Source organism: Lactuca saligna, chromosome 4, assembly GCF_052625555.1.
Source record: "Lactuca saligna cultivar CGN05327 chromosome 4, ASM5262555v1, whole genome shotgun sequence".
Taxonomy (NCBI): domain Eukaryota; kingdom Viridiplantae; phylum Streptophyta; class Magnoliopsida; order Asterales; family Asteraceae; genus Lactuca; species Lactuca saligna.
The window spans coordinates 60,578,106-60,650,194 of record NC_136420.1 but is presented as its reverse complement, the minus strand read 5'-3'; the positions used below and the strand labels follow the sequence as shown (position 1 = coordinate 60,650,194).

Sequence of the window (72,089 nt, the reverse complement as noted above, 5' to 3'; positions counted from 1 at the left end):
TATAATATGAGCCTTAGTTTTTGTTAAAAAAAAAAAATTAAGAATAAAATATAAGGTAGATCGGTAGAGTTTTTGAATGATTTTTGGTTTTGTTATTTGAAACAAGACTTAAAATCAACGAGGTCCATTTTGATTAACAATACATCGATAAGTTATATTTTTAGAGTGGAAAATTTTGAGTAAATCTTCTTGTGTATATTGTTATGTTTTGAAATTTTGATTCCATCCCCCTGCTTATCTACTTATTGTGTATGTGTTCCCCTTAGTTGACACAAAGAAAAAATTAAAAGAAACACAAAAGTGGATTGTAATGCATATGCAAAGATTAACAAACTTGTGGTAGGGCAAGAAAGATATTGTTAGAATTAGTTGATATTTGATTGACCGCTAAAAAGACAACGTGATTGTTTTAATTTTTTAAAGTTAAGTTCGTAATCATTGTGATGACGGTTTGTACTGCTTCCAATGTTATTATATAATATATTGTTTTGTATCGTTTATTTTGAGTTATGAAAATAAAAATAGTCGGTCATGATTTGTTTTTTAAATTTCTTGTTACGGAAAGTATAGTAAGTTTGAATGAAAATGTATTATACAAAAACGTTACATGTATAAATCGTAATAAAATGGAATTTGTAATATCCTCAATAAACAAAAGCCATCATAAATCTAAATTTGATAGCCTTTATTGTTGTCGTAGTCGATATAAGCAAATGATGGTCATAAACGAACGGTTCTAAAAACATATAAATGGCATTGCAATCTCTTAATGGTTCTTATTGTTGTAGCACCCCATGTACTCAAAGACGAGGGACTCGATGATGCTTTTGCGTCCTTTATGCTATATTTCTTCTGTCATGGAAGACACTAGGGACCGCACTGAAGAAGCATCACCAACCTAAGAAAACATAAATTGAACTTAATATGTTGAATCAAGTTACCGAATCTGTCACACCCCAAAACCAGAACGGCAGAAACGTTCGGGGGTGTAAGACGTCATGTTTAGTATCACAAGACATGCATTATAGTAAGCAAAGTAATGAACAACCATTTCATTATAAAGAAAGTGTTTACAATGTGTGTGTTCACAAAACATAGAGTTCATAAGCAAATAACAAAACAAGACTTGAAGCTATATTGCTCCATCTTCTGAATTCCTAGCGCGAGTACCTGTCTGCTAGTTTCTTGAGAATACAAGTTATTTAAAAGAGTTTGTCAGCAATTAAGCTGGTGAATTCATAAGATTTTAGTGATGTAAGTACGTTGTAGAAAGTTGTAACGCCTGTGTTTCCGGGCTTGCCATTTTTAGCAATGTAATGGTCTAGGTTAACCTTTGTAACCCGTTTTGAAATAATAAGATTGTATTATTTGAGTATTATGTGTTTTGTGTTTAATTGCTTAATTATGTGGTTTGATTAATCAAGAATAAAAATAAGCATCAAAATTTAAGTGTAAAATAAACTTGATATATTTAGATAATGTTGTAGTAGTTGAAACAAGGTTTCCGAAGATATAAAGAATGTCGAAATCCGAGTTATAACGAGGAAGTTATGACCTGTCGAAGTTTCGCGACAGAACCGGCACGACACAGCGCGACGTAAAAAGTGAATTTATGTTAGAGCGATATTTAGCCTTAGCAATCTAAATGAAAGTCGTAGAGTACATCAAACCATGAGCGTGCATAAAAAGAACGCCCAAATCTGATTTCGTATGAGGAAGTTATGATTTTTCGAAGTTTCGACTTAGCAGTATGCAGCCCGAATGCTCGATTTGAGACCGAGCGGTTTTTAGCCGAAACAATATAAATGAGAATTGAAGATCTCATTAATTGTAGTAAAACGATAAAAAGATAGGCGAAAACGGACGTCGGATGAAGAAGTTATGATTTTATAACGGAGTTTTCCTGTCCCGGCCTACTAAAAATAAATAATAAAAAATAAATTCAAAATTAGCCAACGGAGTCTAAACGAAAGTTGTAGATCGTAGTCTCACCTACGCGTGGATATAAAGAGCGTCGAAAACGGAACTCGTATGAGGAAGATATGAATTTTTGAAGTTTATTTAATAAATTCGGTATTTAATTTAAATAAAAATTCGTTGATATTATCCATGGGGAGGGGGGGGGGAGTCACCGGCCTTATCCCCGTTACGCCCCACGTAAATCGCAGATCCAGCCCCTATAAAAGGAAGTTGAGTGCAGCCGATTTAGTTGCTCATTTCTTCCCGTTTTCTCGCGTTTTTGCATCGTTTTTCGTGCAAGAAATATTCCGAAGCCCCGGTATCATTCCTGAGCCCCGAAGCTAGTCCCGAGGCCCCGAAGATCCTGAGAAGTGCGGTTTCCGAGCGGAAGCTCTGCCCGCGAGAAGTTCGATTTTTGTGGAGATCTTCCAGATCTGCTGTGGATTACTACTTCTGCAAGTCGTAGTGTTGTCCGATCATCTTCTGATCAAGTGAGTGTATACTACCTTTCATAAATGCAATAATAATACAAGTATGGTTTGAGTGTATTAAGTTTATTGTCGTTTATACGTGTGAATGCGTTGTTACTTTCTCCTAACGTATAACTATGAAGTATTTTATACGAGATACGTGTTATGTGTATATTTTGTTGTTATGTGTGTGAATGTATATTCACTTTCTTCTATCTTACAGATCTGATTATTTCTATATGAAATACGTGTTAGGTGTGTGTGCCTCATCTGTTATATGGAAAATATATTGATCAAGCATGCTATACAGGTTTTGAAAATATGTATAAAAATGTATGTTTTTATCTACTGATATGTTGGGTAGAACATGGGTAGATAGTTGGTGTGTAATAAACAGATGAGAGGCCTCGTTGTTGTTTTGATTCAGTCATCTAGCGGAATTTAGATGACGACCACGAACTTTTCTAGATAGTCCAGTGGAACGCTAGCAGGCTCATAACCTGTAGGTGTTAATGAACTTGGGTGTTCATTCGTTGTATTCCATCCCCCTCATGGTTGCCTTATTTGACTTATATTGCTGAGGAAACCCCGCAGCATGTGTTGTCACCCCGATGAAAATATTCTTAGATTAGGTCCCTTGTGTTAGTTATTGTAGGGACATAAAGTGAGAATAACGGGAATGGGTAACTGGGGTATTGTTGGTTGATAATAATTAATTTAATTATTTATTGTGGGTTGAAAACCCTATATGCTCACCAGGCTCCCAAGCCTGGCCCACTCAGTTTTATTTGTATTACAGGAAGTGGCGCAAGGGCGTAAGATGGATGAACCATCAAGTTGTTTTGTTTACAAGTCTGTATATGTATATATTTGTTGAATGACTTGTAATATTATCGTTTATGCTTATTGGTCTATATCGGAACATGACACCCTGAGTTTTGATTATATAATGAAAAATATATTTCTTTTATGAAATGCTTCGGTAAACATTGTTTTATCATGTTTTGTTTTTGGGAACAAATTCCGCAACTCTTTCAAATCAAAAGGATTTACTCTGAATTTATTTTAAAAGCATAAATGAAAATCGGTCTTTTCTGGCCGAGATTTTGGGGATGTCACAAAAGTTGTTGTAAAATGTTGTTGAAAAATGTAGTAAGTTACAAGTTATGTAAAGTGTAAGTTATGTTTAGAAAAGTTTGCCTGTTCCTCTAGAAAATCCTATATTTCCTACTTAGATGAAAGATACGTAAAAGTGATTCTACAATCCTTTCTATGAGTACTAAATAGATACAAGTTATATATATATATATATATATATATATATATATATATATATATATATATATATATATATATATATATCTTGGAGTAAACAAACAATCGACTATGTGCATCTGCCCTAAATCCACAACCCAACGAGGAACAGGAAGTAAAGCGTATAACACACATCCCATTGTTTGTTAGGTCCTTGATGCATATAACTCGGGTGTATTCACTTGTTACTCATGGAGTTAATTGTAATAGTTCCTTAATATTTTATGAAAAGATTCTTTAAGAAAACCCTTATTTCTTATAGTAAAATAATGACCATAGTAATTACTTCTATAATCACTTAGTTTATACTTGCTATACATAATTTAATATCGAATAGATAGTTAATTGGGTGTATTTGCCCTAAACCCACAACCCAATGATGAACAGGAAATAAGGTAGAAAGCACACATCCAACGACCTATTGGGCATTGATGATGTATAACCATGACGCATAAACCAAGGTATTATAGAGTCAATCACCTAAAGTCCTTTAAGTCTACACTGGTTTAATAAAATGGATTAAACCCTTTACTGGGAAGTTTCTAGTTTTGTGTACTGAAAGATATGATTTGAAAAGTATGCTTTGTACTAGAAAATAGTGCATTGAATTTGTGTCCTATGACCTGACCCATACCTGGTACCCCTTATGATGACTTAATGTGTACAGAACATATATATTACTAAAATTGAATAGATAATAGGTTGGGTGAATCTGCTCTAAGCCCACAACCCAACGAGGAACAGGAAATAAAGCGGAAGGCACACATCCTATTATCTTTCGGATACCATTTATATATATCCCTTAATGTAAACATTAAGGAATCATAAGGTTAGCATTATGGTCCCTTTCTACTGTATGTACTAGACCCGACTGTTCCGTTTGTTGTTTGTAAAATATAAGTATTGTAGTATTGTAATAAGTGATTACTATTGTACTAATTGCCTTAAATTGAGTATTAATGTATAATGTGATGGCTAGATCCCATACTAAACGCTCTCCTTTTCAAAAGATTATGGGAACCAAACGCGACCCATGAAATGATTTCAAGTCGTGAACATCCACGTTATGATTATATGATCATGTATACCCAATATAACTATCACCTTTTGTTTAAAACAATGCGTTAGTGATTCATTGGTATAGTTAGATCTTGTAATTGTTCCATGCTATAGAACCTTTTTATGTTTGTTCTGTTTATCGTGTATTGTATCTAGTATGAACTGACTCCTTAAACCATACGTATTATAGTTTACTAGTATTCTACTTGAACTGTTACTGAAAAGACTCGTTTTACTAACAAGTTATGTTTATACTTTAAAAACGTAGTTTTGCTAAACTATAAAACAACATATCTGTAAAATAGTTTTGAAATGTTTTGAACACTTATAGAAGACATAAGCAACATTTTGAACAATGTTTATAACAATAATTACACAATTTATCATTGTGGTCAACTTGTATTCCTCCCCTTAAAAGCATTTAAAATAGATAAAAGATTCATTACGGGGTATGAACTCACCTGATGTGGGTGATTCAAATGGGTATGTGTGTAAGGATGAGAAGTTCCACGAATGAAGTCCCGAGACACAACAAGTCCTAATTGATATATAATAACACATATTGGCATGAATATAGTGTTTATAACAACTATATGAAAGGAAACACCTTCCGAGACTAGGAAACACCTTCCGGGACTAGGAAACACCTTGACCAAGTGTTGGAATCACATGTGATTCAACAAGGGATGGTAGAATGGCACTCACATGAGTTTACTACCATGGGTTTATGGCCCAAGGGAGTTTACTATCGTAAACTCATGGTCACTCATGTATAATGGCAAGTTTGAAGGCTATGGAAGTTTTAGGGACTTTAGCTCTACACTAGGATTAGGAAGACCACTTTCTTTGAAGCCTTTGGTGAGTTTACTGCCCTAATGAGTTTATAGCCGTAAACTCATGGCCACTTGTGATTATGAGAGTTGTTTAAGGTCCTAATCTCATCCATGAAGGGTCCTTGTTCACTAGCTTTGCATCTAGGAGGGTTAATGGCCAAAATGGCAACCTTTAAGGGGTTTACGGCCATGGGAGATGGCTTGGCCGTAAACTCCATTTGGTCTTGTGTTCTTGATGTTTGTAAGTGTCTAAACATTAGTCCTAACTAGATATGAAGTATAGGTAAGAGCACTTACGATCTAGAAGCTTGGAATGGTTGCTATTGGCCAAGAACACTAGTGTGTGTTCTTGGTGTAACTTGAAGATCTAAACAAACATGATTTCCACGGATAAAATCAATGTATGTAGCTAGTTAATAAGATGTATCAACTAAACAAGGGATAGAACACTTACTCTTTTGAAGATCTAAGGTGAAAGTCTTGATGATACTTGAGAGGATTTGGAGGAACATCGGCCAAGGAAGGAAGAAATGACTAGAAATTACCCAAAGCCTTACATATGCTCTTGAGTTTATGGCCACATGAGTTTATGGCCGTAAACTCATGGTCTTGTGGCCGTGAACTCATTTAGATGAGGTTTAGGTTCGATTTGTTACACTGTGGGTCTAGCAGGTACTTTCTTACACTTATTCCTTAAGTGTATTAGGCTCAAAACTCCTTAGAATGACCTTTAACCGGGCTAGAACTTAGTACTAATGAGTTTGACACTCAATTGAGTTGATTGACTGGTCTTTAAAAGTAAAAAAAAAAAATCGGGTTGTTACAGAATCCATCATGCTAGGGAAGACACCTTGGTCATGTACTTCTTCTGTCATGTTAGGGAAGGCAACATCGATACCATTTCTTAGCAATTCATTTTAATATGACGCTCGATTTTTTTTTTAATTTTTTATTATCTTTTTAAAATTACAAATGGCATACCATCTGCGAAAATATGATTATTTTTGAGATTTGACAATTTTTTATTATTTCTTGAAAAATGTTTAATGTGATTAATATTTTTTTCTCTTGAAAAGTATTTTAATTTGATTAGTTGTTTCGTTAATACGTTTTGGTAGCAAAGTACTAATTAGAGATGTATTGTTTCTTACTTACCACAAATCTTTTATCTTAAACATTAATCTTACGTTACATACAATTATCTTAAAGGAAAATTGGTTGTGTAAATGTTTTTGTCCCTGATTCTCCATTTTCCATATTTGTTCTTATTGATTTACAAATAGGAAATAGCGTTTGGTACATGATATTAAGACAAAACTGAATTACAATTTTTTTGTAACATTTGGTAAGTCTAGGAAATAACATAGCATTACGCAAACATTACCTAAAATAACAACAGAGAATTTACTTTGAATCACAAAATTGTTTTAAAAACTAGCAATGTAGAAGATTATAAAGACGAAATCTAGAGATTAGGGTTATACAATCACATAATCTAGTTTGTCTTACATTCTTTTTATTCCATTGAAAATCTAAAAATACGGTTATGGGTAAATTTATAAAAAAAAATATCAACCTTCTTGGTCCTAACCACTTCAAAACTTGTGTTGTTCCAGAAAAACCAAATTGGCCATAAAACTACAATGATGACCGGATCAAGACACTTTCTCTTAGCCGGGGCTGTAAACGAACCAAACGAACACGAATGATGCTTGTTCATGTTCGTTTGTTTAAGTTATCCGAACAAATAAACAAACACGAACGGATAAACGAACATGTTTTATTGTTTATGTTCGTTCGTTTAACAAATTACATTATTTGTGTTCGTTCGTTTATGTTCATGAACATGCTAAACGAACATAAATGAACAAAGATTAAAAAAACATAATTGAACATATGATATATTAATATAATCAAACACAATTAATCATATATGAACATAAAAGGAAGTTAAGTGAACGAACGTAAACAAAAAACATAAACGATCGTTCAAAAACATAACTGAACGAACAAGACCATTGTTCATGTTCGCTCGTTTAACTAAATGAGCGAGAATTTGTGTTAATGTTCGTTCATTTATTAAATAAACGAACATAAACGAAGTTTCTGCCGAACGATTCTTGAACAGATCGTTGAACGTTCAGTTTGTTTACAACCCTACTCTTAGCCACATTAAAATTTATAACATCGATCTACATAAACCATTCTTTAATTGAACTAGGAAGAGGAATATTATGATCACTACAAATGGGACAAACACTGAAACCACGTCAACAACCCCTTACCAACTTTAACTCAATCGTGTAGGGGCTGATCTAAATGCATTCTTCAAACCAAAACATTTAATTTAATGGGATAAATACATTTCATCTAGCGGATAAATTAAAGCGACACTTAGGGCGTTTTCGACACGTAGCGTTTAGGAGCGTTTGAGAACTTCTAGCTTCTAGTGTTTGACAAAACGATCCATTTTGAACAAAAAGTCTTATTCGGCACTACAAGTTTGTAGCGTTTAGTTTAAACAAAACACTCCAAATCCAAATGTTACTTCATGTAGCGTTTAACAAAACGCTACAAGCTACAATCTATAAGCTACCCGCTAGCAACTAATTTTGTTGAACACGTCCTTAAAGTGACATTATCCTAGAGAGATCTAGTATAAGTCACTGAGTAAAACATATGATATTGCTGTTGGGAATAACATTCAATGATCAAAAAATAAATTGTATATGAACCTATGAGCCACACAATGAAAATCATAAAATGAATAGATAAACAATAATATGTAGTGTATAAATTTATTATTTATCAACTTAAAATAACTAAATAGATAATAGTTGTTTATTATTTATGGGTAAAAAGAAATAAATAAACAAATAACTTGTTTATAAATTAATAATTGAGTTTGTTTAATTAGAAGTCAAATAACTAAGTACAGAATAAATATGGGTTCGGGATTTTAGTTTGTTGAAAAGAAAAGAGTTCGAATAAGCCAACTAGTTAAGTATTTAAGGTATTCGTTTGTGTAACGTCCAAAAATTTTATAACAAAATTTTAATTTAATTAATAAGTAAAATCATACTAGTTTCGTTCTCAAAGACTAATCAACCAATTGTTTACCTTATAAAAATCAGAGTCATTGTAAAACAAAATGCGAAAATCTCAATAACACAAAAACATATGGCGATGCAATCATGTTGTGTCATTGCCTTTGCTTCAAAAAGTATATGAAACATTTAAATTTAAAACTGTAAGCACATGGATTAGTGAGTTTCCTAAGATACCACATACAATAATAACGACCTTTTTCAACCTATGGGTCTATTTCAACCCTACGATCTATTTTAGCAAACGAGTCTGTTTCAACCCAAGGGATGTGTTTCAACCTAACGACCTATTTAAGCAAACATGTATATTTCGACCCAACATGCATATAACATACAAGAAAGAGTCACAAAGACAACAAGCATACCATGACACCTGGTGTTGTACATAGTATAGTGGAAAAACTCACCTAAATTAGAGTTGAAACCAAACAACTTGAAGTCTTACAGAACTTAATGGATAAAGTGCATGAATTTATCCATTACACCATTAAGCCAAGTCCAAAACCCAAACCCTAAATCTCAAAATGACCCAAAATGACCATTAAGACATGCATGACTTGGAATGATTGCAAACATTCAACTTTATGGGACCAAAATGTCCAGAACTCAAGCAATAGTTCAGGAGTTTCTCAAACTCCAAGAACTCTCCTCAAAAGTCCAACGAGTGACTCCATAACAAACATTAAGCCAAAAAGGTAAAAGCATTATACCCCTTGAAGATCTACGAGAAGCTTGAATGTAGAACCTTAGTTGGAGAAAACTCTACAAACACCAAAACCACCTTCTTCTTTTCCAAATAATGTTTCAAGGCTAATGTCACACCCCTGGCCACCAGCGGAAACGCCGAGGTGAGTGACGTAAATCAGTGATCACCGTTATTGAACATACATTGAGCAGTACAAATATAATATTCTATTATTAACAAAATAGAAAATACATTGAAAATACCTATCGCTAAATCGCGACACACGCCTAACAGCCAACGTTTACAAAGGTGTAATAAAACAATGGAAACTCTTTTATGCTAATCCTTCCAAGTACCTCGCCAAACAATAAGGAACATTGCAAAAAGTATTTTGCATGATTATTATGGACCATAAATAGAACACGTCAAGGCTTGGAACCTTGTCGTTATCTTTCCTCATGTTGATTGTGCTTGTAATAAGACGGTGGATAAAACGATGGATTGGTGACTGGATGCTCCCTTATTGAGCCGCAGAAGGGATATAGACAGTGTTAGCTATTGTGGACCACCAATTTCCAAAGTTCGATCCTTTTGGAAAAGTTATGTAGCAACAATCCACAAACATACCAAACGCCTTAGTCATGACCAAAGATTGGTCATAAAGGCCCATTATCCATCCTAGCTCTACCATGCTACATTGTCGGTACTCCCTACCAAGACAAAATGTCAAGGCGTTGGGGCTATAGTAATCATCCCCTCCTATGAATGAGACAGTGGCAAAGAACTCCAAACATAACTCCCGATACATCGGTTCTTGAATCCAAAATAGCCTCATCCAACCATCGCATGTGACTTAAACCCCATCTTGAATAAAGACCTTTGTTAAGTATGGGTTTAAAGACTCCTCCGTACCTACTTGCCCAATCCATGTCCAATTAAGTTCATTTGGAACACATAACTCCTTCTTCTTGAGTATCTCAAGTTTCTTCTTCCATCTAGTCATGTTAGCTTGGGATCCAATTTCGGGGAAGTTGAACCAAGGGAAATCCCCTTAGTATCTCCTTGAGCTTTGTCCCCTTCTGAACATTTTCTGCAAAATTAAACACAAAGAAAACAACCATAAACCACGAAACTTGTTAAATAAACAAATATGGAACTTGTAACATGAACTCGTCGAGTCCACAAATGGACTTGTTGAGTCCGATTAACTGGTCGTGGAATACACCTTTGATTCGAACAAAATATGCCATGTAAATCCAAAATTTGTTCTAGGGGTTTGTTTAGGATGATAATCCAAGTACTAATTCACAAAAAGTTCCATTCCAAACACTCTCATTTAATGAAAATTAAAACTGTAGAATTTATGTCAAAACCAAAAATCAGGTTTTTACCAAATTACTTATTCTAGACTACTAAAGATCTAAAATTTAATGAGATTATGCATCAAATACATCACCTTTTAGCAAATTGGAAGAAAAATTATTTGTGAAATAGGGAATTGGTTGCTTGAGAGAACTTTTTGGTTGAATGGGGGAGATGGTGACGGCTTGAATGAACTTTTTACTCTTTAGGGTAAAAACCCTAATTTACATAGTGTAGATTTTTTTCCGTTAATAAAGTCTACTTGTCGAGTTGGGAGTCCCCGACTCGTCCAGTAGAAACGTATTTTACGTATTATCGCGGATTTCTAGATGGACTTGTCGAGTAAGGTCGAATGGACTCGACGAGTTGTTCCTTTTGTTCGAAAATATTTGTTCTTCTTAAAAATGAATTTCACCACACCACATACTCAAACCTTGCTTGTCCTCAAGCAATCATTTTAAGCTTAAATAGAGGATAAAAACCAAAAATCCTTTAAAACACACAAAACAAAGAAAACTAAAAATCAAAAGAAAACAAAAAGGGTAAAAAGAAAGCAAACTCAAACTGCGGGTTGCCTCCCGTAAGCGCTTCTTTTTGAGGAGTCTTTAGCTGGACTCCTTCCCGCTTTATGTTGCAGCGGTTTTCTCAAAATCCATCCCTTCATCAAGTAATCTTTCATTAAGTATGCCATCATCATATTTCTTGACTCAATGCCCATTCACCTTAAAGCTTGACCCATCCTTTCTTTACGATTCAAGTACCCCGTACGGATATACATGCTTGATTGTAAAAGGCATGGACCAACGAGTGCGCAATTTTCCCGGAAAAAGCTTTAATATTGAATTGTATAAAAAAAACTTTTTGATTAGCTTCAAATTCCTTATTACCCTTCAACCTTGCATCATGCCATCTTTTTGTCTTGCCTTTGTAGATCAATGAGTTAGTGTACGACTCATTCCTCAGTTCTTCAAAGGCATTTAGTTGCAAAAGTCTATTTGAACGCAACTCATTAGGCTCAAAATTGCATGTTTTTAAAGCCCGATAGGCTTTGTGTTCAAGCTTCATGGGTAAATGACAATTTTTACCATAAACCAATTTATAAGGTGTGGTTCCAATGAGCGTTTTGAATGCGGTCCTAAATGCCCAAAGTACATCATCCAATTTGTCTGTCTAATCTTTTCTATTACTACCCACCGATCTTTCATATATTCTTTTGAGTGCCCTATTTGTGACATCAGTTTGCCCATTTGTTTGTGGATGGTAAGGTGTTGAAAACCTATGGCGTACAACATATTTTTACGACACTTTTGCTAGTTGGTCATTAGCAAAGTGGGTTCCCCTATCACTAATTAATGCCTTGGGTACTCCAAATCTATAAAATGATTTTTTTAAGAATCTTACCACAGCCCTTGCATCATTGGTTGGTAATGCTTGCGCTTCTGCCCATTTTGAGACATAATCCACCGCTATAAGTATGTACTTATTGCCTTTGGATGAAGGAAACGACCCCATGAAATCTACACCCCACACATCAAGATGTCACAAACTTGAATATTCCTTTAAGGCATTTCATTCCTTGCCGAAATATTACCCGTCCTTTGGAAAGTATCACATTCCCTCACATAAGTAGCAACATCTTTGAAGACAATAGGCCAATAGAACCCCACATCAAATATTTTCTTAGCAGTGAATTGTACCCATGATGTCCTCCTGCGATCCATTGTGGTAATGCTCCAATATGTCTTAAATTTCCTTACAAAAAACGCATCTTCTTATAATATCATCCGCACAACTCCTAAAAAGGTATGGCTCATCCCAGAAATAATATTTAATTTCTAAAAAGACCTTCTTTTTCTGCTGGTGAGTGATCCCTTTTGGAAGAAAATCTCCTATCAAGAAGTTTGTAATATCAGCATATCATGGTTCTTCCCTCATTATAACCATCAAATACTCTTCCTGGAAGCTATCTTTAATTCCCTTATCATCCATCTCTTCCATTGATGGATTTTCTAATGTGGAAAGATGGTCAGCAACTACATTTTCCATCCCTTTCTTCTCCTTGATCTCGATGTCAAATTCTTGAAGTAGCAGGACCCATCAGATTAACCTTGGCTTTGCATCCTGCTTGGAAAACGAGTACTTAATAGCAGAATGGTCATTAAACATAGTAGTTCTAGACAAAATCAAATAGGGACGAAATTTGTTAAAGGCATACGCCACGACTAATAACACTTTTTCGGTTGTGGTGTAGTTTTCTTGGGTAGTATTTAGGATCTTTCTGGTATAGTAAAATGGGTTGAAATTGCTTGTCAACTCTTTGGCCAAGTATAGCTCCTAAGGCAAAGTCGTTTGCATCGCACATTATTTCAAACGGTAAGTTCCAATTCGGGGCGATAATGATCGGGGCGTTAGTCAATTTTTCTTTCAAAATTTCAAAAGAGGCTAAACATTCTTTAGAAAAATTAAAAGGTGCATCTTTCAAAAGTAGTTGAGTTAAAGTTCTAGTAATTTTTAAAAAATCTTTAATAAAGCGGCTATAAAAACCCGCGTGATCTAGAAAACTCCTAACGCCCTTCACATTAGTTGGTGGGGGGGGGGGGGGGTAATTTAGCAATAATGTCAATTTTCGCCCGATCCACCTCAATCCCCGCCTTGGAAACTTTCTGGCCTAAGACAATGCCTTCTTTCACTATCAAGTGATATTTCTCCCAGCTCAATACTAGATTGGGTTTTTTCACACCTAGCAAGCATCAAGTTGAGGTTAGCAAGACAATCATGAAAAGAAGAGCCAAAAATAGAAAAATCATCCATGAATACTTCCATGAATTTTTCCACCGTGTCATGGAATATCGCCATCATGCATCTTTGGAAAGTCGTCGGCGCATTGCATAACCTAAAGGGCATGCGTCGATAAGCAAATGTTCCACTTGGACAAGTAAAAGTGGTATTCTCTTGATCAATTGGGTCAATGGGGATTTGGAAATAACATGAAAACCCATCTAAAAACAATAATAGCTATGGCCCGATAAACACTCAAGCATTTGATCAATAAAAGGGAGAGGAAAGTGGTCTTTGCAAGTGACATCATTTAGCCTTCGATAATCGATGCACACTCGCCAACCGGTTACCGTTTGTGTAGGTATAAGCTCGTTCTTCTCGTTGGTCATGACCATCATCCCTCCTTTCTTTGGAACTACTTGAATGAGACTGACCCATGGACTATCGGAAATCAAATATATAATACCCGCATCTAAGGGCTTGACAACTTCTTTTTTGACCACTGCCTGCATGTTTGGGTTTAAACGCCTTTGGTGTTGCACTACCGGCTTTGCACCTTCTTTAAGATTTATCTTATGGGAGAAATATGAAGGACTTATTCCTCTTATGTCGGTAATTTTCCATGCGATAGCATTCTTCCTTTTCTTCAACACTTGAACCAACTCTTCTTTTTCATATTTGGTGAGTTCGGACGCAATGATAACATGCTTTTGTTCACCTTCTTCGAGAAATGCGTATTAAATGTTCAAGCAAAGTTTTCAGCTCTAATTTCGTGTTTTGTACACTGAATACGTCGAGTCTAGAAAGGGGACTCGGTGAGTCTAAACCAAAATTGTCATCTGATTGTGAATCTTCAAACGGACTCGTTGAGTCAGTGCCTTCGACTCGGCAAGTAGACTTTTCTACATTTCTGATTAAATTTTCATATTTAACTTCTTCGAGTAGTTGTTCTATCTCATTTAATTCCTTTTCAACATCAAAATTGTCTTCAAGGGAAATGGTGGGCTCGTTTGAGTTTTCCTCTTTCCATTCTTCCATTAATTCTTCGAAAGTGTCCACCGAAAATGATGTGTCATTACTATACTTGGAATGCTTCATGGCTCGATCAACTCCAAATGTAATTGACTCTTCTCCTACCCGAAAGGGTAAGCTTGGATTCTCTCATGTCTACTATGGCACTTGCGGTGTTTGGGAAAGGTCTTCCAAGAATGATCGACACTTGGTGATCCTCTTCCATGTCTAGCACTATGAAATCCGTGGAGAATACAAATTTATCAAATTTTACCAATAAGTCCTCACATATTCCCCTTGGGAATGTCACCATCTTGTTTGCTAAATTAATTGCCATACGAATCGGTTTCGACTCCGGAAGGTTCAACTTCTTAAAGAAAGAGTATGACATCAGATTAACATTGCGGCTGAACAATTTTTATTAAGCACCTTCTTGGACACCTCTTCCAACTTCTTTCGATTCGTAAGTAGTTCTTTTAAGAATTTTGCATACTTAGGCATTTGTGCAACCGCTTCTATGAAAGGAATGTTGATTTGGAGGGCTTTAATGTGTTCTAGAAACTTTTGATAATCTCCATTATGCTTTTCTTATCTATCTTGGCTTGGAAATGGCAATGGAGGTTGATAAGGTTTTAAAGGGGGATCAATTTTCTGTTTAGGTTGTGGACTCCTCGAGTCCTTTTCCTCGACTCGACGAGTCGAGTCGATTGTTTGAGATTTCAGTCTTCTTTCTGCTTTTCATGCACTTTTTTTTATCATCATTCATTATAGGTGTCATAGGGGTAATTATCTACCCACTTCTAGTCCTCACAATGTTGATTTGAGTGCCTCTAGGATTTTCTCTCGGTATTGCTTCGAAGTTCACCCAGTGCTCTTTTATTGATTATAGTGCAAGTTGGCCTAACTGGTTTTCAATGTTTAGTATATAGGATTGTTGATTTCTCATCAATGCTTGTTTCTCTTTCATCATGGCTTGTTGTTCTCTTATTACATCATCGGTTTCGTTGTGCCTATTTTTTTTGGATGAAACTGCAAATGTTGTGAGCACATCTTCAAAGTCCATTTTCTTCTCTTGCGCCGGTTCCTCTTTTTGATAAAACCCTCTTGTCTTCATCCTATATTTCTCCTCCTTTTCCTTCTTGTACTCATTGTATGGTAGCCACTCTTTTTTTTGGTTTTCGCCGATCTTCATTATATTTATCGCCACTTGAGTAACATACTTGTGCTTTCTGGTTCCCGTTCTCTTCTAGATTAAAATCCTTGGTAAGGCGAGGCCCGCTACAATTTTCACATCCTACCCGGATGACATGGATAGATTGATCCATCTTTATCATTCTTTTGTCCACACTATCCAATTTCGCCATCACCGCTTCCATATTATCGAAAACCGAGTTCACTGTCCCTCTAGTTGAGTCGCCCCTTGGGTTATGGTATTCTTTAGAGTGCTTATAGAATTCTTCAATTAGCTCCTTTATAACACCGATAATTTTCTTCATGAGTGGTCCTTGGGAATCAAGGAGTTGCCTAGTTGTCACGTTCACTCCATCATAGAAAATGGAGACTTCTTGTTAAATGTTAAGATCATTGTGAGGGCAACTCCTCAACAAGCCCTTGCACCTTTCCCACGCCTAATAAAGTGACTCTCCTGTTTTTTGCTCAAAGTTTGCAATTGCTTTCTTCAATTTTGCTATTTTTGAGGGAGGGCAAAATTGGTCAATGAAATCTTCACGAAATTGATCCCATATGGTGATGGATCCTGGAGGGAGTGCTTTTATGTCACACCCCCAAACCAAGGATGGCGGAAACGTCTGAGGGTGGAGGACTTCATGTACAGTATCACAACAACGTGTATAATAGTGCTCAAAGTAAAAACAACCACCATAAATATAATTGCAAAAGTTACACCATAGTATATGTTTACATGTTTCAAAAGCAATTACATTATGATGACAAAATAAATTGTTGACGGTTTAGCGTCCCATCCTCAAAACGATGAAGTTTCCTGTTTCACTGATTTCCTGAGAATACAAGTAGTTTTAAAAGTGTCAACACAAAGGTTGGTGAGTTCATAAGAGTTTTGTTTGAAGTAGAAACCGTTTTTCCTTGTAAAATCGATAGGGTTTAATTTCCAGAAAATCCAATATTTTCTTAGTTAAGTATGAATAGAAATAATCCTACATGATGCATTAATGAACCTTAGAGCAATCCGTAGAGTTCCTCTATAATCGTCCAACATATATAAGTTATATAAGGTTTAACTTAGATAAAGCGTTGAATATAGCGGGTCTGCCCCAGGTCCACAACCCAACGAGGAACAGGAGATGAGGCGGGCACCACCAATTCTAGGCCAATCATGACTAAATTCTTATATGACTCAAACATGTACGCTCAGCGATTATAGTTGAAGTCTAACAGTTCTAGATGCAATATAGTTTTAATAACATAATAACTTTGTATAGAGACCCGGTACTTTGTATTTGTACCCCCCCGGTACTTTGTATTTGTACCCCTTTTTGTATAGAGACCCGGTACTTTGTATTTGTACCCCTTTTTGTATAGAGTGTGTTGAGTGATGTATCATAAACTATACCTATTATAGTTTATCTAAAATGAATGTAGACCTTACTAGCAAGACCAAAGGACCCTTGGGGACCGGTGGTATACAAGCCATTGAAAGTCCATTTACGTTGTGTCGGATCGGTAAAACCCAACACTCCGTAAAAAAAATGTCTTCGGGCCTTAAGATCAGGTCATTGGGCTAGCTAGGCTCAACGAACAAGATTTTACACTTGTGGGGCCCAAAGATGGTGCATAGACGTCTGTGCACACTCGCATGTGTATGTATAACCAAACGTTACTTGTATGAATCGTAGTGTTAGTAGTTGTAGATTTTTATTGGCTCGAGACCGAGCCAATTCGTTTAACAACGACTTTTGGTATTGTAATGTATTGTATTTCGTTGAAATGTGTGCGAATAGAAATCTTTCTTGTATGAATGTACCTTTCTTGTACGAGTGCGTAGAGTGATGTATCATAAACTATACCTATTATAGTTTATCTAAAATGTATGCAATATGTATGAACCCTTTTATGGAAATGTATTAGTGTTATAAATATATTCAAACTATACTTTTTATAGTTAAATAATACGTGTTCCAAAATGAATGGATAATGTCTAATATGAATGTCTTAGTTTCAGTTCATAATGATAAACTAACTAGGAATCACATTCAAACATTAAAGCTTATGATTATACACTTTGCTCAACATAATACAAAGTGTTATGATATTTACATGCTGGTGGCAAAATTTAGCAATTCTGCCCTGTTTTGGAAAAATCATAGAAAAATCATACGAAGTCGAAAACTAGATCCGTAAATTCTGAGAGTTCACAAAATGTGTCTAGTTTGCTCATAATTTTTATCACAATTTATAATGACCTCTAACTTGGTTGAAAAAGTCCATAACCACAGACTGGTCCGGATTGTTGTTTGAAATGATAGGCAGTTTTGTAAAAATCACCATAAATTGTAGAAAAATCGTATGGAGATGTGCAAGTAGCCATTTTAAAGCTAAAAACTTGAACTATTTGCACCTTGTACAGTTTTGAAAACAAAAATGTTTAAGATGCCCAAAACAGTCCGTGGATGGAGTTGAACTTTTCTAATGAAGGCTGTTAGAAAAATTTAGATATGTTCTTAGTGTTTTAACTTGTATTCCCCCCCTGAAAACTTGAGAAAACATAAAAATGTAGGGGTATGAACTCACCTTGAGTGATTTCAGTAGATACGTGTTGAAGAAGGAAAGTGTTCAACCCAAGAACACTTGAAGAATCACTTGAAGATTCGAAGCTCTAACACAAATATGAGAGAGTTTGTCTAAGATATCCATGATTTGAGTGGAAATAAATGAGATAATCATAAAGAGAATGGATTATGCTTACCAAATGTGGAGGAAAAACTCAAGATCAGCCCTTGAATCTCGAATTTCTAGAGAGAGAAAGTGAGAGAGGAAAGAGTTTGATCTTCTTGTGAAATGAGAGCAAAATGAGAGAAATGAGGAGAGAGGATGAATAATCAGTCCTCAAAACTCGGGAAGAGGGTTAATTGAGTGGGAAAAGACGTTAATGTGACCTAGGTAAGGTGGGGAGGCATGGCTGGTCAGAGAGTGGGTGTGGGGCGGTTGCTTGTGACTGCGGATCAATAACACTGCTTGAATGCGAAGTTGGATTTAGCTTTGCTATAAGTTTCAATCGATTTTGAAATTAAGTATTGTTCGCATTTGTATGAGTGTAGTCGATGAATCGATAAAGCAAGAACATATGAGTTTTGATTCGCAATGGGATTGATGATTGAGGGATGATTCGTGAAGAAAAACGCGAAGTCAAGGACTATGAAATTGTTGTTTGTAAGAATTTAAAAACTCGATTGTGGAGTTGTTGATGCTCATTTTTGCGAAAGTAAAACAATCGAGTGTTCGCATCTATGAATCAATTTGAAGTCAATTGGGTTAATATTCGCATATGGGTTCAACGTATGAATTTTTGATTTCGCAAGTTTAGAGTTCAAGAGCTAAACTGTGTTCGCATCTGGAATGAAAATTTTGTGAATCGCATTTGATTGATTAGGTTAAAATGCGAAGGGATGCGAAGGGTGTAAGAATGAAGATGCGAAAGTGATTAATGCGAAGGGATGCGAAGGGTGTAAGAATGAAGATGCGAAAGTGATTAATGCGAAGGGATGCGAAGGGTGTAAGAATGAAGATGCGAAAGTGATTAATGCGAAGGGATGCGAAGGGTGTAAGAATGAAGATGCGAAAGTGATTAATGCGAAGGGATGCGAAGTATTTCACAGTAGAATGCGAATTGGGGAAGAAAACAGAAGATTTCAAATATTGTCCCTGGAGTTTCGCATTTTTGGAAATAAATACTCAACTTCGCAAATGGGGTCATAAAATGATGAAATTGCAGAAGAGTTTCGCATTTTTGGAAATAAATACTCAACTTCGCAAATGGGGTCATAAAATGATGAAATTGCAGAAGAGTTTCGCATTTTTGGAAATAAATACTCAACTTCGCAAATGGGGTCATAAAATGATGAAATTGCAGAAGAGTTTCGCATTTTTGGAAATAAATACTCAACTTCGCAAATGGGGTCATAAAATGATGAAATTGCAGAAGAGTTTCGCATTTTTGGAAATATAAATGAAAATATATCTTTTGTTGTTTTAATTAAGGAAATAAATATTTTATATGAATACTCACCAGGAAAAACGCATATCATACATTCCCGATGAGTATGCATCATTGTTTTATCAGTTTGGCTCGCCACGTACTACAGTTTTTAGGTTAAAGAGATCTAGTTGTACGTACTTTTCGATTCATGTTTTCTTATTAGAGTAGTGGGTTGTTTAGTAAATACTGAACGTAAGTCCAAGTACACAAGGGTTAGTTGAGCTGAGAGGTTTGACTTGTTGACTTTATTTGACTTTGAATTGACCAGAATTTGACGGTTGTCACATTTTAGCCAATCTTTTGTGGCTCCATTAAGTGTAACTGGTAGCATATCTAGAAAAACAGTCTCGCGAGGAACATTAGGGATGTTGAAATAGTCGGCTATGTCGTTGACCTCGTCAATGTGCTTGTATGCGTCTTTGTGATCCTTCCCGTAGAATGGGATGTCCTTGAGTTGGACTAGTATTATGGCCTTTTATCTCAAAAGTAGCAGTTTCTGGAATTGCAAGTTGCACGAGTCCCGACCCGGTATCATCACACATTCTTCTTTTGTATTAGCCCATGGTAATATCCATAATGTCAACCATGATGTTGTCGGGTTCACTTTCTTGCTCGCTTTCTTCTTCGGATTCTGTCTCGTACTCGGTCTCTTTTGGATTGGGATTTTGTTCAAAACTTTCTATATTTCTCCCTTCACTCTTTTGACTACTAGACTCACCCACTTTCTTTCTTTTCTTCTTTCCAAAGACCGATTTAAGGTCCTTGAAAGGTGACTTCTTTGACGGGTTAGTTTCTTAAATGATTTTATCTTTGTTCTTCCTAAGAGCGGATTGCAGGTCTTCGAGTGGTGGGACCAAAGGTGTATTTGATCAACGGGTCATATAATACCTGAAAGAAAACAGAAAACACGCGTAAAAAGAACAAAAAATGAAATAAAAATGAAAATGAAAAATGCGATGGACTCATCGAGTCAGTTTGATTGGACTTGACGAGTTCACGGATAAAACTAAAAAAAAATCTAAGTTTAAAATAGAAAAGCTAGATCTTTAAACTAACTAAATAAATGACAAAAGTAGTAACTTTATGTTAGATAAATGTTACACAAAGGATCGATAACAATAGTAATTAAAATAATTATTAGAGTCGTTCCCCGACAACGGTGCCAAAAACTTGGTGTGTAAAAATGCACTAGTTTTAGTCCCACAATTTTAACATAAATTTAACACGCGAAAGGCAGTGTATCTATCGATTAGTGGTATAGTTTAAGCAAGTAGGGTATCGAACACAAGGAACGGTAAGAGTTAAACTAACTACTAGAATTACCAAACTAAAAACAAATAATAAAAGAAGGGTTTTTCTCTAGTTTTGCAAGACTAGAAACTTAAGCAAATAACAAACACTCAAATGAAAACAATTAACAGCTAAAGGCAATAAAAAGTAACTAGATTCAATAATAGAAGAGACTTCTATTTAGATTCGACTCACTTATTCCTATGGTTTATTTTATGGCAAGTGCAATGGATTAAATTTTCATTGGCTTCCGATTCCTAATGTGATTAGATTCATGTTCACTATTACTAATCCTTAGCAAACGAATTAATTCAAACAATGGCTAATTGGTTAAACTAACAAGTTTACTAGCATTTAGTTCGGGTTAAGTAAGACTTGTAATATTTAGCTAATTAAATTTATCAATTCAATCAACATCTTGTATGGTTGTTCATCACACAAGCTCACACATTAAGTTACCTATTTTCTAGTTAATCATAGGTTCATATTCACTAATACTAGGCATATAATATTGTTTTCACATAAATCATATGAAACAAGCAATTAAGAAGATGTTCATGCAACTTAATAGACTTGATAATTAACAGTAAATAGTTATTGTTAACACATAAGGGTCTTTAACAAGCTTAACAAAACAAATCACCAAATTCAATCAATCCAATACCATAAAATCAAACCATATTAATAAGCTTATATATCCAAACATAAGTAATGAGTTTTTAGCTCATATCTACAGCAAGTAACAACTCAAAAATGAAATCTAATAGCAAAAAGTCATTGTCTCGGGAATTAGTGACCTTTATATAGATTTCTGAAAACATGTGCAACTCGTCGTAATAGCAAAAAGTCATTGTATCGGGAATTAGTGACCTTTATATAGATTTCTGAAAACATGTGCAACTCGTCGAGTCCCTTTGACCGAATCCACGAGTCCATCACTTAAAACCCGTGTACAACAAGTCTTGATTTGTTCGCGATTATTCCTGTCTACTCGACAAGTTGAGGACCAACTCGCCGAGTCCTTCACCTTTTTAGCTCAATTTCTTATTTCTTAAATTCCAGAGCTTCCAATTGCTCATCCCACTTCCTTTTTAACTTGAGCATGTCTTTTAGGCTGAAAATACAACTTAAACATAATTAAATACCTTTTGTTCAATAATCAAGACAAAATAGCCAAAAAGTATTAAGATATTAGACAAAATTTATAACTAAATATGCACATATCACTTTGTAACCCGAGTGACAATAAAGCTAATTAATGGTAGGGGAAATGAAATAAAGGAAGACTTCGAACTTAGTACTTGACTTGCTATTAAACTGTGTTTTGATATTTATAATTATTTGATTGTAGATATCTTTTGAAAAAATGGTGATATTTATAGTTAAATGTTATCAAATTTTAGGGACATTTCCCATAATAACTAAACTTGAATGACTTGTTTTATGGCAACAAAATTTTATAACATGCCATATAATGGATGTTTTAGGTTGTATTATAACATATATTTAATTGAATTGGGTACAAGGTAGAATGTTTAGACTCAAACCATTGATTCTTAAGAAAATTATATTTAAGGAGTATATGTAGTTTATGAAGTGTTGTATGTATTAACCACTCTTATAATCTTGTTCGAATCCATTACTAACTCATGTTGATTATACAGACAAAGGATTTGGTAAACACATACAACAATAAATTACATCGAGATCGGGAATATGCAAGCTGGACCCCCAATGTTGGAAGCAATATGGAAACCAAGGAAAATAAGTGAAATATATATCGAACATACTTACAAGGTTGCAAGATATGATACAAATGATGTTGGACCGAGAAGATGAGAATATGATCCATATGTTTACCCAACAACGTAATGAAATTTATGGGGAACCATAAGGAAGTACATGACCATCTATGCAATAGATTATTCAATGGAGTGATAGGGTGCCTCACCTACCAATTGTAGCCAAAGATCATTATGACACCTATATGCAATACGAGACATGAAGAAGTAGATGTTTATTTAGGGTATTCATGGGATGTTAATCCTACTTATGATGTGAGTCTTGAAACAATGGTGACTAATACTTCAATATTGAAATGGAATTGATTTTCGATGCTTGAAAATTATTAGAAGAATCAAAAATAGTTTTGCAATCAAACGTCTAAGGGTTCATGTATTGTTAGTAAACTTTTATGAGGAATCATTTCTTAAAAGGTAGAAGGAAAATTTACAGACGAATGTTGAATTAAGATAATTGTAAAGTGATTCAGTTTTATTGAAAAATGGAGATATTCTTATAAAGGAATACACTACAACGTTCTTGGGGTGCATATACTTTGTCTGACCTTTGAATTTCCATTTTCTAGTCAAAGTTAATACACCCTTTCATGCAACTACTCATTCGAAAGAAAACGGTTGAAAAGTCAACGGTCAATATAATGAGAAACTCACCTGAATCGAAGACCCAAGCAAACACAACAATACACTCACTCCCTGCAGTAATCTCTCTCTACGAACCGACTAGCACAAAACAAAGGTATAACCTTAATCAATAACCATATTCCTTCAAGTTTGACCAAAAAGTCAAATTGATCAAAAAGTCAACGGTAAATAAAAGACAATGGTCAACCCTCACCATGACATAGGGGACTCTTCGCTACGTCGTGGGAACTTCCAGAAAAAACAACCGCGAGACCCACCTATGCCATGACATGACAGACATATCATCATGTCATGGAAATTGAATTTGGACAACTTGATGGATTAACCCCTCAATCCATTAAGCCACACACTCAACTCCTCCAGAAGGCTTCCTTACACCCAAAGAGTCATGAAAATTGTTGATTTATTGTCATGCATGTCCAATGTATGTATTTACCCAAGCTAATTCATAACAATGGAGGAAATGAGGTCATAAATCTCATGTATGAGCCAAAACTTAACCAAATCTCAGATCTGGAACACTAAACCTCGAAGGGACCTTAAGGATCCATAAAGTTGCCAAATTTATGGAATCCTTCCACTTAACCTTTCTCCAACATGGAGGGAATGCACAGAAATTTTAGATCTATGAGCATAGATCTTCAGCCAAGATGTTTTCTTTTGTTGAGGTTCTGGCACTTCTTCCTCCGGCCCTCTATTTACATAGCGAAGAAAGGCAAAGGCTCTTGCTCGAATGTGTGACTTATGTCACTTTTTCCATTTATAAAAAGTAAGATGAATCTACGCTCCTTAGCCTATAGTAAGTGAATGAGAGGGTATGGGGTTCCGAGTCTTTTTCCAGTCAAAATTGACTAATAGGCAATCCCCTTTTTCTGTGATAATGTGAAAGGACTCAATTCCTTATTTCTTCCCCAGCGAAATGTAGCAGGAACAACCTTCCCGCAGTCGCATTAAGGATATTTTTTCTTGAAACTCTTTACTCCCGTAGCAAGTACTCATTTCTATTTAGTTGTTTTCTTACTCTATCCGGCTATTGAACCTGGTTTCCCTATGCATATGCTAATAGAGAGTTAGACAGTTTAGAGAGCTCCTCAAAGGGCTAGTTCTCACTCTGTTTTGGGGACCCCCAAGACTCTCTTTCCCCTAGTCTATATAGGTCCAATCTCATCTGCTAGCGCTTCTTCGTTGCTTGGTCGGGATACATCCATTGATTTCTTTTCGGGCTTGCAAGTGACTTACTTCTTTTGCCCGTTCTTACTGTCTTAAGTCATCCTCTTTTCTTTAGAAGCTGTTAACTTATTTCCTGCCTGCCCTAAGGCTAAGGGGAGAACTGCATGTACTAATAGTTTATAATCACTTTTATTTCCTAACAATGTTATTTATAATTTATAAGAACCTATAATGCATTCTTTTAAACTTTCAACCTATCTAAACCATAAGGACCATTTATGAAATTTTGTCCGCTCAAATTTTAGAGGTGAAAGGGTAAATACGGCATTCTCAATCTCCATCCTTTATACCACAAACCCTAGCAGATCTGTTGGCAGCCTTACTTTTCTAATAAAACCCTTCTCCCCATCCCCTCTCCCCTGCTTCCTCTGCCTCCAATCTCCACCGCCGTAATCTTTCCCTGCAGCAATGGTACTCTCTTTAACACTCAAATCACACAATGACCGAATAACTTTTATATTAGATATAAACCGTTGATAATATTGTCTGTTTTGGATGATGATCTTGATGAATGAAATAAATTGCAGGCGTCAGAGAGGAAGCTAGCAAACCCAATGAGGGAGATTAAGGTTCAGAAACTCGTCCTCAACATCTCCGTCGGTGAGAGCGGGGATCGTCTCACTCGCGCTGCCAAGGTCTACTCTCTCTCTCTCTCTCTCTCTCTATCCACTTCGATAACTCTTCTAATCTTCATTGTTCTGATTAATGGTAATTAGGTTTTGGAGCAACTAAGTGGCCAATCCCCCGTCTTTTCCAAGGGTAAGTTGCATATCACAATCTACCATTACTCACATTATTCATAACATTAACTTCAATTAGGTATCCATAATTATTGTTGCTAGATTTTGGCTTTGTTTTTAGACTTATATTGTTTAGAATTCATACTCATAGATTAATCAGTGAATCCTTAAGCTAAAATTCGAACAGTGTTATTGACTTTTTCACTCCAAATTTATAAATAAAACTGATTATGTACACTACAGCAAGGTACACTGTGAGGTCATTTGGGATTAGGCGTAATGAGAAGATTGCTTGTTATGTGACTGTTAGAGGAGACAAGGCAATGCAGCTTCTTGAGAGTGGATTGAAAGTGAAGGAGTATGAGCTTCTCAGACGCAACTTTAGTGACACTGGTTGCTTTGGATTTGGTATTCAAGAACATATTGATCTTGGAATCAAGTAAGTCATTTTTAATAAAAATATTTAATAGTTTTCACTAATATTAAGTAGAGTTAGGATGCTATTTGTGGTTATAAAACATATAAAAGTATACTTATAACCCTAATGTTTGATGTAATTGCAGGTATGATCCCTCCACTGGTATTTATGGAATGGACTTCTTTGTGGTTCTAGAGCGGCCGGGTTACCGTGTGGGCCGTAGGCGTAGGTGCAAGGCGCGTGTTGGAATCCAGCATAGAGTTACAAAGGATGATGCAATGAAGTGGTTTCAAGTGAAATATGAGGGAGTTATTCTCAACAAATCTCAACAGATTGGGGCATAATTGTCTTTTTATTTACTAGTCTTTTTTGGTTATATTGTATTGTGCCAGAGATTTAATTATTATTGCTTTTGTGTTTTGTACTTGCTGAATCTTAATAGCAGTGAGAATATGAAACCCACCAAGTTTTGGTTTTGATTGGATTTTTTTTGGGATTAGGGTTTCTGTTGCGTTTTTTTTTTTTTGAAAAAGACAAGTAAAATTGTTACATAAAGACTCTTAAGTTTCCTCATTTTTTGTGTTTAAATCTGAACATCTAAATTCTTTTCAAGAGAACAATAAAAAGTGAGGGTTTGGTAAGTTTAGTGTTATTTTTAGGTTATAACGTTGGGTTTCTTGCTTAGTTAGATTTTTTTTTTTTATTTATTTTTATTTATTTTTATTTCACTAAATATCTAAGAATTATTATTATTATTATTTTCTAAAATCGTAACATTTTGATATAATTTTGTTTAAAACCTAGTTGCTATTCAATGGTAATCGATGGTGATTTTTTTTGGTCTGAACTCTGAACTATTTTAAGTACCAAACCTAAATTGAATTAGAAAATAAAGAAAAATATGTAAATTAAAAGACACTTTCATGGATTGATAGGTGGGAAATTGACCTTTTCTTTTTCGATTTGTCGTTTGGTCCTTCTCACATAACACATCATTAGTATTTAGTAACACTTGATTATCTGTTTTCTTTGTAGAAAATCCAAGACAATATATACTTTATACATATTTGTAAATTTTTATCAACTATCTTAAAACAATTTTAGAATTAAAGTTCGTATCTTACAAACATAACAAGCACAAAACAATTTTACACATTTTTTCATCCACTCAGGTCCGACCCATACGGTGGGCAATCCAGACAGTGGTTCAAGGTCCGTGTTTCTAAAAACCCAAATTTTTTAAAGTATATGGTATATATATATAAAAAAAATGAACTTACCTAGAAATGCTATTAGTTGTTTTTGTAATGCTGTAATCATATTTGTGTTTTTTAATATTATTAGTGAATTTTACGACGGTATGTTTTTTTTCGATTTTTTTTTTTATATTTATGATTTTTAAGGATCTATTTTTTTTATTCATTGCCCACTGTATCTTTGGATCGACTCTCGATCCACCATTATGCTTTAGCCTAAATGATACTATAACGATTAATGAGTACCTAACTCGACAACATAACCATTGTTAAATTAATATTGTCAATAGAGGCGACTGATGTGAAACGCCATTCTCTTATCCATTGTTTGAAAGAAGGTGGGCATGCATGTGGATTAGCCGATGGGGCAGCAATTTCAAAAAAAAAAAAAAAGATTTTTGGAATCGGTCTTATCATTTCCAAACAAACAATAGGAACCTGAAGTGGTCTTAGATAAACAGTTATACTTGTAATTTTCTGATTACATAATTGTATCTTCATAACATATACTAATTATATCGTTTTATTTAGTTCAACTCAATTTAAACCACATAAACTATTCACCTCAAAACATTTGACAAAATAATTATTTGATGAGGAAACGTTAACTATTCAGATTTCACAAGGACGAATATACATTTTTATTGAAACTATAGGGGGAAGAACTGAAAAAGTAAACTTGTTGCTTATTCAGATTTCAGAGCAATAGAATCTCAAGCTTCTTCCTGAATTGGGCGTACAAGAGTAGCGATGCTGTTAATGACCAAAGCCACAACGTTCTCATCATGGGTCTCTCCAGATCTCCATATACGAAATCAAAAACATCTTCTTCACCATAAAAATGTCAAACCAACTTTAAGATCTTTACAATTTCTATCTCAAAGCTTCAACACTTTATACTGTACACGAATTCCCGCTACTTTAACACTGACTACAACCTCTAATCATCAAGTTACAGATTACAATGCTGGAATTTTCAGATTCTGTGAAATGGGTAATCTACAAAAGGCGATGGATTTGGTTTGTAAATCTGAAGAAATTGATTCCAAGACGTACTGTCACATCCTACAGCTTTGCGCGGAGTCAAAGGCTCTGCACCATGGCAAGACAGTTCATAATTTGATATGTTCGAGGGGAATTGAACTTGATTCCGTTCTGGGTTCAAAGCTCGTGTTTATGTATGTGACCTGTGGGGATGTGAGAGAAGGGAGGCGGATTTTCGATAAAATCGAGAAACATCACGTTTTTCTTTGGAACTTTATGATGAACGCGTATGCAAAGATGGGTGATTATGAGGAGACTGTATCTTTGTTCAGAATAATGCAGGAAGTGGGTGTCGAACCTGATTCTTACACATTTTCTTGTTTATTTAAATGCTTTGCAGCTCTTGGGAATGAAAATTTCGGGGAAAGTATCCATGGTTATGTTCTAAAGCTGGGGTTTGGACTTGATTGTACTGTGGTGAACTCCATGATTGCTCTTTACTTCAAGCGTGGAAACATTGATAATGCACGGAAGCTGTTCGATCATTTGCCTGAACGAGATGTGATTACTTGGAATACAATGATAAACGGATATGTAGCCAACAGTCTTCCAGAAACAGCCTTTGAGGTCTTCAAGAACATGCTTTATTCTACAGTTAGCATGGATTCGGCTACAATGGTTAGTGCTGTTGCAGCATGTGCAAGCATGAGTTTCCTTACTTTAGGCCAAACAATTCATGCTTTTGCAGTGAAAAGTGAATTCAACAAGGAAACAAAATTTAACAACACCTTACTTGATATGTATTCAAAATGTGGTGACATGGATGCTGCACTTCAAGTATTCAAAAACATGAATGAAAGTAGTGTTGTTTCATGGACTTCATTAATTGCAGGATATACAAGAAAAGGTGAATCCCATAAAGCAATCGAGTTATTCCTCAACATGAAAAAGAAAGGTGTGAAACCCGATACTTTCACAGTCACAAGCATCCTTCATGCTTGTGCTTCAAATGGTTCACTAGAAAAAGGCAAAGAAGTTCACAATTACATCAAAGAAAACCAAATCCAATCTTTAGCAGTTTCTAATGCTCTTATGGACATGTATGCAAAATGTGGTAGCATGGATGATTCATATCATGTTTTCTCTGAAACCCCTTTTAAAGATATTGTCTCATGGAACACAATGATTGGAGGCTACTCAAAAAATTCTCTTCCAAGTGAAGCACTTACTTTATTTACCAAAATGCAAAGTGAAATCAAACCTGATAACATAACAATGACATGCATCCTTCCCGCATGTGCCAGCCTGGCATCTTTAAACAAAGGCCGAGAAATCCACACACATGTTTTAAAAAAAGGGTTTTCTTCAGATCAATTTGTCATCAATGCACTTATTGACATGTACATGAAATGTGGAGCTTTACTTTTAGCAAAATCACTCTTTGAAATAACCAAAATCAAGAATCTTGTCACATGGACAATCATGATTGCAGGGTATGCCATGCATGGATTTGGACATGAAGCTTTATCAACCTTCAAAAGGATGCGTGAAAATAATGAAAAGGGTAAAAGAGGAATTGAACCTAATGAAGCTTCGTTTACTTCTATACTACACGCGTGTAGCCATTCAGGGTTGCTCAAAGAAGGTCAAGAATTTTACAAAATCATGGTGAATGAGTTCAAGATTGAACCCAAGTTAGAGCATTACGCATCTATGGTGGATCTTCTTTCTAAAACAGGAAAGTTATCAGAAGCATATAAGTTCATCAAAAAGATGCCTGTTAAACCTAACTCCACAATATGGGGAGCATTACTTTGTGGTTGTAGGTTTCACCATGATGTGAAACTAGCCGAAAAAGTTGCAGAAGAAATTTTCGAATTAGAACCAGAAAACACAGGAAACTATCTACTTTTGGCTAATATATATTCAGAGGCTGAGAAATGGGAGGAAGTGAAGGTGTTAAGAGATAGAGTTAGTAAACGGGGTTTGAAAAAGAATGTAGGGTGTAGTTGGATAGAGATTAAGGGTGAAGTTTATATATTTGTTGGAGGAGATAAAGAGAATCCAGAGGCTAAAAAGATTGAATCTTTATTGGATAAGTTGAAAATGGAGATGAAGAAAGATGGATGTTTAGATAGAGTAAAATATGGATTGGTTGATGAAGATATGGAGAAAGAAGTTAAGGTTTGTGGGCATAGTGAGAAGCTTGCAATGGGTTTTGGGATACTGAAGTTGGCTCATGGTAGGACAATACGGGTGAGTAAGAATATGAGAGTATGTTGGGAGTGTCATGAAATGGCGAAATTTGTTTCCAAGAATGTTGGGAGGCAGATTGTGTTGAGAGATTCGAATAGGTTTCATCATTTTAAGGATGGGTTTTGTTCTTGTAGAGGTTACTGGTGAATTGATAAAAAAATGTTTAACTATCATTTGTGTATTTAGATGGAATTATTGGTATAAATAGTGATTTGAATCACTTGATTTCAATCTTTTAATCACATAGGAACTAAATTGTTGACCATAAGCTCCTTGTTCGATCCTTACTCTTTGCTAAAATAGTTGATTTAAGGTTATTTTTGTTCTCTCCATGAATGCGATCAAATTTTCGCACAGTTACATTGGAGCTATTGCGCTTAACACAATTCTTTGTTTGATTCGTAAATTGTTTTTGACGATTTTTTTTTCATTTAGTTTATCATTAAGTTCTTTTTTCTTTTTACAATTTCTTTCATGTTTTCTTTGTAGTCTCGTAGTCTTTTCATGCATACGGGTAACTCGGGATGTAACGTTCTAAATTTCAACATGAAATTTTCATTTAAAGTTTAAAGGAAAACTTAAATAATTTCATTCTCAAGGGAGTAATTAACAATTTATTTCAAACATCATCAAATCAAAGTTATAAGAGCGTAGAAAATCTATAAAACATAATCACAGATGCGGTACAATCATGCCGCACCCTTCTCTTTGCTACTAGAAGCAGCAACACCTGAAACAATTTAAAATTTAAAGTGTAAACATAAAACTTAGTTAGTTCTCCAAGATACCACATACAACATACATATAATGGGCCTCACCTAACATATATGTTTCCAACATGCATGCCTCATCCAATGACTATATAAGCACGCTTCACCCAATAAAAATATAACATTCATGCAAGTGAAAAAAGAGAGGAATTAGGTTGTAAATTTGAATGATCCAATTTTATTTGGAAGACAAAGAAGTATGAGAAAGAGGAGTCGCGGGAGAAAAGATGGAATATTCTATCAACTTCACTATTTTAGTTATTTTCATTTTATTTTAGTTTAGTGTTTGTTCTTTTTTCGATAAATTCCTGAAAAAAAGAGGGTACAAGGCCTTTTGTTCTTCTTAGCATCTGTTATTTTGGCACAAATATTTTTGGTTCTTAAAAAGAAACAGTTCGAGAAGGTTCAATTGTCCGAAATGAATTTCTAGACTCGCGGATTTATCGACCTCAAGTTTGTAAAATGAACCAATTTTTTTTTTAGTAATTATGATTATCTATGATAAAAAATATTTCACAAAGACAACAAACATTTCAAAGACTCCTAGTATCTTATAGTAGAGTGAGAAGACTCACCTGAATCTCACGGCCAAATCCGACTAATCAACGTCTTAACAAATCGGCTACATGCACTGGTCAAACAAAATACAAACTAAACCCCAATCAGCTAACCTACAAGTTTGACTCAAAAGTTAAACGGGTCAAAAAGGCAAAAAGTCAACGGTCAACAACATGCGTGTTGTGAACGTTGACCCGGTCGCGTCACAGAACACAAAAGTCAAACATAGACAACAATTATATAACATTCAAGTTTAACCGCTTATAAGGCCAAAACTCAATGCATGGTCTAAGGACAAGCATGCATAAACATTTTTCCGACACTAAGTAAGTCCAGAAGTTGATTAATTCGCTCAAATGGTTCTGGAGTTCTCCAAGATCAAATAACACCATTAAAGGGACCAAAATGACACCACAAAACAATCTAAAACCTAGATCTAGCATCAAATAAATATAAAGGTGGAAGCTTTGCATCATACTAAGGTCCAGAAGTTGATTGGGCGAAGATGAACTCTTGGGAAAACAACTTACAAACACGAAATGACCTTTCTTCTCTATAATATTCCAAATAAAGCTTCCAAGATCATCAAAACTTGCAACGAAAGAAGAAAGGACAATATAAAGGCTAGGGTTTACTCCAATGAGGCTCTTTGAGGTGATGGGGGCAAAAAATAAAGCTTGGGTTGCACCAGCATTCATGCTATGACACCCTATGTGTCGTGCCGTGATTGGCCTGGTCTAATAAGGCCCAAACATCATAAGCCCAAATCGATACCAACCCAAAACTAACCCTTTAAATCAAAAGCCTTATACTTTTAGCCCAAAATCTCATTCTTTTAAGGCCCAAACCTTATTAAAGCCCGAGAGCTTCTCATAACTAAATTAAAGTCCGCCATTCCTAAATAAGAAGCATCCCGAAACCGGATGTTACACATGACGATCTTCCATTGTCATTTGACATGGAAATTGAGAGATCTACACTTGAAAAACCACTATTTGTCACCATTCTACTCAAATCCAATTTTGAGGATCTTGGGAAAGCAATTATTAACAACAAATCAACAAGATAAAAAGTTAATCCTATTTTGAGGATTGTGAAAAATTAATTATTAACAACAAATCAACAAAAGAAAAGGTTTTTTTTAAAGGATCCATCGATACGATGGCGGGATGAAGGACCATGGACTATTATGTACGACATGGACTATTATGGACAATTGTGCATTCTATTAATGATATTTAATCATGCATCTTACATTCAACAACTAAAGCATCCAATTTAAAAATCACTTATGCATATTATTTAAATGGTGCTTCTTCAATCATGCATCTTACATCCAACATTTGAAGCATCCAATTTTGAAATTAAGACATATATTATTCAAATAGTGAGAAACAACACATAACTTGTTAGGTTACACAATACAGACCCAACACGCATGTCACAATTTTTTTGGAATTATGTTACATGTTCAAAGTTCATACGATATCGGAAGATGCCATTCATCTCCGAATATTCATGTTCTCTTTTCTTTGCAACATCATTTTATCCTTGCCCACTAACTCCATCTCCATGTGGGCGATGCTAGCCGAAAAGTTCTTAAAGAAACATTTTCAACCGCAATGGCCATCATGTTAATTAATGACATTACCTCATGTAAAATGGAGGAGGAAGAATCACATTATGAGGCATGGGAGAGATATCAAGAACTACTCCAATGATGCTCTCATCATGATCTCTCACTATGAAGATAAGCTCAAATCCTTTACAATGGTTTGGATATGCAAAATCAACAAGCCATTTATGTGGCAGCCACATGTTCCCCGATGAATAAAACATCCAAAGAGGAACATGAACTCATTGAAGAAATGGCCACGGACAAAAATCCTATTCCTACTATCATATTAAAAACAAGAGCAAGCATGTTCTATTCTAGAGTGAATAAAAAATGATATTGTGATCGAGGTACTTTTGCAAATGAGAAAATTGACAACCGATGTTAAGAATCTAAAACAAAAGCCTCCCATACGATCCCAATTTGATCATTATGTGATGAGTGATGACTAATACAAGAGTACAGACTATAAGAAGCACAACATGTTTTTACATGATGATGATAACATCGGGGAGTAAGAGGTATACTATTCTTCCCACGATCATGCCTATATAAAATAAGAAACTCAATTTTTTTTTATATATAATCATCACAACACAATCAATACAAAAACCAACACAATAATGAGTGTTGAAGGAATAACAATTCAGGCTCAAACTGGAGAAGCAAAAACAATTTGGGTTCAAACTATACAAAACCTTAGATAAATTCAAAATATACAAAGCCGTGGTGGAATTGCAATTGGGCATTCCGATTAAATATCTTAGGACTGATAAGGGAGGTGAATATATGGATCCCATATACTTCCAATCAGTGGGTATCACTCATGAGACCACGATACCTTACACACCCCAATAGAATGGTATTGTTGAACGTAAAAATAGAGTTTTAAAGGAAATGGTAAACTCGATGTTGTCATACTCGGGATTGAGTGAAGGATTCTGGGGAGAGGCCATGTTAACGACCTGCTATTTATTAAATAGGGTTCCAAATAAAAGGAACAAAATAGTCCCATATGAACTTTTGTTCAAGAAAAAGCCGAATCTAAGTTATTTTCGGGTTTAGGGATACCGGGCAGTTGTAAAACTCACCGAGCCCATAAAGAAAATTTTGGGAGAACATGGAATTAATTGTATATTCATTGGATATGATGAACATTCCAAGGCATATAGGTTTTATTTAATATAACCTAATGATTCGGTTTCGATCAACACTGTTATCAAATCACAGGATGCAATTTTTGATTAGATGCAGTTTTCATCGATTCAAAGGCCCAAGGATCTCACCTTTGGTGCTAATAAAGAGAAAAATTCAGAAATTCAAGATGTTGGTAATGTGAAAGAACCAAAAGAGCTTCGTAGAAGCAAAATATGCCAAATTACGAAAAACTTCAGATCCAACTTCCAACTGTATTTCATGGAAGGTTCAAGGGATGAAATTAATCTTGAATACTCTTATTGCTATAACATTGAAGATGATCCTAAGACTTATCAATAGGCCATGGAGTCTCATAATAGTGCCTTTTGGAAGGAAGAAATTGATGATGAAATGTCATCAATTCTTGAGAGCAACACATGGGTGTTGTCTGATTTGCGTCCAGGTTCTAAACCACTTGGTTGCAAATGGATTTTCAAAAAGAAAATGAATGTTCTACTATGAGTACTCCTATGGATCCAAGTGTGAAACTAATGCCAAATAATGGTGTTCCCATTTCACAGTTGGAATAATTTAAGGCTATTGGTAGCTTGATATATGCCATGCCAAGTACCAAACCTAATATTGCTTTTGCCATGGGTAAATTGAGCGGGTACACTAGTAATCCCAGTGCTCAACATCGGCAAGCAGTAAATAGAGTGTTTAAGTATCTCAAGGGAACCATGAATTATGGTTTGAGTTACTTGGGGAATCCTTCGGTTTTAGAAAGTCATTCGGATGCAAGTTGGATAACCAACATGGAGGACCATTCCTCAACTTCTGGCTGGGTATTCTTGCTTGGGGGAGGTGACATTTCTTGGGCTTCTAAGAAGCAATCTTACATTACAAAATCGACAATGGAATCTGAGTTTGTTGCGTTAGTAGCTGCTGGTAAAGAAGCAGAGTGGCTAAAGAATTTAGTCTATGAAATTCCTTTGTGGTCTAAAACGATTACACCTATTTCTATCTTTGTGATAGTAAATCCGCTTTGGCTAAGGCATATAGCCAGGTTTATAATGGCAAGTCTAGACACCTAGGTGTTAGACATATTATGATTAGAGAACTAATCATCAATGGTGTGATTTTGGTTGAGTTTGTAAAATCGCAACAAAATTTGGCAGATCACTTGACTAAAGGTCCGACAAGAGACTTAGTGCACAAGTTTGTAACCGGGATGGTATTAAACTCCATTTAATTCTGTAATGACGAGACACCAAATTCCCTCCTAATATAATGTTAGGAGTTGAATTCAATGTGGAAATCTCATATTTATAGATTGGAACACATGAAGTATTCATCCCAGGTATGTGTTCTGTTCTGCAAGTTAGCCAGGTTGAAGTTTAACTTCTTAATAATTTCTTTGATAAATATATGTGCAGATATATGGAAAGGAGTTACCTACGTAATTGTGAAGTTTAGCTGCATATCAAGAGGTTGTGGACTTGACCTTGATATGATCATGAGAGGATTGGGACACACGACTTTATAATAGTGCCAAGTTGTATTTTGCTAGAAATTCAAAAACCAGTATGTATTTTACTTTCTGGTATTCAAATGGGTTGATGGGTTCAATTCTTAGAACACCCTGATTCTCGAGTATTTGAAAATGTATGATACTAAGCGGTAATTCAATCGTTTTGATATTTTCATTATGTACTAGTTTGGTTTGTTTGATAAGGTTATGTTTGTTCAAGGGTTACACTAAGAAGAGGGAGGCTTGTTGGTGATTTTAGTGTCACAATATCATTTTATGTAATTGAAATTAACATGTGAGCTAAGGGGATTCATAATTTATATTCTAATATATGTTTGGGTTTGTGTAGAGTGCACGCATGTATAAGATCGACTTAGAAGCCGGTTTGACGACAAGTCGGGGGTCCGACGGCAGCGTCCCAAAACCTTTCCGAATTTTACCATAGTGGGAAATTAGGATTCTTGAGGGTGATTATGGTAAAACTAACAAAACTCGTTATTTTTGGTAACCCTAAATCCTCATTAAAATCTGGATTACCTTGACTTGCTTTGAAAGAAACTCATAACGATCCAACCCTAATGAAACCCTAATCTCATTTATTATATAAACGGTTCTTCCTTCTCAAAAGAAAGACACAAAATTTAGCTCTCGTTTTCTTCAAACTTTCACAGAATCTTTCTAGCAATTTGACTTACAATTTCTCTACCTAGTATCATAAGTGTCCACTTGGATTATCCTAGGTTGAATTTCTTGCAACCTAAACATAGGGTAGAAATATTAGTTCGGAAAATGTTCTCACGTTCCAAGTTGGTATCCATATCTCCACCACAAACCCTAAATTTCATAACATTTCCAAGCACCAATACCCCAATCACTCGATTGGTTACACTTTTTAAAATTTTATGTGTGGCTAGTGTTTATACAGCTAGTGCTATTTTGGGAAACAACCGGATAAAAAGATCGTTGTTATTTCATAAGCTAACAAAACTTTTTTCGATGTACTATATAAATCACACCAACAGTCTGAATTCGATCGTTTGTCAGGGAAGCATAATAAGCAGTGGAGAGTTTAGAACGTAAAACCACATGGTTCACTATTTAAATAGAACTGGTAGAATCTTTTTGAAAAAAAAAGAACTGGTAGAAAATGAAAAATATAAAAAAAAAATACTACTCGTGGTTCCAGATCGGATCGGGTCATATAAGAAAAAAAAATGATTTAAATTGCTTACAATTGGACCTAATAATGTCTTATATTTGGATATATTTTTACAACTGTTTCATTATTAATATTTTCTAAGATTTCTTTTTTTCAATATATGACACCAAATAGGTACAATTTGACCAACGATTTTGAAGAATCAATGTGCCAAAGGTGCTGTGAAACATGACACTGATTCATGTTTGTTTATTTTTATTTTTAATTTAGTTTGTATTGGGCTATGTATATTGTATTATACATTCAAAAAATCTAGGCTATTCTTAAAATATGATTTATACTCTTTGTTTTTACTAAAAAAAATTAAGATAGTTTACTTACTTAAGGCAAGTCACAAGATTTTAATTATATATAAGGTACTATGAAAAAAAAAATAAGGTAAACGTAGCCTCGCCACTCATAGTAAGGTTAGAGGCGTAACTAAAAGAGTTGGTCATATTTCACTCTTTTGATCAATTCGACTGCAGTCTCCGAAGCCCTTCTTGATCGTCTTCTTAAACGATGGTCCCCATTCTATGGAAAATAATTGTTAGTCCTTGTCTTTTCCATAGACAAATTGCGTTCATATGTTTGATGATAGTTGCAATTCTTTGTCAATATATGGTGTCTCTTTGTGGTAGCCGCCTTATATGTTTCCTACACAAGATAAACAAGGAGAATTATTGACATGGTCTACCTATAAGACATAACAAGTTAAAGAACTCAACTAGGTCCATTCAAACGAAGAGCCATTACATTAAAGAATTTATATATGGCTAAACCTACGACCCATCACATTTAGTTATTAATCCACCCAAAATGTTCACTTATATATAATTCAAAATCTTAAAAGTAAAAATCATTACAACCATATAGAGAGTAAAAATCACTTGTCATATAGTTGAGAATGCTATTAAATGCCTCAAATATACAGTAACCCAGTCTACTTGAATGAAAATAAAAAAAATCTCCACTTGGCAAAGGGAAAAATACTTTATATTAAACCAACGACGGAAGAAAGATAATGCCATAAATGCCAAAGTCATAGAGTTAGATCAAAATGAAGATAAATTAAGATTAAGAATTAAGATCATTAAGAGGTCCCTTTCAAATTGGAGTATATTATTGTACTATTCTAATAATATTGAAATTAAATAATCCCCAAACCCCCATTCCCTCCTTTAGAGTTTGGATTTATTTTCACATCTTCTTGCACGTCCTCTATAAAATATCCAATTGCCCATCTGTCGACATTTGGGACCCGTATAATTAATTTACACCACCCCATTCTTTCATCACCTTCCCCCATTTTCCTTCATCAGTTTTTCTTCCTCTCTTTCTCTTTCTCTCTCTCATTCATCCATTTGAGCCATCATTATAGCTACGTATATATATGCGTAAACACAAAGGTAAATATCAAGAATCCACCAGACGTCATACAAGAGTTAAAGAAGTTTTCTCAAACATGGAAGATCACGAAGAACATGACAACTCGCCGGAAAACAGTGGAGAGTCACCAACTTCTGACATGTTTAACGACATGAAGACCACTTCCACTTCAAGTACCCTTAAAAGGAGGTTAGTTGATTTTAGTGTGGAACACACACAAAAGCACAATTGAATTTTCCATCAAATATATTCCAATACAAACTCAGAAAAAAAAAACTGAGTTTATATATTGGGATTTGTTATACAGTAGACGTTCGATACAAAAACGAGTAGTATCAGTGCCACTAAGAGACATCGAAGGATCTCGGTTGAAGAGTGAGACAAATGCTCCACCTTCTGATTCTTGGGCTTGGAGAAAATATGGCCAGAAACCCATCAAAGGCTCACCTTACCCTCGGTATATATGTTAACCCTCTAAAATTTATGTAATATAATTTTGTATTTTGTTTGTAATAATCGAATGAATCAAGGTAAGATGATTTCTATGTTTCTACTAATTATGAAGCTAAGAGTCATGATAGGAATTTTGGAAGAGATCAATTATTATGTTCTTAAGTCACATATAATGTGCATCTTTTCAATATAAAACATAATTGAAAACCATTTTACAAAAGAAAAAAAAAAAATTAAAATCACAGCAATATATGTTTGAGATTAATGTATTTTGATAAGAATTTAATTATATGTTTTCTTCATTATTTAATAATAATAAGATGTTTTTCTCTTTTAATATTACATTGTCTCTTCTTAACGCTAAAAAGAAATATTATCTCTTAGATAATTTCAATTCCCAAATTACAACGGTGGTTAACAATTTTTTTATTGTGTTTTAAAAAATAAGTTATCTTACAATTGAATATATTATTCTCATTGTGTTTTTCAATAGATAAGTTACCTCACAATTGAATATAAAAATTCACGTGATGTTTACAAGATGCTAATGACAAGACAAAACGATGATAAATTAAGAAATTAATAATAATAAGCCTCAATTATTATTTTCTTTGGCAGTGGCTACTATAGATGTAGTAGTTCGAAAGGATGCCCCGCAAGAAAACAAGTAGAGAGGAGCCGAACAGACCCCACCATGGTTATGGTGACGTATTCATGCGAGCACAACCACCCTTGGCCGGCTTCAAGAAACAACAATCACCACCACCACCACCACAACTCCGCGGCATCACCACCACCTGCAGCCTCCACTACCACCACCACCACCACAGAAGAAACAGTCTCAAACTCCGATGATCAAGAAGAAGATCCTCCTCTCATTACAAAGCAATCTATATCCGAGCCTGACGAAAAGTTCACCAGTACTCTTGATCAGGTGGTGACGGGTGGGCCTTTTGTAACTTCGAGCGATCAATTCGGGTGGTGTTATGATTTGGAATCCACGACCTCAACCATGTTAGAAAGTCCATTGATGGCTGGAGACATAGTGGGAGATGCTGACATGGCTATGATATTCTCAATTAGAGAAGAAGACGAGTCTTTATTTGCCGATCTTGGTGAGTTGCCGGAATGCACGACGGTTTTCCGACGGAGGGGGATAATAAACGAGGAGGAGCACCACCATAGGAGGCCGTGCAACTTGGCCCCATGGTGTGGTACAAAAGGGTGACGACACAGGCAGATATTTTAGTGATGAATTTGTCTTTACTGTGGGCTGGTATTTGTAAAACTCCGAGGAGTTGCGTACAGTGCGCCTGAAGATACCTAAAAAAACAAATTTACGATCTTGAAACTTTTCCACTTTTAATTTTTTAGATATTCCTTGGTTTCAGTGTCATAATTAACCAATAAAAACTTTGAGAGAAAAAGTGTTCCCATTGGAGATGAGTTTGTCTTGATGTGGGTGTTACTCAGAATTGAATTGTTTGGCCACCGTTTCCAACGTCAATCTACTTTGCATGGCACTTTTGGTCTTTTAACTGTAACTGAAAGGATATACCATCATATGCCATTTATTTATTCAATTTTGTTCCCGTTTGTTTAAGGATATGCTCCTTTTAATTAGTTTCCTATGATTATAGTTCATAAAGTGATGGAGGATTTCTTTGTCTTGTTGCATTGTTCATGAGGTTTTCCGAAAATTTGAAATTTAGTCCTTAATCTTTAAAAACTTCACAGATGGTCCATGTGGTTTCAAATTTTTTAACAAATGGTCATTTTCGATAACTTCGTTAGTTTTTGACCGTTAAGTGAAGGGCATTTCTATCATTTCACAATCACACGTACAATTTATGAAGTTTTGCCTTATTTTTTTAAAAAGAAAAAAATATATAATTATTTAATATTAAATGGTCTCTCTCTCTCTCTCTCTCTCTCTCTCTCTCTCTCTCTCTCTCTCTCTCTCTCTCTCTCTCTCTCTCTCTCTCTCTTTTCGCATTGTAAAATCCATTGCAGCACCCACCCTTCACGTTTTCTATTTTCCTGTTCTTCTTTCACTCCCAAGAACAACCACCACCAACGAAGTGTTGTTGTTGTTGTTGTGACCACCGAACACCACTAGGAACCACCTCTTTTCACCATTTTTGCCAAACATCAACAACCCAAGCACACCCTTTGACCACTGCCACCTCCTCCTCCTCCTCCTCCTCCTCCTCCTCTCTCTCTCTCTCTCTCTCTCTCTCTCTCTCTCTCTCTTTGCTTCTTTTTTCAGATAACAATAGCCCCACCAGAGGTGACATCAACCTCCAAGAAACACCGGCTGCCATCCCGTCCTTCCCCCCTTGTGATGACGAGCAAACACCAACCTCCGCTATGAGATCTTGACAAATGAAACGATTTGTTTATTATTGCTATCGATCAAAAGCAAAAAGCATCATCTAAATCGATCAACCAAATTTAATCTTAAACTTTGAGAATGAAATCAGATCTCTGATGAGTTGGAATCGATTGAAACATAATCGATTGTTTACAACACATAAATAAGATCTTTCAATACATAATTGATTCTACTTTTTCTCACTGTTTTTCTTTTAGTTTTGGGAATGGAATCTCCAATTAATAGCTACACTTTGTGTCACATCCCTAATTTCACGACCAGAAAAGACCGATTTCGTTTATATTTTCATAATAAAATCAGAGTAATCTTTCAAAGAAAAGTGTTGCGGAATTTGTTCCCAAAAAACATAATAAACATATTATCAAAGCATTTCCGAAGAAATGTATTTTGTTTATATTATAACTTTGGGATGTCATTGTCAATACAGAAACATAAACATAAACAAACCTTACATTCATTTACACTAATGATCTACATCTCTTTTAATCTCTCAATGTAATGTAGCTTTGTATCGACACCTATGATACAAATAAGTTGAGTGGGTCAGGTTGGAAAACCTGGTGAGTACATAAGGTTTTCAACCCATAATAATATTATTATTAAGTTTAATCATCAAACAATCAACCCAATTATCTATCCCTATTATCTTCTTTATTCCTTAAGGATCTACCCTAAGAATGATCTATTATTCACTTTTTCATTCCTAAGGATTTTCCTAAGGAACAGGCACGAACTCCATCGTTGCCTATGGTACAACTGTCAATGTTATCTATTAGGTATAGCTGCAAATATTATCATTTAGGCACAGATGCCAGGATTATGACATTCTCTATTAGGCACAACTACCAATATTATCCTTTAGGCACAACTGCCAGGATTATGACATTCTCTATTAGGCACAACTGTCAATATTATCCTTTAGGCGTGGCTACCAGGATTATGATGTTCTCTATTAGGCTCAGCTGCCAAGCTTATGATATTCTCTATTAGGCACAACTGCCGATATTATCCTTTAGGCGCAGCTGCCAGGATATTTAGAGTACATCTGGTAAACACGTAAATCAAAAACACCTACGGGTTATGTCGCAGCTGCCGATATTCATCTATATCATTTTTCATCCCTCATTATTTATCTACCTATGTTCTACCCAACATATTCGTAGATATAAAATACATATATAGTTTAAATCTTTTAAAGCATGTATAAATCATTCATCCAACATAGATATCAAGAACACAAATAATATACACACATAGCATGTAATTTATATTAAATACTTCATATCTACGTGTAAAATGAAAGTAATTATGCACTCACATTAGTGGCGTGATGTAATAGAATCTAACTAGAAATGGTCAGTAGTTCGTGATTGTCGTGCTCGGGACGCAGAACGTCTTCAGCAAAAGAGAGAGAGAGAGAGAAGAATTTCGTGTAAGGAAGCTTAGGGTCGAAATGGATGTTTATAGGCTGATTTTTGACCTCTCACGTCATGAGCCATACATGTACACGTCGTGAGCTTGATCCTGCTCACCTCATAGACCCACCATTTGTGTTTATAGCTCCGAAAGGTGTCCGGATGACTTCTCACATCGTGAGAATGATATGCTCACGTCGTGAGCTTCCAAGAGTCATCCCGTAGACTTCCTAGGTGTTTTATAGGCTCGATTAGTGTCCGTTTGACTCTTCACGTCATGAGAATTAATGCTAACATTGTGAGTCCAGTCAGATTAGGGTTTCTGACACGTGTCATGCTCTCAGACAACTGTATCTTCGGAAGGTCATAACTTTTGCATACGAGCTCTGTTTTTGAAGGTCTTTATATCCACGTGTAGGTAGAGACGTACACTACAACTTTCATTTTGACCCCTAAGGCTAAAATGTAATTTATCTTAAACTCACTTTTTACGATTCCCAGTGTCGTTCCGGTTTTATCGTGAAACTTCGACAAGTCATAACCTCTTCGTTATAACTTCGATTTTAGCGTTATTTATATGCATGGAAACCTTGTGATATGTACTACACCTTAGTTAAGATTGATTATTCTAAACAACCATCTATAAAAAATCATTTTTGATACTTATCATCTCTAAATTGAATATCCCGAATATGTGGGCGCTACAATTTGGCCATTGGTTCTATGTTTGTAACTGTTGCACACACCAACTGTTAGACAGATTGCTACAAAGAATAATCATCTTTTAAAATGTTGTTTTTTGATTTGATTTGTTGTACAGATTGTAAACCAAACGTGCATATTAACGCTCTGCAACATCATACAAGAAGCCATGGAGGGGAGGTAGAGATGTTTGTAGAAAAGCGAAGGAAAGGGAGGGAAAGAGTAGACCGGAAACAACACAACAGGTAGGGGTTTGCTGGTTTGCTCAACAACCGAGGGGAGGGGGAGAGGTTGACAACTGTTTTTTCCGATGGGCTCTTTTCATCGATTGTTAGCTTATCTTACCGGAGTTGTGGCTTCAGGGAAAGCAGGGTCTAGCAAAACAATAATAGAGGGTGTTTGGGTTAATGCGTCTTAACATGAGAGATAGATAGATAGATATCTCAATAGATAGATAGATATCTCGATAGATAGATAGATAGATAGATAGATAGATAGATAGATAGATAAAGAGAGAGAGAGAGACAGATAGATAGATAGATAGATAGATCGATAGAGAGAAAGAGAAAGAGAGAGAAACCATTTAATATTAAATAATTATATATTTTTTCCTTTTTTTTTTAAATAAGGCAAAACTTCATAAATGGTCCATGTGATTGTGAAATGATAGAAATGCCCTTCACATAACGACCAAAAGCTAACGGGGTTAGCGAAAAGGACCATCTGTTAAATGTTTTGAAATCACACGGACCATCTGTGAGGTTTTTGAAGATTAGGGACTAAACTTCACATTTTCGAAAACCACAGGGACCATTTTTGAAGGTTTGTCCTTAAGTTAGTTTAGTCTTTGGTTTTCACAAGACAAAACTATAAAATTGGTCCCTGTGGTATTCAAAAAACTTTGGATAGGGTCCAAAAAGTTTTCAACTTGCATGGAAGGTCCAAAATCAAAGTTTTTTTTTTGGGTTTTTGGTCCTTGATACACTTAAAAAGTTGATTTTACCCTTTTCATTTCTTTTCTCTATTTTCTTTATTTATTTTGATATATAAATAATGAAAAATAAAAACAAAGCTAAAATCACACCCAATCATCCTCCTCCTCCTCTTTCTTTCTCTCTCTCTCTCTCTCGGACGTCATTCAACCACCATCACCGCCACCATATGCTTGCCTGAACCCTACATCATACACCATTGATTACCCCATCATCAACATCCAGTCACATCAAAACACCACCATAAACCCACCATTAAACATTTGTTCTGATCATTATCTCCGATGACAATTTTCATAAAAAGATCTCTGATGTCGTAGCAATTCCAAACTGGTTTATGGTGATCATTTTCCTTACTAGACACCTAAGAGCTCATATATCAGCAGTTGATTTCTGTTTATTTTTCTTAATTTATCACCTGTACATTAGTTGATTCCTGTTTATGTTTCCTAATTTATCACCTGTACATTCAAGCTTCATTCATGAATTCCTAATTTCACTAACTTGTGTCTACCAGATTAAAGAGATTTGTTTTTAATTTGTGTTTCAGATTAAAGAGATGATGCAACGAAAAAGGAGATGGAAATTATGAAACCCCTGAAATCGAACCTTGGAAACCTTAAAATCGAACTTTGAAAACCCTAAAATAAGGCCTTGAAATCCCTCCGGTTGTTCGGGGATAGTAATTAACTCGCAAGAGAGCCATATCACCACCACCATCTTTCATAAAAATATATGAACTGAACTGATGGTCTTACCTTCATCACATGGAAATACAAATAGAGGGGAAGACACAGAGAAGGAGATACTACACGCTCTTCATCAAGAAATCGAGACATTACATAGCTGATGTCATATCAATTTCCGGTTGTCTTCACGCTTCCATATCACAACCCAACACCACCACAAACAATTGCAATAACATGGAAAAAAGAAAACTGATATGGAGAAAGAGGCGAGAGAGTAAATGAGAGTGAAAATGGGAAGGGAGGTTACGGGTAAGGAGGGGTAAGTGGTTTTTTTTTTCTTATTTATAATTATTTAAGGGGATATATATATACACACACACACACACACACACACTAAACAAATACAGAAAATGTAAAAAGAAATAATAATAAGGGGTAAAATCATCTTTTCAACTTTTTTAGGACCAAAACCAAAGGAAATTCTTGATTTTGGACCTTCCATGCAAGTTGAAAACTTTTTGAACCCTATCCAAAGTTTTTTGAATACCACAGGGACCAATTTTACAGTTTTGTCTTTTCACAATTATTAAATATATGAGATTTAATCACGAAAATATAGGCTTATAAATAACTATATATATATATATATATATATATATATATATATATATATATATATATATATATATATATATATATAGAGAGAGAGAGAGAGAGAGAGAGAGAGGGAAAGATAGAGAGAGAAACAAAATCGGGGGATGAATCATTTTAAAGTGAGGACTCATGAGGACACATAAAAAAAATTGAAAATAAATATAAAAAAATTACAATTTATAAAATCAAGCATAAATCTATGTCCGGGAGAAAAAAATTGAAAAAAAAATTGGATTATTAAAATTCAATCATTGATCATAATGATGCAAAAAAAAAAAAAAAAAAATTAACATTAAATCATGGATAATTTTAATGATGCAATTATTTTTTCCAAAAATTTCTCCCGGACATAGATCTATGCTCGATTTATGATTTGTATTTTTTTCACAATTTTTTAAGGTGTCCTCACGAATTCTCATTTTAAAATGAGTAGTCACAGGAACCGGACTCTTATATATATATATATATATATATATATATATATATATATATATATATATATATATATATATATATATATATATATATATATATATAGGGCTAGGTTATAATGTGGATGAACAACTATTGTGCGGACGTGTGGACAATGCTATTCTATAAGAATTACTAAGAGAATAGGTTGTTTAGTAATTTGACTAAGTTAATCTTATACAACTAACATCACTTTCATGCATTCTAACTAATTTTTATTCATTTTTGTTCCTACACATCGTTTTTCTCTCATTTTCATTCTTACAGAATACGACTCAATAAACATTCTAACAATATTTTGATGGAATGAGAATAATAATAAAAAAAGCTTATAATAACCTTATAGATGATTTAATTAGCGAGAATATTTGGCAATGACAATAGTTATGTAAGATTGAACGTATTTATATTATTAAACAACATATCTTCTTTGTCATTCTCACAGAATTGTATTGTCCATACGTCCGCACAATAGATGTCAATCCACATTTGAACCCAACTCTCTTTTTCTCTCTCTCTCTCTCTCTCTATATATATATATATATATATATATGTATGTATAAGTCAGCAAGTCGGATGGTTAATCTAATGAAACAATGATGGGAGCACGTAGAACAACTGTCAACAAGTTCACAAGGAAAAGGTAGAAGTAAATGTTGAGAGCACCCCAATTTCAAATTGATTTAACTTTTAATAGGTGAAAAACTTTTTACTACGTAACCCACAAGTAGCCTAAGAAAAGTTATGCCCAAAAAACCTAATAGTGCATGGCAAAGATAAGAGAAACATGAACATGGGTTGAGGATATCAAGCCAGTGATATATATAGGTCCTAGCATTTCACGGCCATTAGACCGGACGTACTGGGAAACATGCCAATATATTTCTTGTTTGCAAACTTCCCGAAGGAATGGCTAGAGAAGAATCTTTGCAAGATGTTTCAGAAGTATGGTGTGGTGGGGAATGTTTACCGTGTCATGAGGAGGGTTAATTAAATTGGCAAAGTTTTGGTTTTGTTCACTTTATTAAGGCGGTGGATGGGAAAACTTGGCTAGGAAGTTATGTACTTATGTTCGATACGAATATATAGGAGCCCTTAAACTTGGTTGCTATCATAAGTGTAACATCCATAAAAATCATTCCAAATTTAAGCTTTTTAAAACATTCAAAAACCAATGATTATTACAAAACTTGTTTTCAAAATAGTTTAGTGTCAGAGTATCCTAGAATCAAATCATGAAAACATAATGAGGTGTACGATCACCCCTTCACCTTCCCGCGATCATCAGAAGTACCTGAAACAAAATCAACAACTGTAAGCCTGAAGCTTAGTGAGTTCCCTCAAAATACTAATTTCATACAATTATAATCATATCATATAAACAAATAACATGGCTAATGAGCCATCAGCCTAACTAGAAGGCTTTACATGCCATCAATCTATCTGGACCGCTCTCCAAGCCTTCGGCACATATGGACCACCTCTCAGGGACTTCAGCCTATCCGGATCGCTTGTCAAGCCTTCGGCCTGACTAATATGCCCTCCCGGGTCTATAGTCTATCCGGTCTGCCTAGGGTATGTTGGCCTTCAGCACAAAGCAAGTCTGCCTTAACCCAACCCCAACCAAATAATCATGTGTACATAATAACATACGCTAGCATGTATATAACAATCAAATCGATCTAACAGATCACTAAGCATAACAACATCATATAACTAGGATACCGACCTAACCGGTCATTAGCCTAGCATTATCCTATATACCAGGATATCGACCTAACCGGTCACTAACATAACATTATCCTATATACCAAGAAACCAATCTAACTAGGTCACTAAGCATATCACCATCCTAACTACCAGGATGCAAATTAATACGCATATCATGCAATAAACCCGAATACAAATCTGAAAAGGGTCAACATTGGTATCTTAGACCCTGTTAGTATAGTGAGAAGAACTCACCTTGAAAATGTCGAACTGTAGTGATAAGCTCAAGCTCTCAAATCATAGCCACGAACACCACCATCTATATTCATCATAGGACCACTTCCATAAATTCCCAATTTACTAAATTACCCCCAGCAGTCAAACTGGTCAACCCTTGGTCAAAGTCAAAGTCAACGGTCAAGGTCAACAGTCCATGTTGACCCAACTCGTCGAGTACAGTTCACTAACACGTCGAGTCTTTACAGAACTCAAGAAATCGTGAAAACCCTAGTTGACTCACCGATTTTCCAGACAACTCGTCGAGTCTATGCGTGTTTAAAAGTTGAGAAAACCCTAACTGACTCATTGAGTCATCTTACTGACTTGCCAAGTCCATGCAGAAACCCACCACAACCAATCTTCATTCGACTCATTGAGTTGACCATGCAACGCATCGAGTCCCTTCAATCCATTTCTCATTCAGACGATTTTAAGCTACCTAAAAAACCAAATTGCAGATCTAACCTCCTAGGGCATGGTTTCCACGTAAAGTTGCAAACTTTACATATATGCATGGTCCTAAATGCCAAAACCTAGATAAGGGAAAGGTTTAGCCCAAAGAGAAGGGTTAAGGCTTGCTAAATCTGATAACTTAATGACTATAGGGACTTAGAGGAGACCAAATCTGAAGTTACAACTTCACATCATGGCCAATACACGAAATAACTCGAGATCAATGTGATGACTTGTTACCTTCCATATGATGCCAAGATGAAGTACAATTCGGATCCACAAACTTCTCCTTGCTCCAAGCTCCTTAGACTTCAAGTCCTCTCCACAAATGCACCTTCCAAGCTTCTTAACACACAAAAAATGGAGTAAAATCACAATTAGGGTTTTCTGAGCGCAAGGGGGATGGTAAGGGAGGCTGGTGGAGGCTAATGACCCTTTAAATAGGGTGCAGAACCCTTGAAATTAGGGCTTCATTTTCTAGCACCTAATCGTTGAGAAAGGGTCCTCCGACTCGTCGAGTAGGTCTAATAATCCATGCGGGCTAACCTGCCTCTACACGATGAGTCGGGGCAACCAACTCGTCGCGTAGGTCCATAAACATGTATATAAGGTTTTAAAACTTATACCTGGGAGTCCGGGTGTTAATATTCTCCCCCACTTGAACTAGACCTTGTCCTCGAAGTCTCTTGCGGTGAACAAATCTGGATAATGCTCTCGCATCTCTGCCTCTGGCTCCCACATCCACTCGGATCCCCTCATGTGTTCCTATTATATCTTTACCAGAGGTACTTCCTTTTTTCGTAGAACCTTTACCTTCCTCTCAAGAACTGCACCAACCTCTCCACCTAATTTAGGCGCTCGTCAACCTGAATATCATCTAATGACACTACCACCTCATCATCCGGTATACACTTTCACAATTACAAAATGTGTAAAGTGATATGAATCTAACTGAGCTCCTCTTGGAGGTCGACTATATACGACACCTTGTTAACCCTAGAAAAGATCCTGAATGGCCCTATGTATCGGGGACCCAATTTCCCCCTTTTCCTGAAGAGAATCACACCCTTCCAGGGTGAGACCTTCAAGAGTACCATGTCACCCAACTGGAACTCCAACTCAGATCATTGTCTGTCAGTGTAACTCTTATGCCGAATATGAGCGGTTTGTAGTCATTGTCTGATCTGCTGAATCCTCTTGGTAGTCTGCATAACTAATTCTGTCTGTCTCATCACCCTTATGACTGATCTCACCCCAACCGACTGGGGTGTGACATCTCCTTCCATACAACAACTCATATGGTGAAGCACCAATACTAGAATGAAAGCTGTTGTTGTAGGAGAACTCTGTAAGGGGTAGGTAGGAATCCTAGCTCCCACCGAAGTCAATAATTCAAGATCTCAGCATATCCTCAAGGGTCTATATAGTCCACTCACTTTGGTCGTCTATCTACGGATGATAGGTTGTACTGAAGTGTAGCCGTGTGCCCAGTTCCTTGTTGAAATTCTGCCAGAAACGGGAGATGAATCGAACATCGCGTTCTGAGACAATAGAGACTGGCACCCCAGAACGATCTCGCATATATACAAGTCGTCCAACTTCTCGGCCGATGAATTCTCTTGTATAGATAAAAAGTGGGTGCTCTTGGTCAATCGGTCCACGATGACCCAAATAGCGTCATATCCCTTCGCCGTCCTCGTCAGCTTGGTGATAAAATCCATTGTGATATGATCCTATTTCCACATGGGAATCTCCAGAGGATGCAGCTGACCATGCAACCTCTGATTCTTAGCCTTGACCGTCCGATAGTTCAGGCACCTCTCAACATACCATGCAATCTCCCTCTTCATGCATGGCCACTAGTAGCTCAATCGGAAATCCCGATACATCTTGGTGGCCCCCGGGTGAATAGAGAATCGAGACTTGTGAGCCTCCTGCAGAACAATCTGCCTGGCCCCACCATACATCGGAACCTAGACCTGTCCATAACGGGTCAATAATGATTCGTTATCCTGCACAAACTGTGTGTTCTCACTCCTAATCTTCTTAAGCTTCAAATTCTCCTGATGCATACCCTCAGCCTGACCTTCCCTGATCAAGCTCACAAGTAAATAATCCACCGATATCCTCATACATGTCACTGGAGTAGAAGATCTAGCTGACTTGTAGCTCAGAGCGTCCGCAACCACGTTCGCTTTACCTGGGTGGTAAAGGATCTCACAGTTTTAGTCCTTGACTACATCCAGCCACCTGCGCTGTCTCATGTTCAGGTTCGGCTGATCCATGATGTGTCTCAAACTCTTGTGGTCCATGTATATGGTACAGTGGACCCCATAAAGGTAATTTCTCCAACTCTTGATAGTGAATACCATCGCCTCTAACTACAAATCATGAGTAGGGTATCTCGTCTCGTGCGGCTTCAACTGTCGCGAAGCGTAGGCTATCACACGTTCTCTTTGAATGAGGACCGCTCCTAATCCTGTGATGGATGCATCACAAAATACTACAAAATTGTCAAATCCCTCTGGGAGAGTCAAGACTGGAGCCTCACAAAGTCGTTGTCTGAGGCTCTCGAATGCCCTCTGCTGCTCAGGGCCCCACTAAATCCACCCCCTTTCTCGTCAGATGAGTGAGGGGTACTGAAATCTTGGAGAAATCATGTATGAATCTTTGATAGTAACCTACCAATCCCAAGAAGTTCATGATATCCGAGGGAGATTTCGGAACCTCCCACTGCATAACCGCCTTGATTTTGGCTGGATTGACCAAAATATCCACCTGGTTAACGAGGTGTACAAGGAACTAATCCTCTCATAACCAAAACTCTCACTTTGAGAACTTGTCATAAAGTTGTTCTCGCCTCGAAACTCCTAATAGCTCCCGAAGATGCTCATTATGCTGCTGACATGTAACACCGTAAAATTTCCAACAGAAATTTCATTTAAAAATGACATAATTCTCATAACACGTTTCACAAATCTCCCATTTAATTTATTTACAAAACAACACTTTATAATTAATTAATAATAATCTAGAATCCTCAAATCATAAGTCCTTCTCCGGTGTGTACAATCGAGCCGGTACCTTCCCGTGATTCTGAGAAAAACCTGAAACATATAACACATAACACAGTAAGCACGAAGCTTAGTGAGTTCCCCAAAATACCACACACAAATAACTAGCCACTCGAGGCTATATCTCTGTAAGACCCTCCGGTCAATGTGTCTTAGCGGGACCCTCCAGTCCCATAATTCGTTTGACCCTCTGGTCCGGTCTGGTTGGGACCCTCTAGTCCTGTGGTTCGTTGGACCCTCTGGTCCGGTCTGGTTGAGTACCCTCCGGTCTCATAGTTCGTTGGACCCTCCGATCCGGTCTAAGTAACACATAATACGTCATACAATACATGTCATATAAACATGCATAACTCAAGCAAGCACATAAGACCCTCCGGTCACACATAGTTACCAATCTAGGTAAAGTATAGTGAGAACACACACCTCAGATGATGAACAACCCCTATAAACACTGCTGCTACACATCAGCCTCTAACTCTGTGCCAAACCCACAATTATCCCAATTAGGAACTAAGTCCCAACTCTCACTCATTAGGTCTAAAGGTAGTCAACTAACCAGCCCATCAATGACCTAAAACCCATTGGGCCCAATAAGGCCCAACAATAAATGGGCTCTCCTGAGGCCCAACTATCTCACATCTAATGGCTAGCCCAAATCAAGGGCCCAAGGCACATATATATCATCCTCTGGTCCAAGACTCTATTGCAACAAGTCCAAACTCCAGGACCAACTCTCAAGGCCCAAAATGAGACTTAGCCTAAAAGTCCACAGTGAGGTTACGCGGGGCGTACTCCTCTTGGTACGCTTAGCGTACTCACGAATCCATATTGGCCATTGGGGTAGTACGCGGGGGGAGGGGGGGGGGGGTACAAGAGTTACGCTCAACGTACTCCCCAGATTCACTCTTTCTACTTATTTGGTCTTAAACAGTTAAGACATTACCTCAAACCCTACATCTGGACTCCCTAATGGCACTTACTCCATAAAGTCAGCGACTTTAAGCCTGTGCATGGCTGGGAAGGTCACAAACACCCAAAACACTCACTTTGTTATCTTAAAAACCTCCTATCTCATGCATGGCTTGATTCCAACGTCCAAGATTGTATTTTTATGACATAACACAACTAAATATACTCAAAGGGACATATATTAGGCTCTGGAGTTCAACAACTCATAAAGCATCAAGTTTTGGGACCAACAACCCTAAAATGGACCCAAAACAAAAACTAGCACAACAATAAGCAAGTTCAAAACTTGATACCTCTGGAAGATGCACTAACAAGAGAAGAACATTGTGACAACCCGATATTTCAACTACATGTAAACGCCCTAAAAAGTCAAGTATTGTAACCACGTTCGTTATAATAAAATTTACTTCGAAAATAAAATATCCAAAAATCACTAATTAAATTACCTATTATGTTAGATGTCATAAAACCGTGATCGTACGTAAAAAGAACGCCCAAATCCGACTTCGTATAAGAAAGTTAGGAATTTTCCAAGTTCGGCTAAACAACAGACGGCTAAAAACTTGAATCAGAGATCAAGCAACTTTTGGCCGGAATGAACTAAACGAGAATCGAAGGTCTCGACAATGGTATTTCAGCGGTAAAAAGTCTGGCAAAAACTGACGTCAGATAAAGAAGTTATGAATTTCTAAAGAAATTTTCTTACCGCGACCTTTTAAAAATAAAAAATAAAAGTAATTTCAAAATTTGCCGACGGAATCTAAACGAAAGTTGTAGAGTATGGTCTCACCTTCGTGTACATATAAAGAACGTCGAAAACGGAGTTCGTATGAAAAAGATATGAATTTTTGAAGTTTATTAAATAATTAAAATATACATTTTAATTAAAAACCTTTGGTGTTATCCGAAGGGGAGTCATCAGATAGGGCCGAGTTACGCCCAGCGTAAGCTCGTACACCCAGCGTATGTGAGGCCTTGGCCTCGGATCGTCCACGTCGCGCGTATGCGAGGCTATGCCCCGTCCCATTCGAGCTCCGAGGCAGTCGAGGATTCGGTCATGCGTGACGCACGCGTACGCCCAGCGTACGAGGTCGGTTCCCAGCCCCAATAAAAGGGATGCGAGGAATTTGAAGAAAATGCACCATTTCTCTTACGTTCTTGCCTTGTTTTCCGTGCCTGTGCTACCCCGAAGCCCCGATCACTTTGCTCAGGTCCCGAAGGTCGTTTGTGCTCCCGGGATTTCGGAGAATCCCGAGGAAATCCACTTTCTCGAGTCGAAATTTTGTCCGGTTTTCATCCCGCAACCTCCGATCTTTCAAGTGATTTCATACCCCTATAATTCACACTTTTCAATGTTTTATGAGTACTTTTATATGCTTTTAAGGGGGGGGGGGAATACAAGTAAAACACTCGATTATTATTGTGTGTTATATAAACTTTCACTATACGCGTTTTATCAAAGGAATCATATGTGATTTATAACTATTATAGGGAAACTTTCATATGCAAATTATATCATGACAAGATTTTATCTTTTGAAATGAGAAATGATTTATGTATTTATATAAGTCAGACACTTTGCTTATACTATATTTATGTGTGTCGGTTTTGGCACTACAAAAACTACACTTTTCATAACAAGTGAACATTTTCACTAAGGGTTTATTATACAAACGAAACACACTTTTAGGAAACTATAATAGGTATAGTTTTACGAGAATACTACGAACTTTTACATACATGGAAATACTATTTCAAGAAGCTACTTTCATATACAATAACAAACGAACATTTTCACACGTAAATCTGTTTTATACTAAGTTTTGTGAGACATTAACTTCACTTACGTTTGAGTACACATTTCAAGTCCTATATTATATACCAGAATCCCTTGGAGGGGGAGCATGGTGTTTGTGTATAGATCTATACGGGCTTGACAACCCACGCCCTGACTGTTAGCTACAGTCCACCATTTGGGGTGACAAACGTCAGAACATTCCAACGCATGAAGAACGTTGTGTATAGGCATTCCTTGTCAATAGCATGGTTATAAAACTCACATAGAGTATTCAAAACACATTGATTTACGGGGGTTTTCAGATATAATTGAGGTTTTATACATACATAAGTTCATTTATTTTATGCATGAAAAACCCATTTGTAATATAAGTTTGAAACTTCTAACCACCACTCATAGATGGAAAAACATAAACTTTCTAACATATATTGGTCTTGATTTAAGGCTACATTTATACTAGTAGGAAATATGGGATTTTCTAGAGACTAACGTACAAAAACGAACAATTTCATTTTCATACAAATACTATCATTAAATGCTTATGAAACTCACCAACTTAAATGCTGATCTACTCTTTCAAAACTACTTGTATGTCCCAGGGATTCAGTAATTACAGGTACTAGACCGCTTTTGAAGAAGGAACGCTGCGGCACTAGTTTAAATTCATATTTTGACATCATATTGTAATTGGTTTTGAACATGTACTCTTTTAAACAATGTAAACTTTCAATTATATATATGATGGTTGTATTGCTTTCTTTGCTATGTATTCATTTGTTACGTTACCACATGAAGTCATCCGCCCCCAAACGTTTCCGCCGTTTCGGTTTGGGGGTGTGACAAACATAGATCCAAAAGCTTTGTACTCAAGCTATTCTCTTTCAAAGCTCCTTCTTCTTCAAAAGCCAAACATAACAAGTGATCACCCCACTAGATCCACATGAGAAAGCCACCAAGATTCAAACTTTATGCTTTCTGGAGCTAGATCAACATGATTAGGGCTTGGATCCACAAGCTCCAAGCCAATCAATGCTTCCTCAAGGAACTCCTTCTTCCACAATATGCAAAAAAAACTCACTTAATCATCAAAATGATCAAGAATCACTCAAATGGAGGCTTAGGGTCGATTTCTAGGGTTTAGAGGGATGGATGCTGAAGGTATTAGGGTTAGGTTATGAGATAAGGAGCTTAAATAAGGTCCAAGACCCTAAAATAGGGTTCAAGTCTGATTGGTGTATGCCAAGTGTACTCTGAAGAACATTCGCAACCACCCCTGGTCAGTACGCCTAACGTACTCCAAAAGTACACCCAACATACGCTTTGTGTACGTGCAACGTACTCGGCTATGCCTGCAACCACAAAACTTCTGAAGGCCATAACTTCTTCGTTATAAATCCATTTCCGACGATCCTTAAATCCACGAAAAGGTAACAAGATGCCCTACACTTCTATAAGCTTTATTCCTCTAGAAGCCCACTTGAACTCAGATCCAAAATTTATGAAAAGCCCGAACCAATGCCTTTAACAAGACATTTGGGCTCTAAAGCAGCAATCAAACTCTTTTATCACACAACCTACCTTACCCATATCCCAAAAAGGGCCTAAACCTTTCTCCTTCAAAGCCTAAAAACCTTCTGATACTCGGATTAAGGCCCACAGACCTTAAATCACAAAACAATCTGGAACAGGATGTTACAATTCTCCTCTACTTAAATTATATTTCGCCCTCAAAATCGTTCTTTTTCTTCGCATAGATCGAAAATAACCCGAGAAGCACAGCCAGAAAATCTCTTAACATTAAACGATCCTTCTCCCAAGACATCCGAAACCAAATAGAAATTCCCAAGCCGAAGAAGGATGGACCCCTTTTTTTGTGAATGTACCTGCTCTAACTCTCTAGAACTAGAAACTATAGTGGTCTGTCTCCCCGATAGACCGCCCATGCAGTATATCATCCTAATAATCGCTCCTCGAATAACAAACTCGGATAAAACACTCCCAACTCCGAGTACTAGGTCAACTCCCGACCCAACAGTTAAACCTCTAAGGGCTACCCCTTGCACACCCAATAAAATGAATTTACAACCCTCCTGTTCACAAAAGCTATCTCAGCTCATTGCGACACACAACTCACATTGTTCTCTTTACCCCAAGCGAATACTACAACTTATCTGAAATCGTCTCACCTTCGACCTCTGTCGTCTACCAACCACTGACTCCATGCGTTTCGCGGTTCTTCCCATACCGTCGAACTAACTCACTCTGGTATAATACATATGATGGAGAAAAATACTTCTCAAAATGAACCCATCCACGAATCCGAAACCTCATCTTTCCCACTAAACACACGAATGAATCCAGACTCAAGCTCGAGAGTCGGATTCAACAACAAAATTGGAACCACTCAATTCCAATCTGGCACTCAACTTATAACCTAAGATTCGCAATCCACGCGTACACCACTTCTCCAATTCCGTTTGGTTGCGATAACCATGACTCAACTCAGAATATAACGATTCCTGACAAATATGCAGACCTCGGTCTCACCCTAGGTTCAACTACCAAGATCCTACAGACTCAATTGATGAGGCTACACAAGCCTAGGAACTCTCCTGCATCATGCTCTGACTGACGAATAACATGGCTCCCCGGAGCACCACGACACTCCCTCACTGGCTAGGGAGTACTATGACTCCCCGCGGTATCACAACACCCTCTCGCTGACTAGTGAGTACTATGGCTCCCCGTAGTATCACAACACCCTCTTGTTGACTAGTGAGTACTACAGCTCCCCGCAGTATCACAACACCCTACAATATCACCCTCAGGTCATTACTTCACTGTGTTCACTAACTCATGCTTCGCAGCCTAATCATAGGTAGGTACACACACCAACCCAGGCTAAGCATCACTACTCCAGACGACCACTGTCGGGGATAAAACACTTTTTCTCACTCCAATTCATATTCTTAGATAATTCCGCTTGATGTCAATTAGCTGAAAGGCCTCCCACTGGAACCGTAAATACCTGATATGCCATTCACCATGTCATAACTCAAGTCTAAAAATAATCCGAAATTTAGAACATCATACTCGGATACCTCGGTACACCATCACAGAACCTTACGCTGTCCTGCCTCAACCACTGATATCCTACTTACGACATCATACACAGATACATCAATGCATTCCTTCAAAATCTTATAACTAATATTCAGTTCACATAACACGTAACCCGTAACTTAGGAATATTACAACTCTCAATTGAAACACAGATGAATCGTCAACGACTCAGAACATGTTGACAAACGTCCAAAACTCCCTCCTCTATTGCTCAAAATCCCATGCAAGAATACTCATACCAAACCAGAAACTGGTTGTCTAATCAACTTCTACCCTTCCCGAAGTGCATATAACAACCCATACATCGAACTGGAAATTCCCAACAGTCAAAAGTATCCTTACGAGCCACCACACGGTCTTCGACCAATGGCCACCTACCGTGGGGACACTCATCCTTTACTTAACATATATAACATGCATTATCTCGCTTTTCCCTCGCCTCGACTACCAATAGCCTTGGCCTCATGTGTCCGTACCGTAGATCTCCATAACCATTTCTCTAACCGCACTTGAACGGATCGCTGATCCCCCCAATAGAATACCCAATTCTCCGCCACTCAGGGTTCGAACCATCACTGATTGGCATGCGGATAATCTATTCCATTGACTATTTCACCAGGCATGTCACACTTGACTTTTGAAACGTACTATGCAATCACTCAAGGACCTTCCCAATGGAACCAAGCAACCTCCAAATATTCTGCCTCAGACAAAAATCCTGAAATCCTCCCAACGCGGGAATAATCCTAAAAGCAAGAGACCTCACTCTCATAACCGATACACAACTTAGACTACGAAGGCCACCACCCAAAAAATGCGCCTCTTGGTTACTTGACATTGTTGCTAATACATGCCCTACTATACACAAATATGGTATATCCTTTTCCTTGATCATTTTAGTCGCTACTGATGCCCTTTTCATACTATAATATTACCTTATGGTAGACACGTTGCCCAAATACTCTGATGAAAAGATCGCAACCAATGCTACCTCACAGGGTTTACCTCTAAGCTCAAAAACCAGAAGCTCAATATCACTTCTACTTTTCACAAGAATGAAAATAGTGCAACTCTGGTCACCAAAAGTGAAATCCCCACTATTGGCTGATTGCTCAACTCAGGCCGCAACTCTCCGTAAGGCATCATCTCCACTCATCTCTGCGTCTTGCGAATCCAACCGATATCTCACAAAAAATCTCTCGGAAACTAACTCGATTTCCATCTTAAGGTACGTTCCATTGGAACTTGTTCAACATGGATCTCTGGCCCCATTTTTTTTTCACATTTGATCCTAGTCTAACCAGTCTTAATGGAATAACTGGTAAAACCAGAAGCACTAACCACCACGAGTCATGGTACTCGAACCATGTGGCCACCTCTCGACCTGCTATGAACCATGGTACCCGAACCATGTTATCTCACCTTAACCTACTATAAAACATGGTACTCGAACCATGTTCTCTCTTCTCGATCCACTAAAAATCATGGTACACGAACCACATTCTCTCTTCTCAATCCGCTACTTAGAACTTCTGGAATTCTCTCTGTTTCGAGTATGGGTCCTTTGCTTTCAGTAGTACGGGCCCATACTACCTGCCACATCTACCAATACTTTCGACATGGATCTTCCCAGATTTCCTAAGTAACTGTTCAACCTTCTCATTCACCAATCTCGTTATGCAGGTTTTCCCTCCAGCGAATACTCTCCTCCGTCAGCGTACTCATCTGAGTAAATTCACTCCCTAGGCTCTTCCTAGGTTCTCTCACTTTCCTGCCATCAGCTATTGAAGAACTCCTTATGATGCCAACCATCTACCTCCTGAATATCATCATATTCACTCAGTAGCTGACTCCCATCATTGAGAGTACCACAAAGCACGAAGCAAGCAACATTCGAGCATTGGGTAATCTCCACCATCACGTAAAACCCCTCTAGGTCGTTACCCAACTTGCTCTCCTCCTACTCGAAGGATATCACCGAACTCAAGCAACTTTAACCCACGTGGGTATCTAACTACCCTCTCAGTAGACTCCTCAAATGCTCATCTAGTTATCTCTCCTAGATTACTCCTCTAATCAAATCCCTCTCTGAAAAGGATTGCTGCTAGATACTCTTACTCCGCACATACTCTAAAGAAAATCACAGATAGCAGCAACTCCTAGGCTAAGGCATCACAAATCATGCCACTCTAGTCCTAAAATATGAAATACCTAGCCTATCTCTAGCATGCATAGTATCTCATAAATATCTCATAACACAAAAGTAAGGGTATTTTATGAAATCACCGTTCGGGCTCTGGCTGATTGTACACACTGTTCTAACTCGTTTTCTAGTAAACTCTTTCTCATTGTAGAAAATTTTATCTCTTTTGAAAATCTTTCTCAAATCCTCAGTTTGCGTTCAAACACACCCGGAGGTGCATCCGAATCCCTCAAACCAAGGCTTTGATAACAACTTTTTACACTGTAAATTTTCAAACAGAATTTTCATTTAAAAATGACAGAATTCTCATAACACGTTTCACAAATCTCCCATTTAATTTATTTACAAAACAACACTTTATAATTAATTAATAATAATCTAGAATCCTCAAATCATAACTCCTTCTCTGGTGTGTACAATCGAGCCGGTACCTTCCCGCGATTATGAGAAAAACCTAAAACACATAACACATAACACAGTAAGCACGAAGCTTAGTGAGTTCCCCAAAATACCACACACAAATAACTAGCCACTCGAGGCTATATCTCTGTAAGACCCTCCGGTCAATGTGTCTTAGCGGGACCCTCCAGTCCCATAATTCGTTTGACCCTTTGGTCCGGTCTGGTTGGGACCCTCTAGTCCCGTGGTTCGTTGGACCCTCTGGTCCGGTCTGGTTGAGTACCCTCCGGTCTCATAGTTCGTTGGACCCTCCGATCCGGTCTAAGTAACAGATAATACATCATACAATACATATCACATAAACATGATAACTCAAGCAAGCACATAAGACCCTCTGGTCACACATAGTTACCACTCTAGGTAAAGTGTAGTGAGAACATACACCTCGGATGATGAACATTCCCTATAAACACTACTGCTACGCATCAGCCTCTAACTCTGTGCCAAACCCACAATTATCCCAATTAGGAACTAAGTCCCAACTCTCACTCATTAGGTCTAAAGGTACTCCACTAACCAGCCCATCAATGACTTAAAACCCATTGGGCCCACTAAGTCCCAACAATAAATGGGCTCTCCCGAGGCCCAACTCTCTCACATCTAATGGCAAGACCAAATCAAGGGCCCAAGGCATATATATATGTATATATATATATATATATATATATATATATATATATATATATATATATATATATATATATCATCCTCTGGTCTAAGACTCTATTGCAATAAGTCCAAACACCAGGCCCAACAATCAAGGCCCAAAATGAGAGTTAGCCCAAAAGTCCACAGTGAGGTTATGCAGGGTGTACTCCTCTTGATACGCTCAGCGTCCTCAGGAATCCATATTAGCAATAAGCAAGTTCAAAACTTGATACCTCTGGAAGATGCACCAACAAGAGAAGAACATAGATCCAAAAGCTATGTGTTCAAGCTATTCTCTTTCAATGCTCCTTCTTCTTCAAAAGCCGAACATAACAAGTGATCACCCCATTAGATCCACATGAGAAAGCCACCAAGATTCAAACTTTATGCTTTCTGGAGCTAGATTAACATGATCAAGGCTTGGATCCATAAGCTCCAAGCCAAGTAATACTTCCTCAAGGAACTCCTTCTTCTACAATATGCACCAAAAGCTCACTAAATAATCAAAATGTTCAAGAATCACTCAAATGGAGGCTTAGGGTTGATTTCTAGGGTTTAGAGGGATGGAGGCTGAATATATTAGGGTTAGGTTATGAGATACGAAGCTTAAATAGGGTCCAAGACCCTAAAATGGGGTTCATATCTGATTGGCATATGCCCAACGTACTATAAAGAACATTCATGACCACCCCTGGTCAGTACGCCCAATGTACTCCAAAAGTAGGCCCAACGTACACTTTGTGTACGTGCAACGTACTCGGCTAAGCCTGCAACCACAAAACTTCTAAAGGCCATAACTTCTTCATCATAAATCCATTTCCGACGATCCTTATATCCACAAAAAGGTAACGAGAAGCCCTACACTTCTATCAGCTTTATTCCTTTTGAAGCCCACTCGAACTTAGATCCAAAATTCATAAAAAGCCCGCACTAGCACCTTTAACAATACATTTGGGGTCTAAAGCACAAACGAAACTATTTTATCACATAACCTACCTTACCCATATCCCAATAAGGGCCTAAACCTTTCTCCTTCAAAGCCTCAAAACATTTTCATACTCGGATTAAGTCCCACGAACCTTAAATCACAAAGCAATTTGGAATAGGATGTTACATGACGGGTCTTGGAATACACCAAGATATCGTCTATGAACACAATGACCGAGCGATCGAGCATCAGTGAGTAGATCCGATTCATCAGGTCCATAAATACCACTAGTGCGTTGGTAAGCCCAAACGGCATCACCATGAACTCGTAATGTCCATAACGAGTCCGGAACGCGATCTTCTCCACGTCCTCTTTCGTAACCTTGACTTGATGGTACCCGGACCCCAGGTCTATCTTGGAGAACCAAGATGATCCCTGCAAATGATCGAAAAGATCATTTATCATCGGGAGTGGATAAAGGTTCTTCACCTTCAACTTGTTTAACTCCTAGTAGTCAATGCACATCTGGTGCGAACCATCCTTCTTCCTGATGAAGAGAATCGGTGCTACCCACGGAGAACTTCTTTGACAAATGAACTGCTTGCCTAGTAGTTCTTGCAGCTGTGATGACAACTCCTGCATATCTGGTGGTGCCAACCGGTATGACGCCTTGGCGATAAGGGCTGCACCTGGCACTAGGTCGATTCTAAACTCGACCTGTCTCTCTGGAGCCACTCCGAGTAACTCCTCCAGGAACACGTCAGCAAACTCCCGGACCACTGGAACCTCTGAAACTGAAATCTGATCCCTGACCCACGTATCCATCACATATGTTAAATAACCAGCACAACCGTGTTGAATGTACTGTCGAGCCCTGGTAGCTGAACAAAACCCTGATCCCAGTCTGGTGCCCTCGCTGTAGATAATCACTTCTCCCCCACTTGGGGTTTGAACTACCACTCGCTGACCCTCGTAGCCAATCATGGCATTGAAACAACTAAGCCAACCCATACCCACGATCACAAACACATCCCCCATGGGAATCGAAATCAAGTCTATCGGTAAAGATACCCCGAAGATCTCCAACATTTAACCCTAATAGATGGAAGAAGCATAAATCCAGTGTTCATTGGCGATAGAGACTCGTAATAGATACTCTGGCTCTCCTCATGGCAAACCGAACTCCCTACTGAATGATGGAGAGACAAACAACCGACTCACCCCCAAGTTAAATAATAAAGCTGGTAAAGAGTTCACTAAGAACGTACCTGATCACAGGTACAAACATATAAGCATAAAACAGATCTAATAAGTGAGATAAGGTATAAAAACATACTAGGAACCACGTCTGGTGCTGTCCTGGCCTCCTCTGTTATAAGCTGGAAAGCGCATCCCTGAGCCCTCAAGGGTGCTGCACTACCTTAATTCCCGTCAGTAATCCTCAATGTAGCCAATGCTGGAGCCTGCACCGGCATGGAAGCGAGCTGTGGACAGTTGGTCTTCACGTGACCAACCTAATGGAAGTGGTAGCAAATCGTTATATCATGAATTGGGGCAGTCTGTTGACAATCCCTCGCAAAATGCCCCTCCCTGCCGCATTTTCGGTAGACACTGCTCGATCTATAATCCCCGGAATAACCCTTCCAGTACTTACCACAAGTGCGGCCCTACTGTCCTCCTGATATGGAATTACCGGTCTTAGACTGCTTTGGCACCAACTATGACTGTGCCGGGGACTGCCTCTACTGTCTCAGCTGTAACTTAATCTCAAGCTCCTGCCGCATAGCAACCTCCTATAACTCCAACAAGGTATCACATCGCTAGGTAGCAACAAACTAATGGATGTTAGTCTTGAGCATGCTCAGATAACGTGTCATCTGAGCCTGCTCAGAAGCAAACTCCAGGCAGAACATCGCCCTCTCTAAGAGAATACGGGTGATCTTGGTCACCGTCTGACCATCATGTCTTAACTCCATGAACTCCTGAGCTAACCGCTGCCACTCGACCCGTGGAATGTAGCAACCACGAAACATATCCCTGAACTGCTCCCAAGTAACTAAAAATCTCTGATCATCAGTGTAAGACCCAGTCATCAACCTCCACCAGTCCTTTTCCCCAGACCTCAGCAGGTTCAAGGCACATCTGACCTTCTACACAGTAGGACATGAGCACGTGAAGAAACAACCCTCCACGTCAGACAACCACCTCATGGCTTTGATTAGATCCTGAGTCCCATAAAATGTTAGAGGATTCATGTTATTGAAGTCCCGGTACTGAAAAGCCTGACTAGCTCCTCCCCTGCCACCGTTACAGCTGATGTAGCTACTGCGGAAACCATCTCCGCAAGGGCTGCATAAAGCTCATCGAAATACTCAACCATGGTGGTATTAATAGACCCAAACATCTCTGACAGTTGTGCCCGAAACAGAGTAGCAACTTCATCATGCAGGATCAATCGAATCCTAGCGTCCAACTCATCCGACCTCATCTAACCAACAACCCCATGCACTGCTAGCCCCTCCTGACCGCCATCTCCCGATCCTGATCTTGATCCAGTCACAAAGCGTCTCGTAACCACCATACTAAAAAAATACATCAGGAAGATATCAGATAATCCACATAAATCACGGGGAACCAACTCCCAACTAAATCCTAGGGGTTGTGACTTCCTTGCTACACATATAGGTACTGTGCTTTCAGTAGTATGAGCCCAAACTACCTTCCACACCTACCCATATTTATCTCAGTATCGTCACAACGCCCTAACAATATACATAAACATAGCTAACGCTCAATACTCACTCCTAGAGGAATGCTAAATATCTCATACTGGCCTACCGACCTCGCACAACCCACCCATGAAACTTCCACCAACCCTGCAACACTTGTGTATGCTAGCCAGACATAATGTTGGACCCTATAGACTTTTGAATACCTGATCCTACCCTAAGCCCTTCATAAAACAAGAATAGGAAATAAGGCCAAACCAAATATTCTTAGGTTATAAGATCGTAATTATGTATGGCAGTGATACATACACTAAGTAACTACAGTAATGATGTCAATTTCATATAAGGAAAAACCCTAGGCTATCAGGCATCATATAATCAGGTAATTCTATCATGCAAATCTTGAAGATACCTAGCCTAGTACTAGCATGATGTTCTAACATATCATAAAATCAAATAATCCTTAAGGTATTTTGGGATCTATTCGTGAGCTCCGACTGATTGTACACCTGCATCCTCCTTTAGTATTTTTAAAACCATCTGAAAAATCATTTTAAAATCTTGTCCTTAGTTTGAGACTGGAGACACACGAGTGTTTCCTCGAATTCACTCAAACCAAGACTTTGATACTAACTTGTAACGTCCATAAAAATCATGCCAAATTTAAACTTTTTAAAAGATTCAAAAACCAATGATCAGAAGTTTAGTGTCAGGGTATCCCATAATCAAATCATGAAAACATAAGGAGGTGTACGATCACGCATCCACCTTTCTGCGATCATCAGAAGTACCTGAAACAAAATCAATAGCTGTAAGCCCAAAGCTTAGCGAGTTCCCCCAAAATAACAATTCCATTCAGTCATAATCATATCATATAAACAAATAACATGCATAATGAGATCTAGCTAAGAGAAAAAATCAAGGTAACAACTTTATGAAAACCTAGAAATAGCCCTAAACCTGATAACTTTATGACTATAGAAGGGCCAAGGCTTGCTAAATCTGTTAACTTTATAACTATATGGACTTAGATGAGTCCAGATCTGAAGTTACAACTTCAGATCATGGCCAATACCCGAAATAACTGCATGATAACCTAGAAATAGCCCTAAACCTATCATGAAGAGATCTAGCTTAGACAAAAACCAAGGTAACAACTTGTTACCTTCCAGATGATGCCATGTTGAAGTAGAAGTCGGATCCACAAGCTTCTCCTTGCTCCAAGCTCCTTAGACTTCAAGTCCTCTCCACAAATCCACCTTCCAAGCTTCTTACACACAAAAATGGAGTAAAATCGCGATTAGGGTTTTTTGAGCTCAAGCGGGGCGGTAAGGGAGGCTGGTGGAGGCTAATCACCCTTTAAATAGGGTGCAAAACCCTGGAAATTAGGCTTTCATTTTCCATCTCCTCCTCATCGAGTCAGGGTCCTTGGACTCGTCGAGTAGGTCTAATAATCCACATGGGCTAACCCGCCCCTACTCAATGCGTTTGGGAAACCAACTCATCGAGTAGGTCCATAAACATGTATATAAGGCTTTACAACTTATGCCTAGGAGTCGGGGTTTACAATAAGAATGTTTAATATAAATAGGAACCTTTAAACGTTTTTGCTAACATTGTCAAAGAGAATCGTCAGTCTCCTTATATGTGTCATGTGTTTGATAAATGTGGTATATTAGAAGATGTCGTCAAGTGGTGGATGAAATTAAAAATGTACTAAAGAATAAGCATGATGGTTGTTCGTTTCTTGATGTTGTTAGTCGTACCATAGAAGTAGAAAGATATTTTTGGATAAAAAGAAGAAGGAATGAAGGATTTGAGTATTAGGTTAAAGTTTAAATTATTGGATGGCTGTCCATTCATCAAAAAGACGAGGAAGATGCTGGTGGATGGATTCCAAAAATCATTGAACCTGTCCTATTTGTATCTCATTATATACTTGTATTTAATTAATATAATATCAAAGTACTAGTTTTAACATAGCCACTAAGGACTAATCTTTCTTGAATGATGTAGAGGAAAAAATATGATGATATATCAAATAACCAAAATGCCATTAAATAAGAACCTTCAATTTTGAATTGGGAACTATCAAAAACACAAAACACAATCAACATTTCAATTTGGTTCAAAAGTAGTAATCTAATCTATGTGAGATTGCACATGGTAAGTTCAAGCTAAATCATGAAATCAATCATCATCGTCACATCCCACAATAACAGTAAGAACCTTTCCATCAGAATTATTATTGAGAACATAACCTTTAATTTATTTAAGGTATCCGTCTATTTTTTTATTCTTCAACTTATAATATTAAGAAAATCTCGTGACCATCATTCTTACAATACCTTAAGATCTTGACTTGACAACTATTGACCCGTGGTTAGAGACCAGTAATTTGCTTTTTTCTTTTCTTTGGAGCACAAGGCTTTATAGACTTCATGCAGTATAATAAGACCCTAAAGATCCTAAAATTTCATAATAAAAAGAAACAATTCCATAGAATTTATAAAACTAAAAACCAAGTAATAAACTTCCTAAGCAAAAAAAATTGGTAATTATTCTAGAAATGTTGGATTCCTTTGCAAGGGTACAAAGGAATGAATAAAGTAGACAACTTGTAACAATTGAGTTTTAGGTACTCTTTGACATTGGAATTGATTTTATAAAATTTTTGTTTTTGGTCCCAGAGTATGCTTGGTGTGCTCCCTTAAGTGGGTCGTAGGTGTTGAAGGCGTACGTTGGGCGTACCCATACATACCCCGGGCGAACGTATGCAGACCACAAACACTAATATGATTGGCCCTATTTAAATGCCATTATAGACATTGAGGTTGTCCCCTTCATTAGCATCATTCCCTCTAAAGAATCCCCACGAAACCCTAGCCTCCCCTTGAGTGTCCATGAGACTTGGAAGTAAACTTTTTGTGGTTTTTATGCATTGTTTTAACATCCCAAAAATTTATGGCCAAAAATTTCATTTTTGTTTCAGTAGTACCAACAACCAAACACGTTTAGAAAAATCATAAGGGAAATAAGAGTATGTCAATATTCATCCAAAAATACATCAAAATCATAATAAATGGAAAATCTTGGTGTGTGCAATGCGATCATCCCGAACTCTTCCCCTTTGAACCGAAAGCACCTAAGCACAAAGCTTAGTAAGATCCCAAAACTACTACATACCATACATCAAATTCACTCAAGTCTGAACCGGGTTTGTTTCATCCCCGTGTCTATTTCATTCCTGAGTCTATTTTAACTAACATGACAGCTCAAGGCTGTACCGAGTCTATTTCACCCCGAGACTATTTCAACTCAAATGACAGCTCAAGGCTGTATCAGATCTATTTCACCCTACATACATATGGAAAACATGCATACAACAATAGTCACGAAGACAACAAGGACATACTACCCTAGTATTCTATAGTATAGTGGTCAAACTCACCTCGATCAGCGGATAAAAAATAGATGCTTGGGCTTTTGAACTGGAGAATCCCCGCACTAATCAATCAAATAATATTATAAATAATAATTAGTTTATAAAACATAACCGAGAATCTAATTCATTAAACCTGACTGCTTAGAGTAAAAGGCTATTTAATCCTTTCCCATAAACGACCCAAAACTGAGACCCAACCTAAAAGCAACTGAAATCTAATATCATAGTGGCGAGTACACTGAGCATACCCAGCTCGTATGCCCTGCATACTCATCCATGACCAACTTATGGGATTCGAACCCAGTATGCGCAACGTACATGGAAGTACGCCTGACGTACTGGTCTATAGTAGCTTATACTCACAAGAACAACTCACTGAACCAAAAATGCCAAAATCTCCAAGCTATCTAGATCTAAAAGATAAATTATCAAGGTTACAACTTTATACCTTCCAGGACTTGCCAAGATGGTGAAGATTCTGGATCTTCAAGCTCCACTCCAATAAATTCTTGATCACCAAGTTCCTACTTCTTCATAATGCATAAAAACCACCAAAAGTTTACTTCCAAGGCTCAAGAATACACAAGGAAAGGCTAAGGTATTGTGGGGAGTCTTTAGATGTAAGGAGGCTAATAAGTGGGGCAGCCATAAGGTCAATAATGGCATTTAAATAAGGTCTAAACCATAAAAATTAGGGTTTGTGGTCTGATTATGTACGCCCAGAGTACGCATGCTTACGCCCAAGGTACGCCTTCAACACCTACGACCGACTGTAGGGAGTACGTCCATCGTACCCCATGGTACGCCCAGCGTACCCAGATACCAAAAATGCAAATTTTTCTAAAATCAATTCCAATGCTAAAGAGTACCTGAAACTTAATCGTTACACTATGTGAAAAAGTAAAAGCTTGGTGATCAAGCATTTGTTGGAGTGGAGCTTGAAGATCCAGAATCTTCTTTATCTTGGCAAGTCATAGAAGGTATAAAGTTGCAACCTTGATGATTTATCTTTTAGATCTAGATAGCTTGGAGTTTTTGGCATATTTTGGTCCCATGAGTTGTTCTTGTGAGTATAAGCTACTCTGGAAGCTTAGGATGTTAGATCTTAGTGTTTCTAAGGTCCATTGTGCATAAAATGATAACTTTATAGGTTGAACTCAACCATGAAGAGGTTGATGTTCATTTCATGAGGTTAAAGTGTTAAAGTTGGGTTTTGGGGGCTTATTAATCCATGCATAAGCTTAAAGCTTTCAAATTTATGGATTAAGACCTATTTTTAGAGTAGATTAGAATTTTGAACGAAAAGGTCTGAAGGGATTGAGCCATCCAAAGAAGGATTGGCTAATAGATCAGCATGTTGGGCATACTTCCATGAACGCTACGCGCACTGGGTTCGAACCCTGTAAGTTGGTCAAGGGTGAGTACATGGGGAATATGAGTTCAGTATGCTCAGTGTACTCCTTACTGTGGCCTTAAAGGGTTTTGGGCCATATTGGGCTTCAATTACTTTTGGCTTGGGTCTCCGTTTTGGGTCGGTTAAGGGAAAAGGTAAAATGACATTTTTACCCTATGGAGTCAGGCTTAATGAATTAGATTCCCATTTATGATTTATGACCTAATTGTTAATTAGGATATTAATTGATTGATTAGTGTGGGGATTCTCCGATTCAACAGCCCGATGATCTATTTTTTTTATCAGCAGATCGAGGTGAGTTTGCTCACTATAATATAGGAAACTTGGGTAGTATATGCATGTTGTGTTTATGACTCTTGTGTATGCCTATATTCTTGTTTACTATATGTATGTGGGGTGAAATAGATCAGGGGGAAACTAGAACTGGTACAGCCTTGAGCTGTCATTTGAGTTTAAATAAACTCAGGTGTGAAATAAAACTGCAGGTGAAATAGACCCGATACAACCTAGAGCTATCATATGACTTGAAATAGGCTTAGGGGTTAGAGTTGGGGGTGAAACATACCTGGTTCAACCTTGAGCTGATATTTATGTATGGTATGTTGTATTTTGGGGAAGTCACTAAGCTTTGTGCTTACGGTTTTTAGTTTATGTTGTACGTACTTCCTATTCGAAGGGGAAGAGTTTGGATGATTATTGACATAAAATGGTCTCCTTTATTAGTTTTATAAACATATTTGGTTAATGGTATTATTGAAAAAAAACTCAAAATTTGGCCATGAATGTTTGGGACGTTACAAGTCGATATCAAAGCCTTGGTTTGAAGGATTCGGGCATACTCTCGGGTGTGTTTGAACCCAAACTGAGGGTTTGGTAGATCTTTTTATGAAAAGGAAAAGTTCTATTAAAGGATTTTCTAATTAAAGAGATGGGTGTGGTGCATCCAATCGACTGAGCTTAAATAAGTTTTCCCAAAATACCCATACATGTTCTATGTGATATGCTATGAAATGAGAATTTGTGAATCACATTCTAGATTAGGGCTAAGGATCTGCTCAGGATTGCATGATAGAATGCTAAGAGAGATACCTTTATGTCTATTGTATGAGCTTGTAGACTTGCATGCTAGTATTGGATCAATCGATTAATAGGATTACATGTTTAGGTTATGGTTTGATTTGGATTACTCAATGCTTGAATGTTGCTTGCTTTGTGCTTTTGGGAGTTCTCATTAATATCGACTAACTGGTAAGCAAATGAATTAAGTTACACATTACTGGGATTAGATAATTTTAGAAGGATAGGTTTAATCGTATTGTGTAGCTCTTGTTTGAGTCCTTCCATTGTAGTGTCAGTCCTATCAGTCAAAGAATTATCTAGTTTCATTAATATGTAATTGAATTTGTAAGCTAGTTTGATGGTGTTGGAGGGAGTTCCTTCTGCATCTGATGGTAAAGAGTGATGGGATAGTAGTCCCAGGAGAACCTAGGAGGTGATTTGGTGCAGTGTGCCATGCTTTTCTAGAGATCATCTCGATCGTAAGAGAAGTAACTTGGAGGATTTAGGGTAGATTTTGAGGAAAGTACGGATAAATGTGGAAGATAGTATTGGGTCTATACTACTGGAAGCAGAGGATCTAAACTCGAGTCAAGGAAAGTCATGGTGAAACCAATAAGCTTGTAGATTGTGGTGTTTCTTGAGTGTGTTCTGATTGTTTGTATGGTTTATTTTTAGCCTGGTGATTACTCGAGGAGGTTCTAGTGGTGGTGCGAGTGCCGATAATGGTTCTGGTGTCGGTAGTGGTTCAGGTACTAGCTTTGGGGCCGGATACATGGTTGATTAGATGCAAGAGCTCATTTTGTGAGAGATTACATGTAGTTTTCTTGAGTAGACTCCTATGATCTTCGGTATGATCAAGGAGGGTATCATGGAGGTTCTGGATGAGAACTTTGGCACTTTTTGTTATGAGATTGTGGCAATGGTAGGATCTCACTCTTTGACTTTCTGAGAGTTTCGGGCATGTGGGTCTCCGGATATCTTTGGGAACAAGGACCCTTGTAACATCCCAAAATACAGGCCAAAAATTTCATTTTTAAATACGCTATTATAAATCAACAATATAATAAATCATCCATAATATCATGTCATGTTAAAATCCTTGGTGCCTTAGACCCACTTCTGCTGGAAGGTAACTCACCTCACACTTCTGAAGTCCTGTAGACATAACCCCCAGCTGCTGGATGATAGATTCTATAACGCCCGTAGATTAGGGCTAGTCAATTTAAGGACAATAAGCGTCAAAAATGACTTTTTGATGGAAGATTATTTTGAAGGAATAATCTTAACTAAGTTGTAGTATATGTTACAAGGATTCCGTTCATATAAAGAACGCCGAATTCCGAGTTATAACGAAGAAGTTATGACATGTCGAAGTTTCGCAACAGAACCGGCACGACACT

The 72,089-nt window shown here is 37.1% G+C and overlaps 3 protein-coding genes and 1 non-coding gene across 5 annotated transcripts; all 4 read left to right on the top strand.

Moving 5' to 3' along the window:
* Positions 1 to 16,156: 16,156 nt before the first annotated feature.
* On the top strand, positions 16,157 to 16,263 carry LOC145044630 (small nucleolar RNA R71). Its single transcript, XR_013681577.1, has one exon. It is a non-coding gene; the product is annotated as a small nucleolar RNA R71 (small nucleolar RNA).
* An 8,790-nt stretch (positions 16,264 to 25,053) lies between these two features.
* Positions 25,054 to 26,412, top strand: LOC145041980 (large ribosomal subunit protein uL5). The gene is made up of 5 exons (XM_078990249.1): positions 25,054 to 25,186; positions 25,303 to 25,410; positions 25,492 to 25,534; positions 25,759 to 25,954; positions 26,079 to 26,412. The coding sequence occupies exons 1-5, from the start codon at positions 25,184 to 25,186 to the stop codon at positions 26,275 to 26,277; spliced, it is 549 nt and encodes a 182-aa protein (XP_078846375.1). The 5' UTR covers positions 25,054 to 25,183; the 3' UTR covers positions 26,278 to 26,412.
* A 1,475-nt stretch (positions 26,413 to 27,887) lies between these two features.
* On the top strand, positions 27,888 to 30,660 carry DOT4 (Pentatricopeptide repeat (PPR) superfamily protein). The gene has a single exon (XM_078990247.1). It carries the CDS (start codon positions 27,940 to 27,942, stop codon positions 30,574 to 30,576), a length of 2,637 nt encoding a protein of 878 aa, XP_078846373.1. The 5' UTR covers positions 27,888 to 27,939; the 3' UTR covers positions 30,577 to 30,660.
* Positions 30,661 to 38,493: 7,833 nt separating this feature from the next.
* Positions 38,494 to 40,703, top strand: LOC145041977 (putative WRKY transcription factor 65). Of its 2 annotated transcripts, none has more exons than XM_078990246.1 (3): positions 38,494 to 38,816; positions 38,938 to 39,084; positions 39,699 to 40,703. In XM_078990246.1, the coding sequence occupies exons 1-3, from the start codon at positions 38,632 to 38,634 to the stop codon at positions 40,306 to 40,308; spliced, it is 942 nt and encodes a 313-aa protein (XP_078846372.1). In that variant the 5' UTR covers positions 38,494 to 38,631; the 3' UTR covers positions 40,309 to 40,703. The 2 variants fall into 2 exon arrangements, with proteins under 2 accessions (XP_078846372.1, XP_078846371.1); XM_078990245.1 differs by having other exon boundaries at positions 38,496 to 38,816; positions 38,935 to 39,084.
* Positions 40,704 to 72,089: the final 31,386 nt, after the last annotated feature.

Coding starts and splice junctions, on each gene's coding strand:
- LOC145041980 (XM_078990249.1), top strand. Junction 25,411..25,491: donor GTCTCACTCGCGCTGCCAAG/GTCTACTCTCTC, acceptor AATGGTAATTAG/GTTTTGGAGCAACTAAGTGG. Junction 25,955..26,078: donor CATATTGATCTTGGAATCAA/GTAAGTCATTTT, acceptor ATGTAATTGCAG/GTATGATCCCTCCACTGGTA.
- LOC145041977 (XM_078990245.1), top strand. CDS start 38,632: ATGCGTAAACACAAAGGTAAATATCAAGAATCCACCAGACGTCATACA. Junction 38,817..38,934: donor TCAAGTACCCTTAAAAGGAG/GTTAGTTGATTT, acceptor TTTGTTATACAG/TAGACGTTCGATACAAAAAC. Junction 39,085..39,698: donor AAAGGCTCACCTTACCCTCG/GTATATATGTTA, acceptor TTTCTTTGGCAG/TGGCTACTATAGATGTAGTA.
- DOT4 (XM_078990247.1), top strand. CDS start 27,940: ATGCTGTTAATGACCAAAGCCACAACGTTCTCATCATGGGTCTCTCCA.